The 72089-nt window shown below is 32.6% G+C and overlaps 3 protein-coding genes across 3 annotated transcripts in view; 1 reads left to right on the top strand and 2 right to left on the bottom strand.

Moving 5' to 3' along the window:
- The window catches only part of LOC140434774 (targeting protein for Xklp2 homolog), a 36074-nt gene extending 9484 nt beyond the window's left edge, over nucleotides 1–26590 (top strand). The window contains exons 3-8 of the mRNA XM_072523276.1: nucleotides 1012–1108; nucleotides 4760–4904; nucleotides 14120–14388; nucleotides 14630–14753; nucleotides 17633–18061; nucleotides 26028–26590. Of these exons, the coding sequence (XP_072379377.1) occupies nucleotides 1012–1108; nucleotides 4760–4904; nucleotides 14120–14388; nucleotides 14630–14753; nucleotides 17633–18061; nucleotides 26028–26435 (1472 nt within the window). The 3' untranslated portion in view covers nucleotides 26436–26590. The remainder of the gene's footprint in view (nucleotides 1–1011; nucleotides 1109–4759; nucleotides 4905–14119; nucleotides 14389–14629; nucleotides 14754–17632; nucleotides 18062–26027) is intronic.
- Nucleotides 26591–34177: 7587 nt separating this feature from the next.
- LOC140433862 (uncharacterized) lies at nucleotides 34178–36327 on the bottom strand. Its single transcript, XM_072521837.1, has 4 exons — nucleotides 36096–36327; nucleotides 35440–35654; nucleotides 34934–35044; nucleotides 34178–34434 (listed from the first exon to the last, which is right to left on the bottom strand). Exons 1-4 carry the CDS (start codon nucleotides 36185–36187, stop codon nucleotides 34178–34180), a joined length of 675 nt encoding a protein of 224 aa, XP_072377938.1. The 5' UTR covers nucleotides 36188–36327.
- A 3968-nt stretch (nucleotides 36328–40295) lies between these two features.
- Nucleotides 40296–60448, bottom strand: LOC140434773 (tRNA:m(4)X modification enzyme TRM13 homolog). The gene is made up of 3 exons (XM_072523275.1): nucleotides 59583–60448; nucleotides 51037–51366; nucleotides 40296–40841 (listed from the first exon to the last, which is right to left on the bottom strand). Exons 1-3 carry the CDS (start codon nucleotides 60079–60081, stop codon nucleotides 40339–40341), a joined length of 1332 nt encoding a protein of 443 aa, XP_072379376.1. The 5' UTR covers nucleotides 60082–60448; the 3' UTR covers nucleotides 40296–40338.
- Between the last annotated feature and the right edge of the window lie 11641 nt (nucleotides 60449–72089).

Here is a 72089-nt window from a genome sequence, read left to right as displayed (position 1 = left end):
TATAGACTTAACGAACATCTCAACTTTAACATTCTAAACACGTCGTTTATTTCTTACCCACAAGCAGAATCTTATTTTAATCGAAAGAATATGATGCTTCAATACTACCGTAAAAAGTTTACCCAGAGGTTACAACGGGAACCTGCATATTAAAAACGAAAGAATAACTGCATATTAAAAACGAAAGAATAACTTGGTTTCCAATAAAAATGAAATTTTTTATTTGTTGAAAAATTGTTAAATAAACAACTTCCCATGGTAAAATTTGGGTAAACCTTTTACTGTAATGTAGCATCATATTCTTCGATTAAAATAAAATTCAGCTTGTGGGTAAGAAATAAACAATGTGTTTCGAACGTTAAAGTTTAGACATTCGTCAAGTCTATATGTCCCGAAACGCAACTGTATATCAATTTGTTTATAGATATTTTAAACTGACTTATGCCATATCAACATATGGAAAATAATTTTTTTTCCTTGTTGCCAGCTATACCGATACTTTTTACCTTTACTTTATTATGTATATATATATATATATATATATATATATATATATATATATATATATATATATATATATATATATATATATATATATATGAAAATGTAATCTCATTCGAGAATTTTTGAACAACAGAAGTTACTAAGGAACGCTATACTCCTTGGAATTGGTCATGTTTGTAAAGAATTATAGTCACCTATTTCCAACAAATGAAAATGAATATGCATCTACTATGAGTATGGTTACTCGCAACAGAGAGACATTACACATCTTAAAATGGCTACAGCTTTGTCACTGTCTTTTTTTATGGAATATGTAGTTTGTTTTGAACACTTAAAGATGTGATTAACTGTATCAGTGAATAATGTACAAGTATTTTTCCTTCCATTAAGAAAAGATGAAAAAAAAACTTTACTTTATTCTTCTAGAGTGGCCTTGTCCCTTAACAATAACAATAGTTATATAATTGAGCTCCATCTTATCAGATATATTTTCTTTTTCATTTTTAGATAACCTGGAGAATCTCTCAACTTCAAAAAGTACGTTTAGGAAATCAATGAGTGTAGGGGATTTGCAAAAATTATGTGACAACATTCATAAACTCAGGTATGTATCTTTCTTTTACTACTGGTAAAAATTCTCCTTTAAATTCAGTATTATGAAAAAAATTAACAAAATTGTTGTTTAATTTTATTATACAACAATTATGAATGTAGTTTTTATATCCATATGATTTGAATTTTTTCAATTTAATACAATTACTATGACATGGTAGATTTTAAGCCTCCAGACACTAGTCTAACATAGCGAAGAGACACAAGTTCTGAGTGCGCAGTGGCAACATTCGAAAATTGCCGGATACTTTTGCTCATTATTTTAACGTTGTGGTATAAATACGGAAAATGCGCGAAAACGACTAATCAACCGCAAAAACTAATTTATAACGTTTTAACATTTTTAATAGATTGAAGGCAATTTTTAATAGATTTAAGCAAAGTGCAGGAACGTGTTGCTGCAATGACAAGTATGTATGTAGGTACCACTGAATAATTATTATTTTTATCTTAATCTAATTTTAAGTCTGTTAACTATAAAAATAATTGTTGAAAAGAAACGGCTAATACACAGATCATTATGTACGAATAAGGAGTTCGTACAGTTTATCGAGATACACTTTATATTATTTAAGGGGTTACATAGGTCCTGTATTTTCAAAAAAATCGATTATTTTTTTTATTGCATATTAAAGTATGGTATTTCAAGAGTATTCACACCAAATTTGAAATAAATTCAAGCAATATTACCGGAGTTAGGAGAAGGTGGGGGAATATCGACCGCAGGATAATATCGATCACTCTCAAATTTCATCTAATGGACGTCGCACAGCAAAACGAATGCGCACATGTTGAACGCATCAACAACAGGTGGTGCACTGGCCACTTAGTCGTTTTTCATACGCCATAGGAACTTAATGTCTAGTAAATTTGTGTTTTGTGGAAGATTTTTATAAGATTCTACAATCGTATTTTAAGGTAAGGGCTCCTTTATTAGCTAAAGTCAACATTTTAGTATTCACAATGTATGGAAACATATTTCTAGAATACAGATATCACAAAATCATATAATTTCAGGTTAAGTGTTTTCTAAAAAAGTTCATGTTAATAATGAGCACACTTTCGGATAAAATCGACGGTAGTGGTCGATTTTACCCCAAATATTACTCTAATTGTAATAGGTCTCAGTTGATGTTATTTATTTCAGATGCCACGAACATATCACAGAAAAACAACACGGTCCTCATGGGGCGAAGAGGCGATGGAAAGAGCCCTCAGCGATATAGCTGATAAAATACTTTCGATAAGAGGATCATCCAAGTTATACAACATCCCTTATGGAACATTGCAAGACCGATTAAGAGGTCGTTTCGAGTCCAAAATAATTACACTAGGACGAAAAGCTGTCTTTACCAAGGAAGAGAAATCCGGAATTTTAGAACTGTCGAAGACGTTTTTTGGCCCTTACGTCCCTTAGCATATGTCAAATGGTTTTTCAATATGCAGAGCAAAACAAATAATTTTGTTTTATCCATTTAAAATGGCAACGAAAATGTGTGGAAAAGACTGGTTTTATTCATTTATGCACCGTCATCCAGAACTTAGTTTGCATAAACCAGAGGCAACAAGTTTGAATAGAATTACTGCTTTTAATCGAGAAGAACTAAAGATATTTTACAAAAAGTTGGCAACTCTTTACAAAGTATGTGATCGTTACAAATTTGAATTTCATCAAATTTTTAATGTTGATGAGACGGGTATCAGTAATGTTCATATTCCCTGTAAAATTGTTGCTGCCAAAGACCAGAAACAAGTTGGTGCAATTACCAGTGGTGAACGAGGACAAACCACGACGCTAGTATGCGCTTTCAGTGCCTCAGGTCAATATGTTCCACCTATGTTTATTTATAGAAGAAATCGGATGAAAGAAGGTTTGGACAAAAACGGTCCTATTGGGGCAATATATCGATGTTCCAAATCAGGGTGGATAATATAACAACTTTTCTTGGAATAGTTGAAACGTTTTCAGCCGCATGTTTATGCTTCTAAAGACCATCCAGTTCTTTTAGTGCTAGATAACGACACAACGCATTCAAGTCTGGCTTTCTGCAATTTTTGTCGCGACACCGGAATAAATCTCCTTTCACTGGCACCGCACACCTCCCACCGTCTCAAGCCTCTAGATATCACGTTTATTTCTCCATTCAAGACAGCTTACTACCAAGAATGTGACAAGCATATAAAACAAAAAGAAATATAAGAAAAAATCAATACAACAGACGTTGCAGAACTTGTTAAAAATGCCTTTAATAGGGCTGCGTCTGTTAAGAAATCTGTAAATGGTTTTCGAACCACAGGGACCTTTTCCTTCAATTCCGATGTTTTTTGTGAAGAAGAATTAATATCTATACCAGTAGTTGAACAATATCAAATAATATGTCTTCTCTGCCCGATACACATCAAACACTATCGCCAACACCAGTTCCTCTAGATAAACTACCAGGACCCAGTGGAGTCCAAAATATAAAACTGAGACCAAAAGCAGCACCATCATCAGAAGATTCTTTATCTGAATCAGAATTAGAGGAAGTTTCAGACATTGATCTGAGCGACGATAAGGATAAATCTGTGCAGCTAAAAAATGAAAGCCTATCTCGTATATCTTTCAGTGAACTATACCCTCTACCGGTACTACCAGTCAGTAGTTATACTAAAACTAGAAGCAGGCGAATTCAATACTCGACCATTTTAATATCAACACCATTAAAAGAACAATTAGAAAATAAGGAACAAAAAAAGCAAAAGAAGAATGAGGTTGAGAAAGTTAAACGAACAATTGACGCTACTAAGATAAAAACAGAAAAAATAGTCAAGAAGAAGACTTATGGCGTGAAAGCACACCAAACACGAGAAAGCGAACTATGTGCAGTATGTTCAGAGTTTGGATCAAATGAATAATGGTGGAGATCTCTGTGGTCTCTGGGCTCATGCAGACTGCACGAAAGCAGATACGGCTACTCTTTATATTTGCTCAAACTGAAGATGTAACTAAAGAAATATGTATTATACTTAAACCTAAGTAAACTTAACCATTGAACTTGTCCAACTGTGATCGATATTTCTAACTTAACATTTCCTATGTTTTTATCTAAAAAATACTTATTGTTACGAACATGCTTTCGGCATGGCCTATGTAACGGTTGCATCTCGAAATGGCATTGAGAACCTTCGCGATGTATCGAGCGCTGTAGAAATCCATTTGTCAAACAACGAATTAGAAGTGGGACTACCCCAGAAGATTCGAGAATAATACTTTTTGGTATATATATGTAACGATGTTATGAGTGAGGGGAGTTGTTAAGATACTATCGAACTGTAAACTTATAAATAAATATATTTATATAAATTCGAACCGCTCGTTTTATTTAATCTCGCTACATTATTAACAAAGTATAGAACCCGCCTCCCATACAAAAGTAAGAAAATTACAGCATGCAGCGAGCTTAATGGGTCTGTTCCATACTTTTAATGTACACGCCCAAACTTTACCACTCTTTCTATTCATTATATGTCTCTTTTTTACTCTTACGTACGAGCCAGGTACATAATTTTTAATTTATTTAGTATATTGTCCATAAGTAACATAAATAGTATTGAATTATCATCTTGTATTATTGAATTAATTGTAGTATTTATTTGTTAGGAGTGGGAAAGTGTATATAAACGAAGAATCAAATCAAGAATCCGTTGAAGAAACTTTTGCTGAGGTAAAATATGGTTCCTCAAGTTCATTGTATGATGACACTAGTTGTTCCACTACTTTCTTCAGTAATAAAAGAACAACGAAGGTATTTATAATGATCTAATTATTTAATTACAAATTTTTTTTGTTATTTTTATATTCGTCAAATACAATATTTGTAATACTACAGAAATAATAATTGAAAAAATTACAAATCAGTTTATTAGTAACGAAAGTATCTATACAGTTTTAGAGTAATTTTTTCTGCGGTGTAACAAATTAATACAAGTAAAAAGAGATGCAACTACATGATGTAACCATTTACGTCATAAATAAAAAAGGGCATAGGTACATTCTTACTCCAAATTAAGCCTTTCTATGTTGGTAATTGCTCATTCGGTTTCAAGTTTAAGATGGTGAAAAAAACAATACAATCTCAACAGTTTACATCACTACAGGAAACACAAATAAAACTGATTTTGGAGATGCATTCCAGTAGAAAAATCCAGCTGATTTGTTTAAATAAACATTTATCATGCTGTCCAAAAAGCATTCAACAAGGAAATGTTCTGGTTACCAATTGATTAGCTACATGCTAGGTAATACAGACAAATAATTATAAAAAATGTGAACCTTTTCCGTAAAAAGCCCAAAACCAACCAATTTTTTGCAGTTTGATGGATCTCAACGAATATTGTTGCATTCGATTCGTACGAACGCTAGGAAATTTTTTGAGCTAAAGTGATGATGTCGAAATGAAAATTGCATTATAGTTCACTCGTCAGAGATTTGATCTCTAAAAACAAGACGAATAAGCTAAATTTAGCTGAGAATGTCATTTTTTGACCCCAAAAAAGATTGCCACTCCTACCCCTGGGCTTCACCCTAAAACCCCCCTTGTAGGAGGAAAACTGAAAACATCCATTTACCAAGAATCAGTACGCTACATAGAAAAAAATGTTTCAAACAAGAAATGTAGCTGATATTAGCACTTTTTTTTGTAGAATGAACCGTTCCCTCAGAAACAAAGCTTGAGGCGAGATGGCGATTTTGAATATGTTACGAAATCAATTCAAATTACAATTACAATTCAATTCAAATAAAATTTGATCAGTGTCCTATCGACAAAAATCAAGTGCGTTTTACAAGTGAAGAGTGCAGCTTTCGTATGCAATTTTGGGATTATGTTGCAAATAATGCCATTGCCATTTTTTACGATTCTCATGAGATTAATAACATTTATCACTTCCATTGACCGATCGCTGTGGAATTTCCGTTGTTAGAACCTAATCCTTAAAACCTATAACATAAAATATCAATTTTGAGTTTTGTTAACAAATATGAGGCATATAAAATATGCTTAAAAACGCTGAATTTAAAGTTTCATGTTACAGTCTCACATTACGGGAAATGCTTTCACGAAGATGGAATTGGGTGGAATTTGTAGCTGAAGTTGTGCAATTTCTAAAAACGTACTTGTACAATTGAAAAGAAGCAATTTTAAACGTTTTAGATCGTTTGGAACTTATAGAAGCTACAAAAGCTCTGTATAAAGAAAATAAAGTATCCATTAAAATGGGAACAAGAATCATAGGAGACTTCACCACAACAAAAGGGCTCCTGCAGGGTTGTTACACATCTCCAACCCTATTCAAAATATACTTAGAGAAAGCCTTGTCTACATGGAAAAGAAAATGCGAAGGCATGGGAGTACCGGTACGGAACGAATACCTATATACATTAAGTTTTGCAGACGATCAAGTAGTGATTGCACAAGACCAAGACGACCTCAGCTACATGATGAAGAAACTACAAGAAGAATATACCAAGGCTGGCCTAGATATTAACCTCGCGAAAACAGAGTACCTATCTACAAGTGAAGAAGACATAGAAGATCTACAGATTGATGACAACGTAACAATAAAAGGAAATGATAAATTCAAATACCTGGGGTTTATAATCACGAAAAAGGCAACAACAGAGGAAGAAATTACACAAAGATTAGGACAAACAAGAACAGCAATCCGACAACTTAACTCAGTATGGTGGGATAGACACCTAAATATGAAGACAAAAACGCAGATTTATAAAACATTAGTGCGAAGTATTATGACATATGGGGCTGAAAATTGGATCATAAACAAGAAAAACAGCAGTAAGATAGTAGCAACAGAGATGGAATGCCTGCGAAGATGCTGCAGAGTAACAAGAATGGATAGGAGAAGTAATGACGAAATAAAGCAAAGAACATCAATAGAAACAGACATACTATACTATAATTCACATTCAGATGGCAGCGTTCCAGAGATAGGCCTGTACTTTCTATATGCCAGAAATAACTACATTGTTGTCAGTTTTTAATCGTACCTACAATCGTACGTTATGGGCCGGCTCCTATAAAAGAATTATAATTTCGGAAATATTTATGAATGTGAAACGGAAAAATACTACATTTTTTTAATTATATAATTTTTCTGTTGGTATTTTAAAAATAGAAAGTTATATTTCGGAAATCTGGTCTTTTCGGAATTATATCTTCTGTTCAAAATTGTTTACAATTCGTGGAAATGAAATAATTATTTGTATAATCCGTTTTTGATCTTAATGTCCTTTTAATGACACACTTTCTCTACCTGCATTTACAGTTACAGACATTAAAAAATAATTTAGAATTAAAAAAATATACCTATTTATAAATTCAAAATTATTGTCTAATGCCAGCAATTATAAATTCAGGTAAATACTTGAGAGTCATTAAAAGAATTTTCAGTTGATATCAGACGTTTGTGTCGTGTCAGTGTCAAAATGGCCGCGAGTGTAATAAAATTCAAAAACGGTAATTTGTTAAATAGTGAATGCAAAAAAATAGTGTTAAATGTTTTTAACTATTTATCAAACAGTAATAATGATAAAAGTGTATCAACAATAGTGCGGGAAGTTTCTGCTATGACTGGAGTCTCTGAGCGAACGATATTCCGATATAGAAGTGAAAGTAAAAATGGTCCACTCGTAACTCCTATAAGAAAAAAAAGAACCGGTTATTTGAATAGTCGTGAGAATAGATATGATGAAGCAACTCGGTCTAGAATAAGACAAGTAGTGCACGGTTTTTTTATGGACAATATTCCTTCAACCCTTGACGTAGTACTAGAAAAAATTAAGCAAATGGAGCATCTTCCGAATTTTTCCAAGAGTACGTTGAGAAGACTATTGCACGACATGGGTTTTATATATGGCAAACAAGGTAGAAATTCAATATTAATAGAAAAACAAGAAATAGTCGCTTGGAGGCGTCACTATCTCCGGGAAATAAAGAAACTGAGGAACGAAGGAGCCAATATCATTTATATGGACGAATCATGGGTTAATACTGGAATAACCAATGGGCAAGTATGGCAAGATACAACAATAAAAAATAGCCGACAGGCTTTCGTAAATGGACTTACCACAGGTTTAAAAACTCCGACCGGAAAAGGACCAAGATTTGTTTTAGTCCATGCAGGAAACAAAGACGGATTTGTTGAAGGTGCTGACATCACTTTTCTTGCCAAAAAAGGTGCTGAAGATTACCATGAAGAGATGGACGGAGATCTATTTGAAAAATGGTTTGAAGAGATGTTAATACCGAATCTCCCAAAAAATAAAAAGAATGTCATTATCTTGGACAATGCATCTTATCACTCTAGGAAATTAAATTTTCCCAAACAATATTGGGTGAAACGTCAAATTAAGGAGTGGCTCTATGAAAAGGACATTTATTTTGAAGAAGATTACTTAAAAAATGAACTTCTGGAAACTGCTAATGTATTTAAAAATATTTATGACAAATACAAAATTGATTGTATTGGTGAAAAATACAGGAATCACAGTGACGAACAATGCCGCGTAGATGTACATATCTTAAGACTTCCGCCTTATCACTGTGAACTGAACCCAATAGAAACGGTGTGGAGTGAAGTGAAACGGTACGTGTCCTCTAAGAATTCAAGTTTCAAACAAAACGACGTTAAAACATTGATTTATGAAGGTTATGATAAAGTACAGAACAATGGACATTGGAAAAATTACGTCAACCATGTTATAAAATTGGAGAATAATTTTTGGACAGTAGACAACATTCAAGATGACATTGAACCTATTAGAATTTCATTAAACGATGACTCTGAAGATGAACTAGATTATGAAAATGAAGATGATTGAAAATTGTTTTTCGGGGGTATTCTTTTCTCAGTAAAGGTAATAAAATATTTAGTTGATCTGGTTGAAATGTAGCACACTTAAATAACTCATTAATCGACATAATTTCAAGTAGTTATATTAGACGTCATTATGCAAAAAATAAAGTTATGAACATTTAATAAATTAGTGCACAATTGAGGCCCCTAGAACACAAGGTGTGTAAGTGCCAAAAACAAAGTTTTGAAAAATCTTTGTTCAAAGTTCGATATAAATTTAAAAACCTAGGTAGCACTTTTTCAGTTTTCAGCATGTTTTCAATGACATGTAATTTTTGATGGTATTATTGTTGTTAATGTAGAAAGTTTGAAGCCAAAAGTACGTGCCTGTTGTTAGATATCAGTTGCTAAGTGATAAGCAACTGCACTTACACCCTTGTGTTCTAGGGGCCTCAATTAGGGGTTTTTTGCAATTATCTCAGTCATTTGTTTATGTATTTTAATTTACAAACTAAAAAATTAAAAAACTGTTTAAGATCTGCAACATTTATTTGAAACATTTTTCCCTAAAATGCACGAGGAACAAAATAGGCAAAAAAATGATTTTTTCCAAACTTCATCTTTCTTTAAAAAATAAACAAAGCAAAATTGGCTGTAATTCTTCAAGGAATTATCATCAGTTATCCCTTATCTACCGTTTAGAACATTAAAAAACCTGTAGAATATTTTTCATATTTTTTCCCTATTAACTGCGGTATTATGTATAAAAGCATTTTAGGAATTATTACCATTTATTTCATTCACGAATTTTCTATTAACAACTTTAGCTTACCTAAACATATCTTAGTTTACCGTGAGTTTGGCCCTGCTTATTTTACAAAAGTAGAAAAACTTACAATGGCAGTAGAATTGGCAACGCTGTTATCCTATATCCGTACACTGCCATCTCAACGTGACTTTATCTATAACATATATAGAACAAAAAAGACTAAAGTGGTATGGACATGTAAGAAGAACTAGCGACAGCAGATGGATAAAGAGAATAACCGAATGGAGCCCCATAGGAAGGAGGAAAAGAGGACGACCCCGAAAATCCTGGAGGAACGAAGTAGACGACGCCATGAGTAAGAGAGGACTAAACGATGGAGAATGGAACAACAGAGAGAGATGGAAACGGTTGAGCGAGGGAAGGCAGTGAATACTGTAGAATCCCTAAATATATATATAGATCGTTTGTAATGTGAAAATTTCAATTCAGTGTTTTTTAGATATATTTCAAATGTCTTATATTTGTAGCCAAAACTCAAAGTCTAAATTTCATGCTATAGATTTTAAAGATTAAGCTCTAACAATGAAAATTCCATACTGACCAGTCAATGGAAGTGATAAATTTTATTATTGATCTCACGAGAATCATAAAAAGGGACAAAACTCGTGCTTCAAAAAACGTTTATTTATTTAACAGCTTTATACAAACTAACTTCATTTTCATTTGATAGGATAGGACAGGACACTGATCAAAATATATTAAATTTTTACCAACGAGTTAATACAAATTTATTTAAAAAAATTTATTTCGCGCTCGTAACTGACATTCAAAATTGCCGGTCGCTTCAATCGTTGTTTATGAGAAAACGGTTGCTTCTACAGAAAAAGTGCTAAAACACATTTTTGTTCAAAATGATCTCGTCTACATTTCTTGTTTGAATTGAATTCGTTATAAAATCAGTGTAAAATCGCTACTCGGGGGTTCTTGGGGTCGCTGATTACGAATATCATGACGTCGATTGCCTCCGTCGTACTTGTGCCCAGGGTTGATTTCGCGAGTAATTTCGTCTCCTGAAATTTCATGGAAATTAAATACAAAATCAGTTCAAACTCTTTATTTGAGTATCTTGAACACTAATGCATTGGTAATCGCAATAATATTTTGTTGTTAATCGTACTCGAGGTACCCACAATATTTTCATAAGCTTTATCGAGTATTGAAAAAAAATACTAAACATTCTTTTTAAAATTTGGCGCTGTTAATGCAGTTTCAAAGTGCTACCATCTGTCCAACAGTCGTGCCCCACACTATTCTTAAATTGTAATCGCTAAGCTGTTAGCTTTCACGTTGTAACACACATTTTTTCCCTTTTTTGCTAAATATTATTGTTTATTATAAATAAATCAAAAAAGTAGTAGTGTATAAATTTGAGTAAATTTTTTATTCAGTTTCGTGAAAAAATCATTCTTATTCTTTTCTTGTTAGAAGACAATTCAGTAAGATTAAGTGTTTAAACACAAATTAGTCCATTAACTTGTAATCTCACAATAATCTTAATTTCCTGAATTTTTATAGTTTCACAGTGTATAATTGTGTAACATATCCATTAGTAGCTTAATTACAGTTTGCTCAACTTCCTGCAAACTGTAGATTGCCTAATAAGTATTGTGGAAATGATTGCAATCATTTCCTCGGTTTAAATTATATTTGCCAGCTTTCAAAAGTCAAAGGTTTTTGTTCTACGCAGAGGGCAATACACTTATTTGATGAATCGTAGCATTATAGTGAGATTATAAATATAGCTTCGGGACTAATTCAGAAGCTGTCAATAAAACTATATTTTACTCGACGACTTCAACATTTTATTTATCATCGTCGATCGAGAAGAATCGGACACAGGACATTAGAAACAATTCGAGATTATAATTACATTCGAATTGTCCATTAAGCATTTTTGAGGGTTTAGCTTTTGAAGGAAGTTCCATTACCAACACAGTTTTTATACTCTAATTTTCAAAATTATTAAAGTTTATATGTGTTTTATTTTAGTGTATAACTTAATTAATAAAACAGTGTATAAATCATTTAATGAAAAATAAAAATATTTGTGTTCAGCGGCCTCAAAACCCCCCGAGTAACGAGTTTACATTGATTTGATATCGAATTTCTATAAAACACCAGAAGACGAGGCCCTCCTGGCACAAGGTGCCTCGAAGACCATCGCCGACACGATATTTCTTTTCAGCGACGCCAAAAGCCAACGAGTAACGAGTTTGCACTGATTTTGGTCGAATTTCCACAAAACTTCCGAAGTCGAGGACCGTCCCTTGGAGACCATCGCCTTCATTACATTCGTGATCAGCCACCTCAAAAATCCCCGCGTAACGAGTTTTTACTGATGCATCGAATTTTTATATAACTCCAGGAGGCGTGCCCCATGCTGAACACCAGGTGCCTCGGAAACCATCGCCGTTATAATATTCGTGTTCAGCGACCCCAAAAACCCCAAATAATGTAAAGTAGTAATATCAAATTTATTTCAGACAATTATTTCTGAATTACAAATTCTCATTTTTCATTACTTCGAAACGGACATTCTTTACTGAGGGCAAGACCATAAATGGTATCAAAATAAACAACTTAAGATATACCGACCGTACTGTAAAATAGTAGATACATTGAAAGGCTTAGGGAGGGATCAGACTGCTCGACCAGACCGACCGTCCTCGATCGACCAACATTATGAGTCAATGAAAATGTATGCGCAGAGTCAGACTGGTGAACCGTCCATCACTTACAGCGACCGATCGCGATAGTCCAGTTTTGAAATTCGGACTTGTTGTAATTTTTGATCGTTTGGTCGATGAATATGGAACATTTCACATTCATTCATACTGTTCTGAGCAATGACATTGACCATTGACATTTCAAAATTTGTAATTAATCTATAAAATTTCGACTTGCTCATGCGATAATAATTTGAAATTTAATAGAATCATTTAATAGAATGGGATATAACACAAAGAATTCTCCTTGATGTCTTTTTAAAAAAATGTCAGGCACCCAAATTGTCCTACGCCTACGAAGACGTCTCCACATCAAATAAGTGATAAACAATTTATCAGTAGAATTATCGCTGCTAATTTTATCCATAATTTAATTTTCTAGAAAAAGCCCAGTAAAATAATATTACAAAAATTTGGTTATGTTGCAACACTCCTGACGTTTTCACGGTCGGTCGACGGACCACAAACGAGTAATGTGAGTTAAAAAATAAAAATACAAAAGTTGGTTGTTCGCCGTAGGACGGTTGCTCAGGTTGCTTTCGAAAAAATGGTCGAAAATTAGAGTTTCCAGCTGTTAAAAACGCGAGGTATCAAGTTAAAGTAAAATAGAGTTAGGGCGCAACGACACTGGCTTGGCAAGTGATAATATATCTATCGACGCATGCTTTAAAAACTTACACAACTAACACTTCAAACCAGTAGCGTTGGGCGCTAGTTGTCTTTTATTTTATTTTTGATTTAGATCATTTTCCTCAGGAAAACTTATATCATCATATTAAGAAAAAAATTAGCTTCAATTTCATATAAAAACATGCATATACGTCATGAGCAGCGTATTTTATTTAAAAAATAAATGAACGAAATAAAAATTTTGTCAAAAATTAATTACTATTAATTGAATTACAAATATTTGCGACCATTTTTTGACTGGCAACCTATTATCAATGTATTCTCCTAATTTTAAATGTATGTAAAAATGTGAGTTCGATTAACTATGTTATGAACGTAGTGATACTGCAGTGGATCTTAGGCTATTACGAAATATTATGTAGTGGGAATACATAATTGATTAGCTGCAACTAAATTTCTTTATTTCAGTACGTTGTTTTTTGACGTTAGTGTCTTATTATAAAATAAATAATACTTTCTTGATTTAATCGAAAAATTAAATATATTTTATACATTTTTTTACATTCTGTAGAGACGCATTGGCCCATATATCACACAGTTCAATTTCTAGGTGTTATTTTTCTTCTAGATTTATATTAATATTCATACATTTTACTGTCACATTCGTGTGTTTTTTCCTGATTCCTACGTTTTTTATTGATCTTTTAAATATTTAGGCAGGAATCTGAAAATCTAGTTACTTATATTTTAGCACTCGATTTGTTTTTTGTCATAAATAAAATATATTTTATATCAATTCTAAAACAGTTTCCCGATAATCTTTTTAAAAATAATTTTTAGATTTTCTAAAGGCTTTCACGGACCAAAATAATTTCTCAGCAGGGTTCAACTTAAAAATAATGATCTAGATAGAATACATTTTTTAAAATATTTTGGTGATATTTTCTTTTTATATTTATAGGAGTTCATAAATCGATTAGCGCAACCCAAAAGACAGTTTAAGTCAGACCAATATTTAAATAAAGATGAATATGTGCCGATGGCAGAAGCGCTAAAAAAATTCCAAAATGCTACTCCTAAACGTTTTCGCACTAAAGTAAATATTTCACACGAACCTTTAAAATGTACTATACCACAATCACCCAAATTACAAACAACAGTAAGAAGTCGTCCAGTTCATGTACTCTCCTATGAAGAACAAGAAAGAATGGCGGCGGATGAGGCAAAAAAGTAAGCATTATCAACGTAATATTTATTTCAAAAATATTTTTTATGTTAACAATATATGGTCGCTAGTTTTTGACCTATGAGTATATTCAATACACAAAGTTAAAGAATGTTTTGTATATTTTTAACAAAAAGATTAACTAAATGGGACAGGTCAGCCTTGCTTCACTTTTTGAGGTATAATATACTTTCTTTCTACAATATCTTCACCCAAATAATTTTAAGACATGTTCTAATTTTGTAGGACACAATTTAAAGCGCATCCTGTAAACAAAAAAGTTCTCCAGCCACCTACACCTCCAGTTTCGAAAGGAAAACGATCTACAATACCCGAACCCTTTAAATTAACAAGTGTTGGACCCAAAAAGGTAAGGTTTAGTTAAAAAAAAAAAAATCCGGTACCCGCTACCGAGGAGTATACTGTTCCTAGTTGTCACTTTATCGCTTTTATGCAGTGTTGTCTGTAGGTGATATATAGGTTGGTCTGTGAGTTATAATATACTCCCATTTCACGTACTTGAAGTTTTTGCGTACCCTCCTTTCTGCGAAGATGAGATTGCGAAGACCTCAGTTTTAGAAGCGTGAGGTTTTAAGGAATTCTTCAAATCTCATCCTTTGGGCATTTACATTTTAATTATTATCTTATATTTGTATTTCATTTTGATTATCATTATATTTCATTATAATGGATTTGAAAGAAATTCAGTATGGTTATCAGTTCGTCGAATGTAATTGCTATATGGGGTAGAAGCTTGGACTCTAAAAGCCCAATCCGTAAAAAAATTTGAGACATTTGAAATATGGCTATATAGGCGTATTCTTAAAATTCCTTGGATTTCAAAATTCTCAAACGAAGTGATAAGACGAATTTGACATGCCAGAAAGCGTATGAACATAATTAAAATCTTAAAATAAGAAAAACATCGTATCTGGGCCACATATTTCGAAACGATAAATACTCTCTTCTACAGGTCATCATGCAAGAAAGAGTAGAGCGAAGAAAGATGAATTCTTGGCTGAGTAATATCAGAAGTTGGACTAACCTCAGTGTTGAACAGATATTTCACGTTGAAAAAGATAGGGAAGCGTTTAAAGAAATGATCGCCAACCTTCCTTAGAAGACGGCACAATAAAAAGAATATAATGGCTTAAATGGGATTAAAAACGGGATGTGGCACTCCAGGAGTGACAGAGGAGAAGAATAGCTTTATTATTGTCTCCGCACGAAGTGATGGTTTTTAATTTGAATTGAATTGACCCATGAATTGGTGTACTTAGAAGTCGAGGCTAACAAGCAAGAATGGAATTAGCCAGATCTGTTCACAGACATAAAAGAGGAAGTGTCTTGTTTGGGAAGGTATTATGATCCGGTGGAATAACTCCTTTAATTTCCATCCAATCAAATTTAACAGCTCGCAGGTATGTTGATTTGGTTCTAAAATCTATAGTTAGGATCTGGAGAGATGCAATGGGAGAAAATATAATTTTCATCCATGATAATGCACCTCCACATCTATCATTAATCCTATAGAGCGTTTGTGCAATATGCTAAAAAAAGAGTTAGACCTCGCCGGGATAATCCATAAAACACCGTACAGCTAGTACAAGCTGCTATTGAAGAATGGAACAACCTGTCACAACAAAATGTTGATAATTTGTTTAGGAGCATGCCCATGCGAATTGAAGCTTGCATAAGGGCTAGGGGTAGTAACACTGACTACTTAAATAAAAAAAAAACACTTAAATAAAAACAATTTAAACATTATTCGTTTTAAATTGAAAATTTTTATGCTTTTTATGCGATTAAATTGCCTTAAAATAAATATTCTTTTACTTCGTAGGATGGTTTTTTAAATACGCTTGAAATAATAAGACATGCTTGTGTCATGTCCTCGGTAGTATAGTAGTCAGTATCCTCGCCTGTCACGCGGGAGACCGGGGTTCGATTCCCAGTCGGGAAGGACTTTTTTATTAATATTATTAGATTATTGTCATTTTTAAATACTTATGGATATTGCATTTTAATTTGTATTGTATTATTATATGGAATTATGTTGCACTGTATTGTAGTGTATTTTTTTATGTATATTATTGTCATTTTTAAACACTTATGAATATTGCAGTTTAATTTGTATTGTATTATTAAATTAATAACAAAATAAACAATGAATTTTACTGCAGAGTATGTGTGAAAAAATTTTTGCATTCAACTCCTTTCATACATATATGAAAATAAAAATATACATCTTCATCAAAATATTGATTCAATCCTTCATTGTTAGTAAGTTATTATTAATTCTGTTTCTCTTTCTGCTATGTCTTACCTATAGAATTAAATATGTAATGATTGTGCAGATTGACTCCCAAATAAATTTGTAACGGCGAATGCGTGTATAGAAGTGTAACTTCCACCGGCAGTCCCACTGGACTGCCACACCCGTTTTTTTTTACACAGTTACTACACAATTAATGCAGAAACTTTAGGTTAAAGCATTTTGTGTGCTTCTCAAAGTGTTTTGGACTGTTTATTAGAAAATTTCTACAATCAGAAAAGTAGTTGCCAAGACGGTTCAGCCGTCATGAGCAGAGGGCACACAGGAGTTTAATCAGGACTAATAAAAACTATCAGTTAAATTTGAAAATTTCTAACACTTCTTTAGAAAATTATCAAGTTTTACTTTTTTTGGAAAGTTTGTAAATTTAACTGAAATTACCGTTTTTCAACTATTCTTTTCAGCGAGTAGCATTACTGAAAACCTTCTAAAATGGCGAAAAATAGATTAAAATATGTTTTAAACCAACTGTTTTAATAGGGTTTATATATTTTATATATAAATTACATAAACAATTAGGATAGTAACTAAAATTATTCTCTTAATAAATGACGCGATTAAGTTTTTGAGTGACTTGAAAAATCTCTAGAAATTGACAAATAATGAGAGACAAAGTTTACATAAAGTTTGAGTTTTCACAGAGAGGGTACCATGAAATGTTATTCAAAATGCTCACAATCAAACAAATGGAACTCGCGACAATGATAGTTCTGTCCATTTGCGTCAAGGAATTGGCACTATGGGACTTGTTTGCTTACCAATAATAGAAATCAGATAAAAAAAAATAAATTTAAGATATGTTGTTTTCCAGCAGCAGCTCTTATTTAATAATCACACATCATTTCAAAAAATTAATCTCCATTTTTAAATTGACGAATATTTAATTCTAGATAAAATTAGATCACTTTTTTTAGATCGGCGAATCTCCAAAGAAGATGCAACCTACGTTCCATGCAAGACCTATGCCAAAATCTATATACGAAAATAATGTACCCAAAATCAATCATTCTTTAAGAACACAAGTAACTAAACCTCATACACCATCGTTTATGAAAAAATATAACTCCAATCCTATTAAAGCGATTCCGAACAAAAATGAAAGTATTTTACAACAACAACCTAACGCTAAATTAAAGGCAACCAAACCCTTACCATTTAGTTTTGAGTTACGAGACCAATGTACAAAAAGTCGAAGGGATGAATTAATGCGGAAATACATCGAAGCAGAACAGAAAGCCAGAGAGTTTCATGCCAAGCCAGTACCTAAATCAGTATTGGTACCGTCAAAAAGGGTTAATACCAGTTGTAGTTCTCGAAACAGTCTATTGGGTACTGTGAAAACGGTAAGTATGCTTAATTCGTTGTTCACCAGAAATTTAAATAAACAAAATAACTACAGGGGCGACAATATTAACTTTTACAAATGATTATAAACCGAAATATTGAGCAATTTTTTTAGAAAAAAAATTCACTTAATAAGTCGAAAATGATATTGCACGTAAATATGGTTTACAATAGTGATTTGCATTCTGCATTGCATTGTTAGTCACTACAGAAACCCTATCAGCAGAATAAGTAGCTATAATAGTTTACGGGTAACTGAATGTATTTTTCTACTAGAATCTGAAGTAAAAAGATTCAGTTTCATAATTTCCTTGTATTTGGTGTTTGATATCTTTGGTTTCTGATCATGGAATTTCAGATAGATCGAGGTTTACAAATATAATAAGAATTGGTAGAGGAGTAAAGTAACGTAACCGCAAACCAGGTAGCATACCAATTTTTATTGAATGGTGAAACCGAAGGCAAAAACAAAATACAACAAATAATAAAAAACTCCCAAGGCACTAACTTTTTCACCACACCACTTCACATCAAGGAATAAGACGGGGACGTACAATGCTGAAAAATGGCAAGTTGCCTGGTATAGATGACATATTTACGAAGCGAAATAAACATTTTGGTCCTAAAATAAAGTTATTTAATGACTTCGCTACGTCTTATAAAATCTCAAAATTATGGCGGAAAGCAAAAGTAGTAGTTACTTAAACCAGAAACTAGCTTCTACCTTGATGAACATGTTACTTTATTTCAAACGGATACACTGACGTTACAGGAAGCGCAGAGATAATGATCAAAGCTGGAATTCAGGATCATGATATAATTATGCACTCGGATAGCTAATAAACTCTGAAAGCGCTGATAAACCTTATCAAACGACAGGGCTGCATAACAACCTGTTTTAAAACTCTGAATGAGTTGCAGATGGAAAATAACGAAGTATCTGTTAGATGGGTGCCCGGACATTCCAGTATTGGGGGAATGGGGCAGCCGATGTAGCAGATAAGAAAGGTACAGGACAGCTGTGTTTCGGATATGAACTCTTTTACCGCGTTGGGTATCAGAAACGTAAAACTGATATATTCGGGCAGGGAAATAAGCAAAAAAAGTATCCTGTTTGTGATACTGAACCGGCCAGGCAAACGACAGTTGTTTTGAGTTGTATGGACCTTTATAACAAGAACCTATATGTGTCCTGCAGTCGATTTTTTGGACAACTAGTTATTAACAAATTAAGGTCAAACAATGGTAAATTTTCTTTTTTTCGTCTATGAACAAAAAGTTAAGATTTTGAAACAAACTTGCAGGTAATAAACTTATAAGTCATATAAAAAAACTTCAAAATGGCGTTTTTTAAATGTTTCTGTCCTTATTTTTTGCTTAGAAAGTTGCAAAATAAGTGATAAATTTCAGTTTTACACAACTTTTTTAAATATGAATTTAGAATCTTCATGTTACGTGTAATATTGGTTCCTGTAGTGCTTAAAGTATCCTGTATTGCTGATGATGGGTGATCTTTGGTTTTTATTGTAACATATTGTATTGTAACTGTTTGATAATTAGCGGGGAAATTTCTTGAGGGGATAGATGTTAACGAATGAAATAGGAATAAGATATATGTGATTGTTTGTTAAATGAAAGTGATGTTTTATATTATTTAAATTATTAAAAGTTATTTATATTTATTCAAGAGATATATTTTAGAAATGTGTGTTAATTTATTGAAATTTTTACAATAAAAGGACATTTGTATGACAATGAATCAAATTAGATGTACAATTTTGTGGGTGTGCAATTTCTGTAACTTGTAATTATTAAATTTTTGATAAAGTGAATTTGATTTCTGTTTTGACAGAAAATTGTGATGTCGGATGAATTCGGGAGGTAGTACAGGGACCTCAAAACATCTGTGGGCTCAGCCAATCAGCAATGTGTCCCAGATGTGAGGAGAGAGAAGAGACAGCTGAACATTTTGTGGACGACTGTCCAGCCTTTGCTAACGCGAGCCAGCAATGGTTTCACCCTTACCAAATAACCCTCAAAGAGGTAGTGACGGAGAGCAAGCTTAAGGGGCTTGAAGGTTTCATCAAGCAGACCGGGCGTCTAAAATGGAGACCCGTTGGTAACCCTAAATAGATATTAATCTTTCTAAACCTCACTAGGAGAACACTGATCTGGCAAAGACAATAGGTGCGAAACCTGCGTTTGCCGCTAAAGGCAGCCCAGAAAAAAAAAAGAAAAGTAAACCAGGAAAATATCCTAAAATACGATACATGAACTATACTCCGTCTGAAAATTATTGACAGCATAATTGTTATGACAGCTCATTTGCATTTTATGTTGTATTTTATTTGAAGTTTCTCGGGTGGTCATATTATTTTTATAAATTCTTATACAAAACAGAGACAAGAACGTGTCACTATTTATAATTTTTCTGCTTTGAAGAGTTCAGATCATAATCTTCTGCCATAAAAACTGTGCTTTCATGCATTTACCAATCATGCATACCGATCAATCTAACTGCTGTGCCAATTATTTAAATTATTTGAAAGGATAATCCTACACCGTATCCAGAAGACGGATGTGGATTCTAAACTAATTGCCGAATAGTCGGGATTTACACCTTGAAAATCATGCACCGAACAAGTATTGAACCTCACAGTGTTTATGGAGGAGACTTTTGAAAACAAGCAGATGAGTCATTCTAGTTGACCTAACATCTTTACTTTACAGTAAAGCACAAAAACTGCTAGATAAAATATATAAAACTCTGAGTAATTTTAAACTGGTGAAGGTCCTAGAGTTTTTGCTGCAGAGAAATCAAAAAAATATATACACAAATGATAAGTCAATAAAAACGAGCGCAAAACGACGTATATGCTGACGACCTGTTACTGCAACAAATAGACAGTCAGAATTGACTAAATTGTCAATACAACACAAAAATCGCCACCAAAACACTCGACTAAGAGAATTGGTTGGAATTAACTGGGGCACAATGCTCTGACACTCTAAGAACAACTGCACCGGCTACCTCCTAAACAAAGCGGAAGGTTTGTCAGTTCCCAAAGAACGCAGAACAGCTGCTGAATATACAGGGTGTTTCATGGCGAGCTTACACTATCTATACATCGGAAATTACTTATACGATATTTATGAAAATTGGTTTAGGGGTTATGACGAACTCACGAAAATATTTTGACAGACATGTCCCTTCCGGTTATACCGGAAGTGAACCGCAACTTTGTTATTTTAAATTGAACACCCAATATATTTTTTACATTTTTAGATTCTGCGTAAGATTCTAGATAAAATTTGAATTACAGTGGTGTTAAAAAGTCCTGCATCACCTTACCAAATACATGAAAATAGAAGTTTAAGGCATTTACCTTAAATATTTTTTAACCATTTACTATTAGATCAAACACGCAATATTATAAAATGGAAATACAGCAAATATTTTGATTAATAAAAAAAATGTAGAAAATTTTTTTTATTCAATATTACAAAAATTAGGCTATTTACATCAAGACGATATTGTACATCACATTGAAGTAATTCAAACTAATTTTAATATTTAATTTGCCAGCCCTTGTTTTTAATAACTAGTTCACATCTTTTGGGCAGGGAATTTATTAATTTTTGGCCGGGCATTGCGCTGGCCAGTCCATCCTATCAATTTCATTACTCTCCATCCAAGCTTTAACCAATTTTACTCTATGGCAAGGAGCATTATCATCCTGAAAAATAAATTTCGCCAAACAGGTCCTTTCCACTACGCAGCATCTTATTCTGTAGTACCTCAATGTATTTGGTAGCATTCATCATCCCAGAGACAATGTGTAGGCGACCAACTCCTCGAGCGGACATGCAACCCCATATCATAACGGAGGTTTGATGTTTAATTGTGGGAAGAACACATTTTGGAGAAAATTCTTCACCAGGAAATCTTCTGACGTATGCATTTCCAGCATGATTATTAATATTGAAAGTGGATTCATCACTAAACAGTACACTCTGCAACTGCTCTGCTGTCCAGATTCGATGTTCCTTGACCCATTTCAAACGGCGCAATCTTTACTTTTCTGAAAGCAATGGTTTCTTCCTTGCCTTACATCCTCTAAGTCCAAAACTAAGCAGTCTTTTTCTCACAGTGGAAGTGCACACGCTTACACCTGTAGATTCAGACCACAGCTTCGTCAATTGGGTGGAATTAAGGCTTCTGTCTGCCAGACTTGTTCTTCTTAACACAGCGTCATCCCGAACAGAAGTTTTCTTTGGTCGGCCACTACGCGGTCTGTAGTCGATTTTTCCTTGTTCAGCATACTTAATGACTCTAATTATTACTGTAAATTGATTACAGTTTACTGCGGATGTTATTTCGCGACTAGATTTGTCGTTTTTATGGTGAAAAATAATTTCAAAACGCTTTTCATCCGATGATTTAGTTTGTTTGGTCTGGGATGACATTTTGACCTTTTTATCAAAAATCAAAGAGCGAATAAATGTGTTAGGGTAACTACAGTGTTTATATAGTCAAAATATGTGGCAAATTTGTCATTAAGATTCAATTTAATAGTACTTTAACGACTTAATAATCACCTCATAATTTTCTCCGATTATGAGAAATCCCTTCAATCAGATTATTTTAATCTTTTCTGTAGAATTTTGAGCTAGTAATTAAAAAAACATTAGTAAGTGTACCGATAATGCTAATTACAAGCACAAACTTAAAATAAATTAGCGAAAATATACAAAAAACTTGTGTTAAACCTCGAAAGCTATAAGGCGCTTAGGTGATGCAGGACTCTTTAACAGCACCATAGGTATCATAGGTGAAAATTTCATATTTTTTTGCGTTATTCATCATTTTTCAAAAATTTTGACAGAGACAAACTTTTTAAAGTTAATATCATTATCAATCATAATGTCTTGAAAACATTTGCACACAACGAGTAGTTAAAACGTTCAATTAGGAATTTACATCGAAATCGAATTTCTAAATACAGAGTGTTCACAAATGTTACTCCATTTCTTTATGTATATAAATGAAACACCCTGTATTTTATAATTTTAATGAAAAAAGAAATCAATTGTCTTTCAAATAGTATTAGGGTTCCTTATACCTAAAGTTAATATTTTTGGAGATAATTGACATTTAATGTTAAAGGTGAGATATTTATTGTTTTATTTTAGTAGGCCGTGTATGAAAATGTAATTATTGTCAGTATTTGTGATTATTGGCACTTTTACAAAGTGATAAATGACTCTTTTAGAATTAAACAATGAAGATTGCGTAAATTTAATTTAAATATATTGAGATATCTTTCACCTAAAAAAAGTAGTTAAGTTACCATCATAAAAGTGGAGAGCTACAACCTGATTGTCTCTTATCGCAAAAAAAGTCATTAAACTCCCAGCTCTCCTGAAAAACACTGTCTTGTTAAATATTCATTTATTTCGCTCCAGTAATGCGAATTGTGACTATTAAACATTCCTTTTTTTGTAAATTTTGATTCGTCAAACCATATAATATTCTTCAAAAATTCATTATATTGACATTTTATCGTTACAAATTATATTCTTTTATTATAGTCTGTTTCCTTTAAATTTTCAACTGTGATGTAAGATAGGGATGAAAGTTTTGTTTCTTTTTTTTTTAATTCTCTGAACAACGTAATGACGCTTCGGGGTAAGCAGCATAGTAACCAACAACAGTAATTATATGATCAATATTATCAACAATATTGTATGTTAACTTTTTGTTGAAAAAAACCAAAATGTGTTGAATTTTTAAGTAATCTCTTCACTGTGTCACGGGTAGTTCGTGGTCGATGTGGATATATTTTAATAAATAAAGCACATATTCTATAATATAATAACTCATTACTATAATTCATAGTAATAACTCTGTCACATTCTTCGTGTCACATAAACGAGCCATTTTTATTACTTTATAAAAGAGCTAATAAGCACAAATAATGGCAATTATGACATCTTCGACGTGCTAAAATAAAACAATAAATATCTTATCTCTAACATTAAATCACAATTATCTTCAAAAATAGTAACTTTAGGTATAGAGAACCCTAATACTATTTGAGGGTAAACCTAACTGATTTCTTTTTTCATTAAACTTATAAAAAACAAGATGTTTCATTTAAAATTATTGACTGTGGTTTGAAGTTTAAAGAAATGGCGTATCATTTGTGAACACCCTGTATTTAGGAACTTGTTTAATCTAATTTTTAATACGATGGATAAAACTTCGCACATTAGCAAACACATAGACGTTGAATTTACTTTTTAAAAGGCGTAACAGTTTCAATCAATTAATACTTTTCACCAGTAAGCTTCACGAATTAATATGGAAGGAAAATCATAGATACCAGAATACTTTATCAAAGTTCCTCTCTAATGATGTGCCAAAAACTGTATATTCTCTATTTATAATTTAGATGTAGTAGAATTATAAGGAAGGGGTTAACAAATGAGAGATGTTTGCTTCGATGAAGTGGAACCATATTTCTAAATATCCAAATATATACCTTCTTCAAGTACCGTCTCCCAATCGGAGATTGGATATCATTATCACTACCTTTACTATATCTACCGCTGCTGTGAAGAGTTCTATTGAACTGCATCAAAACCAGTTTCTTAAAATGTTCAACCATCACACAAAAAACGGAAAATATCTTATCTTGAATATACATTCAGACACGAGACATAACTTCCTTTAACTAATAATGGAAGGAAAGCGTGGACCTGCCAGACGACAAATGACCTGGTTGCGTAACATCAAGAATTGGAAAGGATTAGGACGCTAAAAAGAAAAGTACAGGATGGAGACGACTTTGCAGAAGTCATCGCCAACCTGTGTTCATCCATTGGTTGTTTATTTATCGTAGATTGGGAGATAAACTCGGTTCGCTATTCCCAGTCCGAACTGTCTAGTGAATTTAGTAATTATTTTTTTGCGAAGTTAGTTACTTTTTGACAGACTAAAAGTGGTTGGAAATTACTATACAACCAAGCACACGTACTCATAGCCAATATTAATAGTAAACAAACTAAATAGTAAATAAAATAGAACTTTGAAAATAGAATCAATATTTATTTATCTGCACCATATAATAAATAGTTATGTTAAATTATAACAACTAAAATATATTTTTTAAATATATACTACCCAAAATTTGATGTGTTTAATATACACTTCCACTATTTAGAATAATTCTTCTTTTTTTAAAGAAAGAAGTATGCAATAGTAGGATACTTGAGCTATTAATACTGAGAAGTAGGAAATGTGTTGTAGGTTTCCGACAATGAATCTGTCAAAATATGCCCGAGCTAAGTGAATGGAGTTTATCTACTTGTAGACGTTTTGTCAAAATCACAATTGATATTTTCGATAATTCTTGTTCCAAGGGAGGATTAAGAATTTCTAATGGCCTCTTCAGTGATGGTTTGTGTCTTTGTCATCCACGAACTCTTTCCCGAGTTTTACATTATTGTAATATCAAAAGGGTTCACGTGTTTTTTCCTCCGCGTTAGAGCTCTTGTTAACGACCCGGTTTTCAAATACAAACCGGAGATGCGTGTCGATGATTCCGGCGTGCAACTTAAAATAATTCTTGATCAACTGTTGATCATACAGCTGTTGGTCAACCAAATCTTGTATACGTGATATTTATTGATTACCATGCTTCACTGTGTAAAATGTTGCCGTTTATAAGGAAGACGTGCCGAAGGAGAATCCGGCTGATATCTGACGAAATATCGATTGTGCTTCTGCTCCGGTTCCGTTAACAAGATTCTATAATATTTCTATATCCGGCTGAAAACCAAGTCGTTAACAAAAGCTCTTAATATCTTGTATTTTACGGCATACAGTTCTAGCAGTAAATATTGATTAACAAGAAAGCTATTAAGCTTATAACATATTTCTAAATTCACTTGCTTTTTCAGAACTCTGAAGATAACCGCAAAAGTACACAATTCAAAGCAAGACCACCGACAGTGCTGTATAAAAAACCTTTTGAACCTAAACGAAATAATAAACCTATGATAGAAATGGCTGAGTTCACCCTTCACACAGATTCCAGAGCTAAAGAACGAGAACATTTCGAGCTTTACATCAAGGACAAGGAAGATAAGTTGGTAGAAATTAAACAACAGGAAGAGATGATGCGAAAGCAAGAAGAGGAAGAAGAAATTTTGAGGACTCGTAAAGAAGCTGAATTTAAAGCTCAAGAAATTCGACGATATAAAGAATTAAACATCGTACCAGTCAAAAAAGTTACTGAGCCAGTATCGCCCAAATTTTTAACCAATAAGTTAAGAAATAATTCCGAAAACAAAGAAAATAGTATGTAGAAGGCTGATTAGTTGATATTTTTTCTAAACATTTATCTGAAACTGACAAATAATTATTTTATTTACATGGGATTACACTACAATTGGTTGCAATAAAAATTACATTTTACGATTGTTTTTAGTGTTTCTATTTTGGAAATCGTTTTAAATATATATATATATATATATATATATATATATATATATATATATATATATATATATATATATATATAATAAGGAGGTATTTAAGCTATGATGTTTATTAATTAATGCTGGCGCTTTGTTTCGACTAATTTGACAGGTGAGTTACTTGGCCTCGATCTTGTAGGCAAATAGCCATGTTTTGAGTTAAGAATTCTGACTGTGGTATTGCACCCTCGGGTTGATATCAAATTCTGATTTTTGTGTGTTATTAAACACCAATTAATAAATATCGCAGGTTCCTTATTTTATATTTATCTTTTTTGAAAACGATTTTCTGAGTGGAAATCAAAATGTCAAAAACAAACGTAAAATGTAATTTTTATTACAACGAACAGTGGTTTGATCGCATATAAATACAATATTTAACTTAAACGTTCTACAAGGAACATATTTTCAAAAAGTTTTATAAATAACTGATTGTAATGTAAATAAGAGAAATAAATTTTGCAATAACTTAATCGATCTTCCAGTTAGATGTTCTGAACATAAACTATTATAAAATTATTTTAGAGTCCATAACCTTAATAACATAACACCATTCATTATTTTATTAATCAATTACCTATCGTACTTCATTTGAAATAACGAATTTAGATCTGTTAAGATAAAGCTTCACCAAATATTTCTAAGGGATGTAGGACCCTCTATAAATCTCCTTTTAAGACATTTTATACGAATCTGTCTGTTGTGTTTTTATTTTGGTTTTAAACTCTTCGTTAGTTTTGTTAATATATATTTGTTATTGTGGTAACATCCTTCTTCTCACAGCTTATTCTGTATTGAATATTGCGTTGTTATCAAAATCGTTTTTTTTTATCCGGTCTTGTTATGTATTGTCATGAAACTCCTAGGATATTCTTGTCAGATGTTAATAATGTTTTGTCCCTGGATTCTCTATAGCATATATTTAATTTTTTTAGCCATTTTTCTTAAATAATACCATATAGCATTCCAATAATACCATATTACTTTCATTCAATAATTAAGTTGAGATAATAAACGTATTTTGAGATTTCCTAAATGAAAATCGAAACGTCAAACTTAATTTTAAGTAAAATTGTGGCTTATTCCCAACAAAAATACTAAATCATATAAGAGGGGCGATCGAAAAGTTTCAGGCTTACTTCTTAAAAACTATATTATAATTCATTAAAAAATATTGCCTTTAATGTTCTTCCGTTGGCAACATATATCCTTATTTCAATATATATTTTTAGTTTTAAAGGACTTTTAGAACTTTCGATAGAATGTTGTTTAGCTATTCTGACGATATTTCTTTAATGCTTTCAATCTAACCTCTCCATTTCAAAGATCCCTTACAAGTTAAAATCACTGGTGTTATGCCTGTAGAGTGTGTGGACGTGGGGATGACACCCATAGCATTTTTTGTGTAGAAATTATAAATGACCAAAGCATTCTTGAGTCAGAGGAGAGTCTTTTCCTTCAAGTTTAATGCTTATAATTCCACAGTTTCTCTAAGGGTCAGTTTTTGAATATTTTTTTCCACATTATCATCACATAGATTCAGTTCCACGGATCTAACCGGACAATCGATATCCTCCAGCGTAGAAGTAGATTGGAAACTTAAAAACACCTCTGGAATAAGACTTTATTTTAAATGTTCTTGAAATTACTTCGAACTTCTGATACATAATCTGAATGAGAGGACGGTATTAGATAGAAGGAATTTTATAGTAATGAAGACATAATCCTTCAAGCTTGGTGAATGAACGAGTGTAGGAGTAGAGTCTAGAAATTTAGATAGTTCTCTTCTAAATGACTTTTCACTTGTTAGCCTGTAAAAGAGTTAGCCTATTCTTCATTACATGTGCCCTGCATTAATTTTTTTGGTGTTATATAGGTTGTGTTTGGTATTTTCTTTCAAAAGAGACCAGCTTGATCATAATTAAAAACTTTCTGGTAAATAAAAGGCTTAATTTCCTTTCATTTGTAATGTAAATAAGCTGTATACCGACTTATTCGTTTCGTCTAAAAACATCGTATTCCGAATTAAACATATTATAAAGCAGATCTATACCTGAGCGCCACTATAACTTTTATTATATACTTTTGATTATTGCAAATATCTTTTAATTCAGTTATATTTATTAAATATAAGAAAAAATAGAAATGTTACATTCTAAAATATTTTAATATTTTCACTGCTTATTTGTGCTTTTTTATTTTTAGAATTGAAATGTTAAGTAATTTTAGTGTAATATATTTTTTAATAGTAGGTACTTTTTTTATTTCACTATGCATTTCACTCTATCAATTCCTAGTTAGAGGAAATTCATTAAATAAACTGTAGTTTTTACACTTTTTTGTACTACTTTTGTACGAGTAGTCTTAAAAATGAACTCATTAGCCATCGACTATTAGGAAGATCTCTCAAAAGGTCTTCCTAATCTCAAAAGGTGGAGAGATAGTTGGTAAACTAGATCACCGGAACGCATGCTCCAAAGAATAAACACACCTTAGATGTAGCAAAGAAGAAGAATCACAAAAATAATGGCGTTTAGAATTATTTTGGTCAATTGTCCTCTTTAACAAAAGCCCTCTTATGGAAATATTCCGTCTTTCGAAAGCAACAAAAAAAAACAAACCGTCCATAATAATCTTATCGTATAGTTTTTAAACTTATTTCCTGTGACTTTAGTACTAGCAGTCTTAAAAATGAACTTATTAGACATCGACTAATAGGAAGACCTCTCAAAGGGTGAAGAAATAGTTGGTAATCTAGGTCACCGGAACGCATGCTCCAACAAACCTTAGGTGTAGCAAAGATCAAGCAGAATCACAAAAAAGATGGAATTCAGAATTATCTTGTTCAACTGTTCTCTACAACAGAAGGTCTGTTATGAAAATAATCCGTCTTTCGAATGCAACAAAAAATAAATAAACCGTCCAGAATAATCTTATCTTCCCCTCCACACTGAATATAGTACGTGGGGTAATCATAAAAAGAATACGACATATGCTTTTGTAAAACTCATTGCAACATGGTTTTCAACCTTATTCTCAAGATAAAAGCAATATCCATCAAGAAAATAAAAAAACAAACCGTCCATACTAATCTTATCGTATAGTTTTTAAACTTTTTTGTATCACTAGCAGTCTTAAAAATGAACTTATTAGCCATCGACTACTAGGAAGACCTCTCAAAGGGTGATGGTAATCTAGGTTACCGGAACGCATGCTCCAATAGACCTTAGGTGTAGCAAAGATCAAGAAGAATCACAAAAAAGATGAAAGTACACAACAGACTTTGTACGTCTAGTGCAAAAAGTGACATTTTGTCGTTGAAAAGTGTAAACCTGCTATCTTCATTTTGCCTAACATTACATGAGAGAATAAAAAACTAAGATATGCCCTAGCAAAGAATCAAGTAAACAATAGTAAGTATGCAATAGCATATATATTTTCGAATAACAACCTAAATATACCAGGACCTTCTTGGCTGCCCATACAGTTTTTGTCTTTTGTGGCCCACGAGTCGCAATCGCATAATACATGTTTCACAGTTTCTGGTTCCTTATCGCAGAGTCTGCAGTTAAGGTCTCCATTGTAAATGCATACTTTATTCAGGAATTCTCTCTTACTGGTGCATGCCGGTCAGCATTTGTGTTACTGTTCTCAGTTTTTGCTGCCCATATGGAGTATTTCCTCTGCTCTTTTTGTACATTCGTCCACCAATAAAGATGTTCCAATGTGTTTGTTTTGGGATTCTCTACCAAGATCGCTCATTACTTTCTCGGATACAGACCCCTACCGACCTACGTACTGCAGCACTTGGTACTCCCAGAGTTACAGTGTGTCCGTTTGATCTGTTCGATCCTCTTTTAACAAGTTGATCTGCTTCTTTGATGCCCTGGTACCCAGTCAAGAGAATCTTGTTCCGGTCTCCCACTTTATTCAGTTCTCTGATGCAGGTCTATACCAGTCTGGAGTCACTTCTTGACACGCCAGTGCCGCTTGACTGTCAGACAGTATATGGATCTGCACTTTTTCAAGTACTCTCTCATTATTTCCCTTTGCATATTGCAATATCACACAGATCTCCGCTTAAAAAACGGTGCTGTTCCTCGCCAAGGCTAAGCTTTTCCTAATTCTTGGATTTTTTGAGTATATTCCTGACCCCACACCCTCTCTAGTCCTTGGATCCATCTGCATACCACATCTTACCCTGTTGATTGTGGTACTCCTTGTTTCTCCATACATTTTTGTCTAGGATAGACACCCTGTATGAATTCTTAAAATTGTATCTTTTTGTCATGTGATCCGGTTCCGCAATAAAGATGTTCTTTGTCACAGTTCTTTTGATATCCCTATGCGTTGTCCGGGATGCAAGTGATAGTGATGCGCAACGTATAGCCTCTCCTATACAAATGTCAACCTCACATGCCCGCGTGATAATCTTGATTATGGTCATCCAGTGCATCTTGCTAGATAACAAATGAGGCTCTGATGTCCGAGTGATTGCCGGCACAGTTTAACCACAAACAGTTAGGACACTCGGTGTCGGCGCCTTTGAAGTATAAAAGTATCCAGACGCCATATTGAAAACAGACCAAATCAGTTACGGACTGGCACAAGTGGTTAGAACAGAGACGTGTTTATATTATTTCAAAGTTAGTAAACAAGTTAATTTGAATTAATTACAATCGACAATATATTGTTTTAATTTTAATCCTTAGCTGGTATCGTTATTTTATAAACACACAACTGGTATCGTGGGGTGCGTAAATACCCCAAAATTAAAGTGACCAGCATTTATCTCTGCATTGAAAAAAAGAAGACATGTCTCATATAATATTTATTATTAACTAAAAAATACAAAAGTTAAATATTATTATTAAAAATATTTTATTTATTTTACATAAAAATAAAACTTTTCTACCATAGCCAAATAAGAAACTGAAAAACTTCTACTAAAGTAAAAAACAACTCTTACAATTATTTCGGGAGGCAATTTTGTGTGTAAACTAACTTAAATAGAGTTACTTTTAACTTCTACAACAATAATTTAACAAAAGTAAACTTACAAAAAATTTTAACAAGTAAAAATGATATCGGAAAAATTAAGAGGGAGTGATGAATACGTATATATCTTAATTTCTAAAACAATCTAGACAAAAGTTCCGGGTGACACTACGTTCCTTACAACTTGCTTTCTTACAGTCATCACATGATTTCACTTTTCTGTCTTTATGTTTCGGACATCTTGTTTGCTTAGCAGGTTGTCGATTTGGAAGTTCCTCAGTAGGGTTTCTTGAAGTCTTGTCTTCACCTTTTCCAAGAATTTTTTTAACTGTGGTTTTTAAGTCATTAGAGAGCTGTTTCATATCTTTTCTTCTTTTCAGATGTTCATTCAAAAGACTTTTACCGAGTAATATCGTGAAATGTTTTTCATATGCATTTTTTCTTGTTATATCTGAAATTACATAAAAGGCAGCCAGAGGCCATCTTTTTTATTATAAGTTTTTAAATTGCATTCACTACAGTTTCTAGTAGAATAGTTGTGAATTTAAAATTTTTTTAGTAGCAATGGTACTTATTTGTTTTTAAGGTACTTCGTACAGTTCTAGCAGTAATAACAGTTTCTGTTGAAATTAGGGTGTTGTTACAAGTAAAATTGATTTCAGGTAGACTACTTACGGCAGTTTCACGCTGTTCCTGTTCTTCATTAATTGCACGAGCTGGTTAATTTATCTCTATCACAATCCGTGCATTTTCTACAATTCTTTTTTCACAATCAGTTTTTTCAAATTTAAAAATAATGTTGTGAATTGCAGATTTTGATGGTACAGGGCCTTCGAATGAAAACGAAAACGTACCGATTATATCGTTGGCACTACTTCCAGAATAATATCATTTAATAATTTTAATTTTATGTTCAGTTGTAAAGGTTACCATTTTCCTAACTGGAAATATCAATTCCTTTATTTTTTTTTGCGAATAAAACCAGAATTATTATTTATTTATTTATTTATTTATTAACGGGATGTCCCCATTTTTTACAAAATAATTAACAACGTAAAATATCCTAACCATAACACAAATACTAAAACTAAATATTAAATATTGTTAAACAATTATTAAATTACATAAATTAAATTTTCCTGAGAATCATTTTAAAATGAAATGGGAATTTGATTTCCCATATCAGAAACTGATATGGGAATTTGGCATAGTTAGTGTTTTATAGAGAACAAAGATATTTCTTTAAGAATTCTAGTGCTACATCTAAAGTTGATAGGACCTAATAAATCAGAACAGTCAGTTGTATGATTAAGTAGTTTATAGAGAAAAACTAGATCGCATTTTAGTTCTATAGTTTTCTAACGAACTGATATTTAGCCTTGACCTTAGTTCAACCAAAGACAAGTTCTTTAAGTTTAATCTATAAGCACAAATCCGGAGAAACTTATTTTGAATTTTTTCGAGGGTGTAAATATGGTTAAAATAGTATGGTGACCATTCTGGTATTCTAAGTTTTTAAATGCCTGACAATACTTTTTAGAATGGTGCAGTGAAGAAGAATTTAATAAATCAAACAAATTATCAAATATTTGAACAACTTCTGAAGTAACTTCGGCAGCAGCTGGAATGATACCAAATCTAATATATAAATTTAAACTTGCAGCAACTGTGCTACTAAGAACTTGTGAAGCCAGCTTTACCTTCATCTTCTGAAAGGCGTTAGGATTTATATGTGCCTCTGTCAATTTTGGAGCAGCTCGGTTTGCATATTTATTGTCGTGCACATAAAAGGCTTTAATATGCTCCCACGAAGTTGTTTTTTTAATATTGGCTTCATTGATAAATACAAAGTGGTTTTTTAATAAATTGTTCCTTGCCAACTTTATCAGATGAGGAGTATCAAACATGTAAATAATTTTTTTATCTTCCTGAGAGTTTTCCTTAAAAATAAAATATGGATTTTCAGGAGTTATATTCATGCTATTAGCAAATTTCCAATTATTTGAGCCTAAGTCACTTATTATGGCACAAACATTTAAACCACATCTGAATAATGACTTTATGGCCTCTGTCAAAATCACCTGCAATTTTTCTGCAGGACATGAAGAATGATGCAGGTAATAACATAATGGTTGTTTCCAATTGTTCATTATACCCCTCACCATTATTACAGTACCACTTACTGCAGGAACAATTGATTTTTCACCAGCTCCAAAATCTTCTATGCCAACAACTTCATCTGATCCTCGGTTGTATAATAAATTTGCCTTAATTGCCATTTCATCAAAGCATAAGACACACATTTTATTTTGTTCAGAAAAATTACTGACTTTAAGAGTAATCATCTGAATAATATTTTCATTAAGTCCAGGTTTTATCTTGATTTCCTCAGTGTACCTTCTTAATGTGCGAGGATTAGGAAGATAAAAAAGTTTCATTAATTTCGTTTTATATACCCTGGGTCCCGTAAAATACATCTTTAGACATTCTTGCTTAAAAGCATCTGAATAGCGGCGACCTCGTGGTTTCTTGTTTGTCTGGGCAATCTGTATTGTTATAAAATCGGCAAGTTCCTATGGACACAATTTATAAATTAACTGCTGACAATCCTCTGCAGACAATGAGTTAAGAACATCTGATTTTTGCATCAGAACTTGATTCTCAAGTTCATTTATTTTTTGAGACAAACGATAATTTTCATTTCTCAATTCCTTTACTTTTGATCTTAGAACTTCCTTCCTTGGAGTATGGGAAGATAGAAGTAAAGGTGTTTGAGTGCTCAATGTTGGAGAAAATTCTGACAGTGGTGAAGTTGATTTGTCTACATTATCTGTAAACAGAAAAAAATGTATTATACATAAGTCAATACTCTTGTAATAATAGAAAAAAGTCCAATTTAGAAATGTTATAATGTATTGTATATTTCTTTTAGAAAAAGAGTGCTAATTCTATCACTTGTTATGAATGAATCCTCTGAATGTTTACTACTAGTATTAAAATTCACATAACTTTTAACAACTTTTATTTTTAACTGTTTTAAAAAAATAGGTTTATACATAGAGTGGATCAAACAGACTAAATAACCATGTATAACCTGTAGAGCATTCTTAACTTTGATATATAACAACATAAGGACCACTATTTAAAATTGAAACATAGGTTTCAATAGTTTAGAAAACTCTAAACAAATAAAAAGAAGAAAAGATTATATACACATGTTTTATAAATAAAATTGAAAAAATATTAAAAGTTGCACTATTTACATAATTCATTATCAGGATAGAAATCTCTTGATACCTTTGGAAGTAAATATCTCATTTAGTACTTACCATTGGATATAACAATATTCTGCAAAATATTAATTGCTGGTCCTGAAACTTGATCTTGTACAGACTCTTCCCCACCTTGCATTGAACACCCATTTCTAGAAACATTGATATCTGCAAGAAATAAAGTTAGGTGTTACTTTTTCCCTCACTTTGTTACCTCCTTTTAGTTTTAATAACGTTTTGCACTTTATGTCTTATAATGAAACATTAATATCTGATACTAAAAATAAATATCTTTTTGGGATAACCAACATATTTAAAACTTCACTGTCCAATGAATCACATATGATTCAAATAGCGTGGTTATATGCTAAATGGATTATATATAATCCATTCATGATTCAAATGTGGTTCAAGAGTAGGTCATGATATTTAATATTAAAATAACATTGAACTTGGAGACTCTTCGTAGCTATTACCATTTGGACAGTGAAGTTTTAAAAATAATATTAAATAAATTTTTAAAATAAGTATTTACCAAAAAACACTAATAGAAAATGACTTACCTAAAACTGAATATGAATGATCACGGTGATTGTCTGAGGATCCCTGCATACATGAAAAAATGGTAGGAACTGCAGTAGGCTTAAGCCTGTTACGGAGATAATTTAAGAAACAATTGTCATCAAAATGTAGATGACAAAGTTGATAACTTTTATGAAAAGCTGGAAGCTTTACATATAAATCCTCCCGTCCAGCAGCTCGTGCCCAGGTTTCTGCCCTGAAACAAATATATTTTAAAAATTTGAAAATTGACTAGATAAAATGGATAAAAAATATTACTAGGCAAAAACTTAATCATTATATTGTTCTGAAGTTATATAATTTATTATTATTATTTATAATTATCATTATAATCCCATTTAAATAGTAATTAATCATTATAGATTACAAAATTCAGCAAATTTGAATTTTATGAACTTTCATAACAAAATAGAAATATTATTTCTATATAATATATATATATATATATATATATATATATATATATATATATATATATATATATATATATATACAAAAGTAAGTACACAAATATTATTTTAATAGTTATAGAGGTACAGCAAAAAGTAGGGTTCTTCAAAAATGAACCAGTCTTAAATCATTTAAACTTGTAATTTACGTTTATTAGTTACGGATATTGACAAACAGAAATACATACCTTTGAGGATCCTTGGGAAACGTAAAAAACGTACCTCCCGTCTTCGAACGTGAATTTTTGCAAGTGTTCACAGCACAATGGTCTCCAGGCATAATGAAATTACAAATATCTCTTGGAAACCACAAAACTAATATAACTAATATATACCTACGTATATAATATACGAAGTTGAAATTTGATAATACAATTTAGTTCTAAAAAGAACTGTTTTTAGACTTAATTAAACGAAAAATAAAACGATACAGAAATAAACAAACAAATCACGACAGATGACTTAATGACTACACTACACGTCACCTTAATACCAGTCGGATGTCACTACGTCACTAGCGGTCGGTCTGTTTTCAATATGGCGATATGGCCTGCGCTAAATGATGCGCGTACTTTTTCCCGCCTGTCGAGTGTCCATACTATTCTTTTTTATACTATGTTGCCGGTATAAGCAATCCCCCACTTACTGACCAACGGCTTAGGACGGATGAGTTGATGAGTGGTAGGGCATTCTTTTGTCCTGGGGTTGAGAAATCGGCCCGAAGGCAGATGAATCAACAAACAATGGTCAACGGCATAAGAATGCAGAAGGCAAAGGGGAACCACTGCATTAACGGCTCATAGAGCACCTCCAGGAAAATCACGATAGAATTGACACTGCAATTGTAAACCGTTACTAATCATGGAAAGCGGAGGCCAAGATTCGGCAGGAGAGGAGAAACATTTATACCACGAGGCCTCTCAGGTCGTAAACATGCGAAAACCTCGTGAAGAAATCCTAAAAATAAAGAAATCTAATTTTAGAATGTGCACATGGAATGTTGGTGTAGGTATATTAGTAACATCAGAACTGAATAAATATGTGACCAATTTTGTACCAGTCTCGGATAGAATAATATTACTCCAAATAAATACTCAACCATTTAAAACTAACATACTTCGAATCTATGCTTCGACTGCAGATAGAAAATATGACGATGAAGTCGAGAAGTTGTATGATCTTATCAGAAACGTATTATCAGAAACTTAATAAACACGAAATTTTATATATTATAGGAGACTTCAATGCAAAAATTGGTGAAGGTCGACGAGGTCAGACTGTAGGTCCTTATGGTTAAGACAACCTAACGATCGAGGACAGAGATTGTGTGAATTTTGTAAACATTATGATCATTGCAAACACCTGGTATAAACTACTCAAGCGACGACTATACACTTGGAAAGCCCCATTTGATGATGGCTTGAGGACCCTGAGTCCTCAAGAAATCAAATAGACTATATATACATGTAAATGAACGGCAGATATTGGATCTGATCGTCAACTACTTGTAGCAGATATTAACGAATTCAGCGATAAAAACCAATGTACTTAACTTTGACGATATAAACAAAACATAACATTAAAAAAGAATTTAACAATAGAATAAAAAACATCGGAGAACAAGTAGAAGATCCAGAAGAACTATGGAGTGAATTTAAAAACCAAGTTAACGAAATCTCCACAAACAATGATTATAGAAAAAACTTAATCAAAAAAAAATAAATGGATGACAGACGACATCTTGAAATTAATGGAACAACGTCGACTGATAAAATCTAATGAAACAGAATATAGACACCTGCAGAGAAGAATAAAAAAGGAGATCAAATTACCCAAAGAAAAATGGACGAGAGAAAGGTGCGACGAAGTGGAGGATGTAATATCTAAACACGACTTATTTAATGTGCACAAAAAACTAAAAGAAATGAGTAACATATTTAAAAAACAAGTTCCCTCTGTACTCGTTGACAATAATAACAAAATTATTGTAAATGAGCACGAAATAAGAAAAGAATGGCAGCTGTATATATCAGAGTTGTTTGAAGATAACGTACTGACGGCCCAGAGATTATGAAATGCGAGGTAGAACACGCTATAAATAATTCTAAAATTATAAAAGCTTGTGGCCCAGATGATACACCAACTGAGTTGCTGAAACTAATAGAGGATGATGACATAAAAGTAGTAGTAAGACTTTTTAATTCAATATATAACACCGGAGTGATTCCCACAGATTGACTCAAATCCATCTTTGTCGCAATACCTAAAAAACACAATGCGAGAAAATGCTCAGAATATCGATTAATTAGCCTAATAAGCCACACTCTTAAAATTTTCCTAATACTTCGCAACAGTGAACTACTTAATGTGATCAGATATGCAGACGACACAGTAATTCTGTCAGATAATATTGAAGGTCTTCAAATTCTGCTTGATCGTATTCACGAAGTAGGAGAGGAAATGGACATTAAAATAAACTCAAAACAAAACCAAATTTTTAGTGTTTAGTCGCGACCCACATCCCAATGCAAAGCTTCAATTAAACGGAGTCCAAGTTGAGAAAGTTCACAAAATGACATATTTGGGAAATGTGCAAACGGACCAACTAGATCCAGACATAGAAATAAAACGTTAGAATAGCAATGACTAAAACTACTTTTATGAAAATGAAGTCATTTCTTTGCAATAATCATCTCAGTTTAGAACTAAGACAGAGAATGGTTAAGTGCTATATTTGGACTGTACTTTTGTATAGTGCAGAAGTGTGGACGCTAACAGTATCGATCATGAACAAAATTGAAGCATTTGAAATGTGGGTTCATAGACGAATGCTGAAGATACCTTGGACAGCAAGGAAAACTAATGAAGAAGTACTAAGGAGCGTCAACAAAGATAGAAGAACTGCTAACTACTAGTAAGTTACTTCACTATTTTTGTTACTTTCTACCTGATAGATTTCAAATCCCAACAAAACGCCGGTAGCAGCACAGTTAATAGACCAAACTTTGAAACCTCGTTTGATTGGTTTTAAAGGCATGTACCTACTGTTTCAAACAGCTTCTGCCCTTGAAACCAATCATGCTTTCATCTATTGACAAATTTTGACTGGGGAAAAAAAGGCGTCATGGTATCTTTTGTTTAACGCATCTATCAGAGATCTAACCTTATATAATTTATCAAAATGTGCCTCACCTATTTTTGGTATTTTGATGTTATCATTAAGATGCAAAAATCTTAAAATTTATAAAAATTTGCAATCCTCGAAACAAAAAAATTTCATTACCAGTATAAACGAATTGATGGTAAAATATGAATTCCCATCAACATCAGAATTCCGAGAAATGCTTTTAATTTTTCTTCATTCAAACAAAGTTGAACACCATTTATATAGTAGTATATATTTAACTGCTGTACAATTACTGCAAACATTGGACCTAAGAAGTTTAAAAATATTTTCATGGGTGAAGATACGTCTATCTCAACTCTAGTTCCAAACGGTCTGTCAAAATGAAGTGTAGACATTAGAATAGGGTTTTGGCTATTTTTGGTGAAACCAAAATCGTCACTTCACTCTGAAGAACTACAAGTGCTACAAGTATCATCATTTTCAAAATTGGCGTGTTTATATCGTTTTTCTGTTATATTTTCGAGTAGAATATTTGGATGAGCTATACTGTCATCGTGGTCATAATCACTAATATTTGGAGCTACGCTTGTAGTTTCTTTTTCTCTACCAGTTGTTGTAGAACCACAGAAACTACGGGTGCTAAGTGGTGTACTTGTTGAAATGGCTCTATCATCTTCAGCACCACTATCCCCTCCTATATCTGAATAAACTGATTGATCGTCGAGAATTTCTCCAAAAAGTTGGATCATTATCATTTTAAATTTGAGGGTTATTTTTTTGCTGTTTTGTGAAATTTCTCTTTCAGGATCAAATACATAAAAATAATAAAATTTTGTTAAAAGTACATATCTTATTAATAAGCAAAAATCGTAACCAAACCAAAATGTAACAAATATTCCAATTTATTCACGAAAATAAACACAAAATCTTAGAAAAATATACTCTGTAACTGTCTTGAAATGGTTAAATATGTGGCCTCTTATTACACTTGTAAGCTCTGATGTCATATGTGTTGACTAAGCACTCATATTTGGATACAGATCGTATACAACACCAGACTGCCGCGATAAAATTCGTTTACATAGGAATAAAGACATTGTCACCTGTAAAGTATGTGGTTACATATTTAGCCAGAAAGCGTTTGCGGAGAACAAATTTTGTGTGACCGTTAAAGGGTTAAGTGGATATATGAAGCATATCTACAATACATGGAAGAAAGGATTTAAGTAAAATAATTGAAAGAAGTAAAAAAACATTAAACATATTTTTTATTTTAATTTTTGTAATATCTGATTGTCAATAAATCATCTCATAGCAACAATACATACATTCTCTAAAGTAACAGTTTGATCTACATAATGATGCAAATAACATTTAAAATTAAGCTTTTCTAAAAAATGCAAACGTCCCCAATTTAAAATATTTTTACTCTTTCTCCCCACTTCTTCTTTCTCCTGTCGGGTTAATCCCATAATAACATCTCTTTCATTCGGTTTGAGATCTGTTTCTGACACATGCTTCCTTAGTTCTCTACTCAAACCTGTTCCACAGGTTGCCCAGCTAGCCATGCCACACATTATATCGAAATCAGTTTTTCCCAAATTGTTTTCTTTGAAAAAGTCTTTACCGGTATATGGTACCCATCGACATCGATGATGACAACAAAATGTTAAAATACAGCCACCAACTTTCCAGTTATTTTCTTTTATGTTGCCTAAACTTCTTACAGCTAGATCTGTAGCTTCTCCACAAAGATGCTTAGTAACACCGATTATATTGGAACTGTTGGTTATGACATCAACTTTATCTAAAACAGTAAAATATACGTATAATTGAGTATAGCTTATTGGGTAGAGGTATAACGTAACTAGCATATTCACCACTAACGGGACGGAAGATTACAACGAAAAAGTAAAAGATTTTTTTTACATTAATGGTTTGTAAGATGATAAAAGCTACATTTTAAAATTATTTTTAAATATATAGGGTGTCACAATAAATTTCGTCGTTTCAAAGTTATATTTTTTCTTATAGGATACCCTATATTTTATTGCATTTTCTAATTGTCTGCTAAAAATATGGTATAGTTTCATACGGGTTTCCTATACCCAAGTATAGTGTTCTGAGTTATGCCGACTAAGTGGAAGGTTTTCAAGGATCCAAAAATCTTGTTATAAGAAATTTAAAAAAATATATATTCAATTGAGATTTCCGTCAAAAAAATACGTGCCGATAACGTACTCGCCCAATGCCGCCCCAAACGTTAACACTCCATTGGTGTTAACGATCAACAGTACGAAATAAATGTTTGTTTACTGTATCATAATGACAATTATATCTATTGACTAGACCATTATTGTGAAAAGTAGATTCGTCCGTAAGCAATACATTTAAAAAAAATCACGATATTCCTTAACTTGATAAGTCCATAAACAAAAATTTTAACGTTTATCATAATCCTGTTCTTCATAATTGAGTGTAATACGGATATATTGGTTTGTCTTAAGTATTCTACGTACGTACACTCGTTTGACTGATTTCTAATTCACCCGAAATTTTTCTAGTTTTTGGGTTTTCCGTAACAAAAAGTACGACATCAAGTTTGTTGACGTCACCACTAAATTGTTTATTTTTATTTATCTTTTCGTATGCAATATTACCTTCTTCTTCTTACAGTGCCATATCGCTACGGAAGGTCGGCGACTACCATGCTTATAATATTGTTATACTGATCTCGGTCTTGCGCTACGTGTAGCAATTGGTCCGCTGTCAAACCTGTCCACTGCCGCAAATTCCTCAACCAAGAGAGTTTCTTCCGTCCTATCCATTTCTTTCCTTTTTACTTTTTCCATTTTACCGTTGAGAATTAGCCGAAGGAACTCATATCTTGGTCCTCTGATTATATGTCCAAGATATTCTAGTTTACGCCTCTTAATAACATTTAATAGAGTTCGTTGATGTCCCATTCTTCGAAGAACTTCTTCGTTTCTGGTTCTGCTAGTCCCTGGAATTTTTAGTATCCTTCAATACAACCACATCTCAAACGCCTCGATTTTATTCATGATATCGGCGTTTAAAGTCCAAGTTTCACATCCATACAAAAGTACAGACCACACGTAACATCTTGTAAACTTTTTACGGATTTCCAAATTTAATAGGTTATTGGATAATAGAGGCTTGGATTTTTGAAATGAGTTTCTTGCCTGTTCAATTCTACATCGAATTTCGAAGGATGGATCCAGATTTTGGGTAATCCAACATCCAAGGTATTTGAATCTCTGAACTCTCTGCAGCGGTTGTTGGTTTAATATCAGTTGGGTTGCGCCGATATCCACTTTATTGGTCACCATGTATTCAGTTTTATCGATATTTATCGACAGTCCCCAATTTGTGCATTCCATGTCAACTCTATTGATTAGCTCCTGCAGATCGTCGATGTTTTCAGCTAGAATCACAGTATCGTCGGCGTACCGTATACTGTTAATTATTTCTCCTCCTATGATAATTCCTTTTTGATCTTTTAAAGCTTCCCTAAATAGATTCTCAGAATACACGTTAAAGAGGGTGGGAGACAGTACACAGTCCTGTCTTACGCCTCGTTCAATACTGATTGGCTTTGATTCTCTGTTGTTGGTATTAATAATGGCTGTTTGGTTCCAGTAAAGTTTGGCAATAAGTTTGATGTCTTTCTCATCTAGTTGGATGCTCTGTAAGGCGGTAATTAGTCTGGTATGCTGAACGCGATCAAATGCCTTTTCAAAATCAATGAAGCACATATATACGGGTCTTCTTACCTCCCAACATCGTTGAAGGAGTGTTTGCATAGAAAATAGTGCTTCTCTTGTTCCAAGGCATCTCCGGAACCCGAACTGCTCTTGACTAATTATTTCTTCGCACTTGTTGTTAATTCGGTTTAGAAGAATATGCAACAGTATTTTAACGGCATGGCTCATTAAACTAATGAGTCTACAATCGCTACATTTCTTAACGTTTGGTTTCTTAGGTAGAGGAATAAAGATCGATTTTAACCAGTCCGATGGAATTTCACTGGTATCATATATTTGATAGAAAAGTACAGTGAGTTCTTTTATATTGTCATTTGAGAGTAATTTTAGCCATTCGCTGTATATTTGATCTGGTCCACTGGCTTTGTTGTTTTTGGCTTGGTGTATGGCTTTTTCCACTTCAGCTTTTAAGATTGATGGTCCTGTATTTGCACTTAAGTTAGGTAGTGATCCTCGATCATCCTTAAATAATGCTTTAATGTAGTTTTCCCATTCCTCCATTACTTCGTCTTCTAGGGATAGTGCATGACCTTTATTATTCGTTAATGTTATGGGTGTATTTCTTTTGTGTACTGTAACCAGTACTACGGAATGTATTGAGCAATCTCTCAAAAACTTCCTTTTTTGGGTGTTTTCTATCAGTATACTTTTGAGTATATACTTAAGAAGCCAAGAGACAATTTTCCAAACATTCTCCAATGCAAAGTATCATGTCGACCCTTTCGTATATAGCGCAATCCTTCACATTTAGAAACAATTAAATTTAAAGTTAATAGGTACACGAATGTTTATATTTGTGATAATTATAAGACCGTAATGTCATATAATGGACATAACGAAGGATAGCTGATATAGCTGAGAATGACTGACACTAGATCGACTAAACACATAATGTAGTGACATATAAGATTTCAGGCATGGAAGAATCTAACACAGTGAACTGATGGCATAAAGAGGGTTCCAACAAACTGGATGTTTTGATTCAGGAAATATGATAGACACAACAAGAACAAATAATGGATTGTAATTTTTTGCTGAGCATATATGTTAATACTATCAGGCAGTTTACAGAAAGATTTTTAGATAAGGTAAGTACAAACTCTATATTCCGTTTTTCGTTATATTTTGACAAATTGATATGTATGGCTGTATAATAATAATTGTGGATTAAATGTAAAGAAAATATGTAATTGTATTTTTCTGTTTTTTTTTTTAATTGAATGATAATGATACTGTGTTTTGTAAATTCCCGATATATGGTTGTCATTTTTTTGTTTGAATATCATAATCTTCTTCTTCCTCTTTATAATCAATTCTGCTTGTTCATTGGCGGATTAATACCTCTATGGAAGATTGTCAATCCATCATTTGCGCGGTCGTCCGATACTTCTTCTGTCAATTGGTGATTTATCTCTTGTTATTTTGACTACACGGGTCTCCTCCATTCTGATTATGGGTTTATTTTGTGTCCATTCATTTGTATATTGTACGTTACATTTTCTTCTAGCGTCTTCACTTCTCTTTCGATCTCTCAGCGTATTTCCTGTAATTCTTCTCAGTACTCTCATCTCTGCCGTTTCCCGTAGCCTTTGCGTTGTGGCTGTGTCGGGTCTTGTTTCTGAGGCATAGCTCATTATTGGTCTTACCCTGGCTTTATAAATTCTTGATTTCATCTCAGTATTAATGTGTCTGTTTCGCCATATAGTATTATTAAGGCATCCTGCCAGTCTATTTGCTTTTTGTACTTGATCCCTCACTTCTTTGTCCAGGTGACCATAGCTAGACAGTGTAATTCGCAGGCATTTTATTTTCATTACTTGTTTAATACTGATGCCATCAATTTCTATTTTACATCTGGTTGGTTCTTTGATGACTACTATTGTTTTAGTTTTCTGAGCTGAGATTATCATATTAAATTCTTTTGTTAAATCTGTGGACCAGTCTTTGCAGACTATCTTCTATATTTACAAGTGACTCATTATATGGCCCTATCACGTTACATGCCTCTAGCAGGTAAGTGTCCATTTTCATCTTTTCCGGCATTGACAATGTGGTCCATTTGCAAATTGTAACCACATTATCAGGGGATGGTGAGATATTGTACTAGTTTTGGTTATCACTTTGGTGGTTGTTTGTCGGCTCTTGAGTTTATTGTCGCCAGAACCAGTTTTTGACTTCATAACTACCGTTAATCATTGTTTTGTCTTGTCATGCCTTTTTTGAAAGACTTTCAGTAAATATAGAACCAATGTTCAAATGTGATCTGACCACTCCCTAAAACTATCTATTTATCTCTAAATTGCTGCCCTACCAGAAACCACTAAAAACAATAAACATTTTTGCTTTCATTGTGCAGTTATTTATATAGGTGTTCCAGTATTTAGATTTTTATTTAAAGTTATTCCCAGTTATATCACATTATTCTTATATTGTAAGCTTTTAAAAGGTCCTCTATAATATATTCTGAATGCCTTAAGTAAATACAGGTGTTTATTAAGTATATACCTACAGCCCTTGAATTTTTTTAGATATATTAAAACTTTATTTGAATTATCTTCTGTCATAAATTTGAAAAAAAAAAATAATAATTTCAAAGCTTTAGTTTTCAAATGCTAAAAAATATTTACATAGTTGGCAGCACTGCAGGAATTTTTTAATGACTAATATATCAATTAAAGATGCAGAAATTGATATACTAAGAACTGTTATTGTCATACTAATCTTTAATCCAGATAAGATCGCAACTTCGTACAATCATATAGGCCAATCTCTTTGATATTTTGTGTTTTGAAGACTTAATAAGGAATTATCAAAGTTAGATTAGAATCGTGGACAACTAATAATAAATTAGCCTGTCAAAATCAATTATTTTTAAAAACATGTATTGGTTCCCGAGATGCCCTTAATACTCTTGTGGTAAACATAAATAAAAATTATTCCAGAAACAATTACTTTTCTGCGCTTTTCATAGCCGTAGAAAGTGCATATTTTAATATATAATTCCCTATGTTAAAAGACAAGATGTTGAAATTATCTCACATGCCAAATCAGGTACTCAGCCACAAAAAATTATAAAAATTAAAAAAAATTAATAAGACAATAAAATTAAATAAAACTGAATAAAATTAAATAAAATTAAACAAAAAGTTTATTTTAGAAATTTTATAGTTGTTTATAGAAATGGAAAGTTTTTAATAAAAATTAATTAATATAACCTCCCATTATTCACGATCCTTTTTAGAATATAATAATAATCAAAATGAACTAATTAATTATAAATACAAGATAATACTGAAAATGTATATGATGTACTCGTATAATGTATGAATTGTATAGGTATTATATTTAACAAATTTTAAAATTTACTAAAACATTAAACCAAATTTTTTTTGAAATTTTAGAAAAAAGATTTTTTAAATTTCAAAAAACTTAAATAAGCCGTGTTATTATGAAAAATGTTAAAAATTTAGTTATAAGCAGACATAAAATTTCATAAAACTACATATAGTAAGACGTATTCACTTCTATCGACACTCTCCAAGTGCCACACTTTTTTTTTAATCTATACTTTACTGTTGATTTACACTTATTAAGTTTGAATCATATTCTGTTTAAAACAGTATAATATGCAGATATATACTGAAAATCAAAAATTTGATACCACTATTTGTTATTATTTATAAAGGTTATTATCAAATGGTCTTTAGATTTCTTATTCTAAGTAAGAAATTTGTGTTTACAGTAAACACAACATTCCTAAATTGGGTCACTGTAAAATCCTTGGCAAGTAGTCAAAAAAACCTTGAAAAGAAGAAAAGTAGATGTTACCATCAGAGACAGTAACAAATAACAAATATAGTAACACTCCCAGACCAAGAGGAAGAAGAATTCACTAAAACTGACGAAAACGCAAATAAAACATCAAAACCACCTCCAATATACATCTACGGAGTAATTAAATACAATGAAATGATAAAACAATAGATCTAATAGCAGAAAACACATAATACATCACACAATCCTTAGCAGACAACACGGTAAAGATAAGTTGCGATACACCAGACACATATAGAAAAATAATAAAAAACATGAGGGACAAAAATGTAGTACACCATACTTATCAACCTAAAGAAGAGCGTGCCTATAGAATAGTCACCAAACACCTACACCATACGACAGACATCGATGAAATAAAAACTGAATTAGCAAAAAATGTTCATAAGGTTAGAAATGCGATGAATTGCATAAGTAGAACAACGAAACAACCTTTAAATATATTCTTCGTCGACTTAGAACCAGCAGAAAACAACAAAGACATTTAGAAACTGACAAATCTTCAAAATAGAGCTATACAAGTGAAACCTCCAAAAATAATAAAAGGGATCACCCAATGCATGAGGGTGATCCCTTTTTGAGCAACACAATACGTCAGCCTGCAAAAAAAGTAAAGATACCCCTGCTAGGTGTGCTTTATGTGATGGTGCCCATCCAGCCAACTACAAAGGATGCCAATTCTATCATAACTTACTCAAGCCAAAAAATGCCAACAATCGTATGAATATTCAACAAAACGCTAACAATACAACAACTAGACCTACAATGCGTACAGCAACATCAGTGCCTCTAACCCATTACCCAAAACAATCGCAAGGCAGCTATGCTAATGCAGTAAGAAATGGTACCGAACAACAATCAAACATTAATGACATGATGAACAAATTCTTAGAGGAATTCAAAAACACGTTGAAACAATTACTACAACAAAACAGCATGGTCCTAAACATGCTGACAACGTTTATATCTAAAATTCAATAGCTTCATTAAAATAGCAGAGTGGAATGCCAATGGACTTCCGAAGCACAAAAATGAGGTTAAGTTATTTCTACTACACAACGAAATTGACATTCTGTTAATAAGTGAAAGTCATTTCACAAGTCAAACTTACTTTAAGATATCTCACTACACAACCTATTCCTCAAACCACCCAGACAATACAGCCCACGCTGGATCAGCTATTCTGATAAAAAATACTATTAAACATGCAGAACTACCAAAGTATGCTGAAACTGCTTGCAAGCTACAGTTATCAAAGTCAGTATGAGGTCTTACGAACTAACAGTCGCAGTAGTCTACTGTCCACCCCGATACAACTTAAAGAAAGAAGACTTCAAAAAATTCTTCGAAACTCTAGGACATAAATTTATTGCAGGAAGAGACTTCAACAGCAAACATATATTATTTGGATCTCGTGTCACAACAACTAAAGGCAGAGAACTAGCTTAATACATGAAAACAACTACCACCCTTGTCAACAGGCTCTCCTACATATTGGTCAACGGATCCAAATAAAACACCTGATCTGCTGGATCTATTTATTACTCAGGGCATCTCTCCTAGTTACATGGAGGTCATGCCGAACTATGATCTCTCATCTGACCACTCCCCAATTATAGCAACCATCAGCAGCTTTATAGTCTACAAAACGGCCACACCAAGGCTACACACTGGGAGAACTAACTGGGAAAAATACCGCAGCAAATTAGAGGAAGATATTAGTCTACAAGTAAGCCTCAAAACAACAAGAGAGATAGACGAAACATTAACGCTTTAAACAACACTCTTATAGAGGCTGTACAAAATGCTACATCTGCGAACAATACAGGTAGCAAAGCCTAATACATCCCAGCTGAAATTAAAAAGTTGTTAGATCAAAAAAGGAAAGCTAGGACCAAATGGCACCAAACCCATGCCCCAGCAGACAAGACTACATTAAACAGGCTAAGCAATCAACTAAAATCCAAAATTAAAGAGGCACAAGAACTGTCATTTACAAACTACATAACAAATCTAAACCGGTACGATAACTCAATATGGAAACCGATCAAAAACTCCAAAAAAACCCAAGACTCCGGTACCTCCAATTAGAAACGAACAGGGACCAACACTACATTGGGCCAGAAGTGATGAACAAAAAACAACGCTATTTGCCGAGTACCTAGCTCAAGTATTTACTCCCAACAACGACGCTCCAGATATTGAAATTGAAAGGGACATAAATAACATTCCAGAGAACATACCAGTAATCAGACCACTAACCAAAAATGAAGTTCAACAAGAAATCCAATATTTAAACATTAGAAAAGCTCCTGGGCTGGACAAAATAACACCCAAAATGATGAAGGAACTACCAGATAAAGGAATCTGGTAGTTACTTCTAGAAGAAAACCGCTGAAATAATACTAATCCCAAAATCAGGAAAAAATCCAAACGAGGTTTCATCATATAGGCCAATAAGCCTACTACCAGTCGTATCCAAAATACTTGAAAGGTTACTGTTACAAAAAATTAACTCAGACCCCAATACGGAGGAATGGATACCCAACCACCAATTTGGCTTTCGAAAAAAACACTCGACAATACAGCAGGTTCATAGAATAGTACACACCATAAATTCTGCAATGGAAAGCAAACACTACTGCACAGCTGCTTTTCTAGATGTTAGTCAAGCCTTTGATAAGGTTTGGCACACAGGCCTGATTTTCAAAATCAACAAATATTTACCTATCACGTATCTGAAACTGTTAAAATCCTGTCTGAGTGGGAGAGAATTCCGAACAAAAGTGAATGAAAGTAATTCCAATAATTTTCCTATAAAATCTGGTGTTCCACAGGGCAGCGTTCTTGGACCAATATTATATGTGCTATACACAGCAGATCTTCTTCTTCTTCTTCAGGTGCCATCTCCGCTACGGAGGTTGGCAATCATCATAGCTATTTTAATTTTTGAGGCCGTAGCTCTAAATAGTTGATTTGAGCTGCATCCAAACCATTCTCTCAGGTTATTAAGCCATGAAATTCGTCTTCTTCCGATGCTTCTTCTGCCATCTATTTTTCCTTGCATTATGAGTCGCATTGTGTCTAGATTTAACGTCTAGATTTAACAGCAGATCTACCCTCCACTAATGAAACCATCACTGGCACGTTTGCAGATGATGCTGTCATCCTTGCAGCCGACGAAAATCCAATTATAGCATCTAACATTCTACAGGTACAACTGAATGAAATCGAGACATGGTCTTACAAGTGGAGAATTAAAATGAATGAAACAAAATCAGTCCAAGTGACTTTTACCTTGAGAAGAGACCCGTGTCACCCAGTTTCACTTAACAATATCCAACTTCCCCAATCCTCTAGCACTAAATACCTAGGAATACATCTTGACTCAAAACTCACCTGGAAAGAACATATTCTTAAGAAGCGGAAACAAATTGACCTAAGAATGAAAGATCTAAACTGCTTAGTAGGCAGGAAATCGAAACTGAGCCTTGAAAACAAAATCCTTGTATACAAAACCGTCATAAAACCTATCTGGACGTATGGAATCCAACTCTGAGGATGTGCGAGTAAGTCAAAACAGCCATAATTTAAAGATGCCAATCAAAAATACTCCGAACGATAGCTGATGCACCTTGGCATGTGTCAAACCTAACACTTCATGAAGACCTAAGAATCCAGTTCGTACAGGATATAATCACTAAATACATCACGAAGCACCATGAAGCATTGGAATCGCATAGTAACCCCTTACTTCAACCTCTGCTAGAACACCAAGCCAATAGGAGACTCAAAAGGAACTGGCCAGCTGACTTAAAAACCGGTTAAAGTGGTCTTGTCACTGGAGAAGACCTCACCACGCCAACAGGAGCCCCTTGCTCCGCAGCCAGCAAATTAGCTTATAGAACTTTATTTGTGTTTTGATTGTTAAAGATTGTGTCATAACAAAAAAATAAAAAAAAAAATTCTAAATGACCCAATGTTGGCAACAATAATTATTTTGCATATAAAAACATTGTATTTTCAAACACTGTTTATGATTAAAAAAGTTATAACAAACCTTCGCTCTTACTTGAAAAAGCAAAACACAAATATGGTCAGCATTGCTGACTGTAGAGTTCCTGGAGGAGAGGTGGGTAAACGAAAATATGAAAATTTGTTGTTTGTTAAGGAGACTGAAATTAAGAGAAATTTATAGAAATGTAATCAGAAAACTCTGCAAAGGCTTTAAAGCAAAGAAAGTTATTAATCAATAAAGTGGATATAAAGAAACATGAAATTTGGGAGTTTAGATTTATGTGTAATTGAACTTTTATAATATTAAATTATGTAAAGTTATAAACTATGATATATCTTTAGTTTGAAGTAGATTAAAATGTTTACCTAAAACTATATCTGAAATATCTGCTCTTATCCTACACACTTTATCTGATGTTTTTGCTAATTTATTATCCTTTTTGTGTTTTGGTGAAGCTCTCTCAACAAGCAAAATTTTTGAAGTGTCATCATCTTCTATCATCTTAGCAAGCCAAAAGCTCAACTGTCCCCTACCAGCCCCAAATTCAATATAGCAGGTTTCTGGTTTCATCATTCCGTATTCTTTAATCAAACCAAGAATTGATGATACTTGCTGTAAGTGTTTTTTGGTTTTAGGACCATAGTCAGGTTTGGACATTTCTTCTTCTAGCAAATTGTTTTTTAATTGTTTTTCAGCTAAAATATTAATAAAAGTTAATAAAGTTTGACTATAATCATTTATAAAATTGGTAGTTATTTGATGGAAATTCATCTTTAATAATAAACACAACGTTGTTTTAATTTCAGCAGAATATTGTAAATTTGGCATGTTTCACTATACAACCATTTCTTCAGAAGAGAACTTTTAAACTATTTTCACATAATGAAGATAGTCTAGTGTAAAAAAAACACAATGGCTTAAAATTAGTCAAAACTTGGACTGTATTTTTTATTCTAATCTTATTCCAATATTAACCCTGTATGATGACAAAAATGCAAGCATTTAACAAAAGACTGTAAGTACAAGTTAAAGTTAGTCATTTTGTGTACAGTTGTGCAAAAAAATATTAAAACTTAGCTAAAAATACAATGAATACACCTCAAAGATACCCTCCGCTTGTAACTTCCATAAAATTTAAAATTACTAACAAAAATATCCTTGAACCATATTATTAAGATTTTAAAAATGCAAACTTTAAGGTCATTAATGATTGCTTGGATGCAGTTTTGTGGAATGAGTTGCTGTTGGGGAAGTCTCTACATAAAGTGATGTCATACTCAATCACATCTAAAATGTTCCTTGATAATGCTAAGTCCAATTCTTTATCTGAAACTGCCAATCTGTTTGCATCCCACTTTTTGTCTGTCTACCACAACGTTAATGTAACTCAACATCAAATAGCTGGTAGTGATCAGAATGTTTCTAATTATTCTGATAGCATCTCTGAAGTCTATGAACATCTAACTATTCTGAAAGGTCCAGGTCTTAATGCAGTACCTCTTAACTTATTGAAATACTATAGTTTTGTATTAGCTTGTCTCTTATATTATATATTCAATGATTATTAGTCATTATCATCAGTACATCAGGTCAATTCCCAAGTTACTAGAAATTGAGTTATATAACACCGATTTATAAAAACAGAAATAAGGTTGACATAAAGAACTATCCTCTTGTATCTATATTAAACACTATTCTCAAACTGTTTTAAGCACTATTAATAGAACATATATTATTATTCTTTAGGCACAGAATAACTTCTCAATAATATGGATTTTGCAGTGGCAGATCTACAGAAATCAACCTTCGATATTTTGTTCGTTTAACATAAGCGATGGATACAGGCCGCCTGCTATTTATACAGATTTATCAAAAGCAGTTGATAGAGCTAATCATGAGCTCCTATTAAGTAAACTCGAAAATTTTGGTAACACTGGATCGTTATTAAAATGTTTTGCAGATTATATTACCAATAAAAAATAAAACAAATTGTATATTTTAACAGTATTAAGTCTAATGAAATTTCTATAACATCTAGCGTACCACAGTGATCCCACTTGGGGCCTTTAATTTATTAATGATGTAGTTGAAAGTTTTCATCATTATTTGTCGATGATTTAAAGGTATTTTCAGTAGTAAGTTCATATGAAGATGCTGAACAATTATGAGATGACTAGACTAAACTTCAAAGTTGGTGCATCAATAATGGTATGGAACTGAACACAAGTAATTGTCATTGACACTGATGATGGAATACTTATTCCGAAAACGTTTTGTCTTTTTAACATAGCCCGACGGGGTTTTTTATATACCTTTTTATAAAGGATTTTATTGGAAATTTTTTTTTAATTGGCATGCCATGTGATTTAATCGAACTAATAACCCTTTACTAAGTATATGATTACTGTATTAATACTTCCGATCTTTTATCATAAACTGTAATCAAAGATCTTGGAATATGGCTAGATACCTCGCTAACTTTTTATGAGCACTTTAAGAACATCATTAACCAAGGATTCTCGGATATATCAAAAGGGTTACTTCTGATTTTATATCCATCCAACCACGATACACTTACACACGGTATGCCGATGCACATATTGACATCTCTGTCGCTTGGCGTGACGTCATGTGCGAGGTAAAACTCTACTGCGTCTAATGGTGTTAGTGTAGTTGAAGGTAGAACTTTCAGTTATTTAAAATTATAATAGCTAATTTTTGGGTAGGATATAAAACGAATTTTACAAATATTAGTAGCTATTTTTAAGGATTTGTTCAATATCGATTAGTTAATAAATTATATATTCAAATGACAAATGCTAATATTAATATAAAAATTATTGTTTTTCCACTAATGTATATTCTAACATAATATTCTTATATTTTTTGTACATGCTATATTTTTTCTTACATACTATAATAAATATTCTTACATTTTTATATCAAAAATGAGGTTTTAAAACGCGTTTTATGGTCAGTTTGATCTTATATACCTATTATTGAATGTCTTGAATTAATTGACAAGATTAATTAGGTCCAACTGACCTATTAAATTACTAAGATATTCTAATGACTTTCAAACCTAGGAAAAAGATTAATATTTCATTAAATAAATGTAATACAATAAAATATAAGAGCAAATATAACATGTCCTTCTAATAATACACTATAATATTAAAAAACTTAATACAAAATATAATACATACTTGTTTTTATTCCTATGCGGCGTCGGTTTCCTGAATTAGCTTTCTCTATATATTTTAAAACTACATGGTCATTATTGATTATACATCAAGGAATGTCTTCTTGCATTTTACCAGTGATGTGTTCCAACACTAATGAGAATAAATACGGGCTTAGGACTGAGTACTGACGCAGTTTTACTCTAACATGAAATTTATCTGCCTTTCCTACACCTGTCCTAATACTAGTTGTCACTCCATAATACCTATATTTCACAGCAACACCACTAAACCTTTCGGGAAACTCTACCATATGCTTTCTCAAGATCAATCAATACCACATGAAAGTTTGTTCATTTATTTCTGTATTTTTGTATCAGCTGCCTCATAATGAAAATTGTGGATAGGCCTTGAAAAAACTAAAAACTTATTTTCAGATATTTATTTTTCTTCTCCTATCCGCTTATTAATTATTCTCTACCATATTTTTATATTGTGACCCCATAAGTTGAACGTCGTTTGGTGGACTTCATTCTTGCACCATTAAGTTACCTTATTTTAAAATTTCTTTCTTGTAGTTTTTCTAACTACTTCTCTAATACTAATCTCCATATTATACTGGGACTGCTTTTAGTGCTTTATAAAAATAAAATACTAATATAAAAGATGAGATATATGTTTAGAAGACGGCATGGATAAAAGTTGTAGGTCTACTTTCTAAAATTAGTAAATTTTGTCATCTTTTTCTCCAAGTTTCTTTGAACATTTTTGAAACTTATTTTCCTATTCAGATCCCTCAGTCTTATATAAGTTCTAGTTCTGGCAAAACACAGGACAACCTTATAAAGAACAGTGGCATTTTGTATTTTGGTCATTGTGTTTTCAGCTAATTTGTGAAAAATGTTTACCTCTTTAGATAAAGAATTGCCATGCATTTTTTGAAACTGAGACCCGAGTTTCAATGCTACTTCCCATCACTCATGATTGGGTTGCACGAGAGTACCTCGAGAAAGAGCATCTATCCAATCACGTGCATTTTTTTTTTCTATACATTTACATGTTCCTAGAGAGTAATTGTTTTTTTATTTAAATGCCATGAAGCCTGCTATATATTTTAGTGATTCCTGGCTTACTGTTTCTTTTATTTCAAAATTTTGCAACAACTGTTCTGCTTCATCATCTATAATTTCTTGGAAATAACATGTTGAACAAAAGAACGGTTCTTCAAATTTGGTTAGGTTTGCTAACATTTCGGAGTTAAACATATTTCTGATGTTTCAACATTTGACTTATCACTCAAACTTTGAGAATCCTCGAATATGTCCAACAAACAAGCCTCGTTAGATTCTATGGTAGCTCGGTTCTCTGTAAATATGGCTGCCGAATGTTTTCCCAAAATATACCATAGAAGTCGGTATTTGAAGTCCAGAGGCGAAGGGTGATCATTACTGCCTCCCATCCCTCAAATATACGATAACAATTTTTCAAGGACATCTTGATTGAGCCTGGAAGTTAGTATATACTCCAACTGACATTTTCTTTCTAGATAATCAGTAATTTCTGATAATGATTGACTTGACAGCAAAATTCCTTTTTGAAAAGGAATTAATTCTTTGTGACTGCCTACTCTCATTGTTTGAATGAATATCATCAGTTCATTCAGTAGATTTTTTGAGTTTGAATGCCTGTACCAAAATCATTCCTTCCAGTGCAATTGTGGGTAAATTTAGAACGGGAATTAAATAAAGCAAACCAATTGTTGAACAGTTGGACCATATTGGAGGTTTCTTTCCAAAGGCTATCTTTTGGCATAATACCCTTCTCCCTACAGTTCTGCATGGCTTTTGCTACGGAGTTAGATAAAACTTGCACTGCTGGGCGTACATGTTGACGCATGAATCCTTTAATATTCAAAAGTTGCTGGGTTAATTTATGAGCATATGTTATGTTATGTTTGCATAAAGTAATCAATATTTATCTTTTTGTTATCAATGACGAATCCTTGGTCTATTAAATGATTCCTTGCAAGTTTAATTACATGGGGCACATCAGCAAAAACAAAAACTTTTAACTTGTCATTAGATGAATGAACAAAGTAGCAATTTTTGTTATGTCCAACTTCAAGTTGATTCCACAATGAAATTTGCCCCATAAAGCTCAAAAATAATTTCAATAATTTTTTTTGACATCAGTTGATCAAATTTGTAGTACAAAGGTTGTTTCGAATTTGAAACTAATCCATGAACCATAACTGTCTAACAAGCTTTATGCGGTCCTATTACTTGCTTGTACTTTTTATCGATGTTCATTTTGTTTGATATAAATATTTCATCTGTCATTGACTTCAAAATTGATAGCCCAAGTTTTTAATGTTGAAATACCTGGTAATGGATAATTATTGGCCCTTAAATATCTATAAGCTTTTGGGCTGACACTTCGCAGGGAAATTGCTGAAGCAATGTCTTCTGTGGACCACCAAATCCTCATACTATGGTTTGGTTTTAACAAAATTCTAATTTGACCCGGCGTCAACAGTTTTTTTAAGAGATTTGTATATTTTTGGGCAGTGGTAGATTTTATTTGTTCAATTTCTTTTAAAAGCTGTTTGTTTCGAGTTTTAAGTACCGTTAATTTGTCTTTGAGTTTAAACAATTCTGTACAACATATATATGTGTGTTCAGTTTCATCTGTTCTGAAAGTAAAATATGTCTTTTATTTGAAACTCATGTAAATTTACTTAAAAATTACGTCAATATTAAAATTTTCAATTTACTTTACACTTACTGAGTGGTTGATATGGTTGGCAGTTCGGACTCTTTAGTAATGGTCTGGATCTCTAATGGGTGTGAAGTACTGGCCCCTGTATTTATGATACCTTCCACCTGTTCTCTACGGCTTCTTTTTACAATAACTCTTAAAGTTCCTTCTTCAAATTTTCTCTTTTGTGAAGTATTAAATAAACTGCTAGGTAAATTTAATGTTGGTATAGCATCAGTTTTTAAGAGACGAGCATTCTTTGGACAATAACTGGTAAGACTTTGCCTCATGGTTATTTCAAAACACATTTTATCAAAATGTATTGAGCAAATCGTTGCTGCAAAAAATTTGAAGTACTGAATAATAGACAATTTAAAAAAAATTAAATGTGGTAGTCGACGGACTGCCGACAGAAGTTATGCTGGCACTGAATATAAAAATGAGGATATATTGTATTGAGGGATGAGAATAAAAATAATATTGCTAAAAATAAATAAAATGAAATGAAATTATTATTTGACAATAAATAATACAAAAAGATGAAGAGGAAGGAAAATAATGAAAAAACAAAAGAATAAAAGAAATTGAAGAAGAAGAAACAGTTTATAGTTTACTTATGCCTGTATACAAATAACACACTTTCATTGTGATCAGTGCAGCTCAATGCATCCCTAAAGCAGCAGAAGAAGAAGTAGTTAAAAATATGAAGGTAAACAGAAGAAACAGATTATGAAGAAAATAAGTTGATAAAGTAAATTAAACATTTCAATAAACTTCCGGAAGAAGCATAGCTTCAAAAATATATGTTTCATTTTGCATAAAAAAATATAGGTACTATTTGTTTTTGAGGAGTCTTTCAAAAATCATTTTTTAAAGGAAAACTTAGCATTTCTTAAATGTATTGTCTCCGGCATGCGATTATCCACTACTTTCTAAGTTCATCTTTCTTGGGAAAATGTAGGTATTTTATATCTGTACCATTTGTACACTGATTATAATTTATATATTTAGCTACGGCACAACTAGGCATTGTCAATTATTTCTACCACAACACTATCACAATAACACAATTAAATATATTAAAAATGTAATATTTACTTTATAATAATACTAGAAAGTTGTAACCAAAGATCTAAACAACACATTTACTAATGGATTAAAATGGCAAATCTCGCAGAGTTTCTCACATGTGACGTAATGCGGGCATTGAACCGAATTATGGTTCTATATTTAGCATACCATTGTGTATGTATCGTGCATCAAACCATTAAAGATACTACATTGTATGTTGGTTAGATTTCATCTAGAATATGGCTCTTCAGTGTGGTCTCCCTACTGTCAGATTTATAGTAACAGAATTCAGAATGAGCAACATAAATTCTGATTTATTGTGTTAAAAATTGGCTGGTATTTACATTATGATGATAATTTTAAAGATGCTAAATATGTAAGCCATTGGATACAGCACAAATTGATTTTATTATTTAAATTAGTTAACTCAAAAATTTGCTGTCCTGACATGTTAGCCAACATTAATTTCGCAGTTCCCAACTTCCAGATAAGACACTTGGTTCCATTTACTGTACCAATCTGTAGAACAAATTATGCTTATTACTTCAGTAATCCTAAAATAAAAAAACTGCAAATTAATTTTAGGAACTTGATTTCTCACACAGTTTAAATAAATTCAGGACCATGTCAAATATCACTTGGCATATATTATTATCAATATTATTCTTCTTCTTCTTAACGTGCCATATCAAGTCCCCTTGACGTTGGCGATTAACAAGGCGAAACTGTCTCTGTCTTGAGCTATTCTAAAGAGTTGCTCAGCTTTCCTCATTCCTGTCCACTCCCTGATATTCTTCAACCAAGAGGCTTTCTACCAATTCCTCTGCGTCCTTCGATTTTACCCATCATAATATTATCATTATTAAAAAAAAAAATGGAAGTGCGACAATGGGAATTACTGGCACAAGACCGACAAACATGGAAGGCAGTAAACACGGCAAAGACTCACGAAGAGTTGTAGCGCCATTGATGATGATGATATATTATTATCAGCTATATACTTAGTTGTGTTTCCTTTTTATATTTACTTATATTTGTCTAACATTTTTATTGTTTTATATAATTTAGCTTATAAATTTTTGTTGTTTTAAATCCTTAACTTGTAAATTGTAGGTTTTGTACTTATTTTGTAAAATGGTTTGCCCGTAAACAGATAAATAAATTTTGACAAATTTCAACCTGTTGCATTATTTTAACCCCAGTGTCTATTTGAACATCTGAGTGTCTATGTGAGCACCAATGTGCCCTAGTAAAGAATACCAATCAACTTTAATGCAAGTTTTTATGAATATATTAATAAAAAAATGAAGATCTTTATTAAGTTTAGTATGCACTCAAAAGACCGTTGGCCTAACCACCTGTTACAACATAGGAACTAATCTTGTTTATATCAGTTATAATCTACTGTTAGTTTTAGTTTTATGATTAATGCCTTTTGAAATTACTTGGTACTAAGTATAATTTAAATTGAACTTTGAATACTATAATTATGTTAATATGAAATAATTCAGCATTACCAAATAAAGTTAGATTTTATTATTTAAACTAAACAGAATTTTAAAGCTACTTATATGTTTTCTATTTCTATTTTTTTATTATGATAATTACAATTCTACATATACTAATAAGCCAATCATATGGAAAAGATCTACAAAGTAAATATTTTGAAACTTGTTTGTGTAGGTCAAGTTGCTTTCTGAAATGTGATGTTTACCACTTTACATCAAATATCCAATTTATATGAAATAAAATGTTATTCTTAAGCAGTAATTATTTTCCTTTTACAATTGTGTTTTGAACCAACCTTCAACTACAAGAAACAGAAAACTTCTCGTTTTATGTCTCACACCATTATCTGAACTCACTTGTTTGATTAATATTTTAAGTATATGAATACTTACTGATTTTCTCTTTTATTAATTCCTGATAAATTCCATTCACTTTAGCAATAGTTTTAACTATATCAGCTTCAGAAAATGTAGACAATAAATTGTATGAATTATCCATATCTGCTTCATCACTGCCACAATTATTAATACCCTTTGAAATGTAGGGTGCTGTTGGTTTTGGCCTAGCATTGCATATTTTTAAATGTTTTTTTAAATTATGTGCGTAACATGTATGCTTTCCATCTAATGGGCAAATAATTCGTGTTGGAGAGTCTTTGGTAACTTCAGTTTCAGGTACATCTGAACTAATCTTTTTATGTTCACCGCAATATGCTTCTCCTTCTTTAACGGTCATTTTACAATAACGTTTCTTACGCAGAACAAAAAAACTGCAATGGCAATTATTATTATCATTTTCAGGAACAGTAGCCTCACATTTTTTCTTTCGTTTTGGAGGATGAGGAAGTGCATCCGTTTGTGGAATACTGTCAACATTTATACTGCAATCCATATTTAATTTTTATTAACTCAACAGATTGTTAGTTAGTCCTTCAGTGTTTAATCAGTAATTTCTGTTTCCTACAATTATTTACCATCTCTAGTATACCTACATCAACATTTTAAAATATTTTATACTGTTTCTAAACAAATAACATGCCTCATCAAAAGAGGAGTTTAGAATATCTTGCTATAATATCTTATTTGTGTATTATTCTATATTCTTTGATGATGGTCATGTCCTCAGTCTTCACTATAATTTATGGTTATGTTACATTTTGCGTTTCACTTCACAAACAAATCTTCTTTTAATGATCAAAACTAACTTCTTCTTTGATTACTCTTCTCTTCTCTTATACTCGTGCATCCGTCAGCACACTTTTTTAGTATTGCAGCACATATTGTTCTAAGAAATGCTGCAACACTAAAAACCTTTTGAAGCGAAGCTTCAAGCTTCTCTCTCTGGCGTGTAAAATCAAAGAATAGACGCATATAGAAGAATCTTTTACTGTTATTTTTGAACGTCGGCAAAGGTTGATCGTACGTTAAGAATCGAAGTATTAGTATTATCAAAGAATATATACGTATAAGCGTCTATATTCTTTGATAATACTTTCATAATAAAATGACTTCATCTAATTTTAAAAATATTATTGAAATTTTAAAAATATAGAAAACATAGTATGAAGCTTCGCGCTAGTTTACTGTACCGCGTTGTTTTATAAACATCTTATTTACTTTATATAATAATTAAATTTACTATCAAATGATATTTATTTATATTTTATTATTCATTATAACTGCCCTAAAGAAATTCGTGTATTAATAAAAGAAAAAAGAAAACTAAGAAGAAAATGGTAGCAAACGAGAGCCCCTCGAGACAAAACTAACCTAAATAATGCCAGCCAACAACTTAAAAGAGAAATACAGAAAATTAAGAATGAATCTATTAAATCTTATCTGGAAGAGTTAACAAACGACAGCATCACATAGTACTCGCTTTGGAAAGCTACAAAAAGAATTAAAAGGCCAATATTACATTCTCCTCCAATAAAACTGGAAGAAGGTAGTTGGGCCAGAAATAATCAGCAGAAGGCAGAGAGATTTGCCACTCATCTAGAGAACACATTTAAGTTGCAAGATGACCAAGACGATGACCAGAATTGGCCTGAACCAAAGCAAATAGATGAGAATATCAAGCCAACTTCCCCAAAAGAAGTAGCTGAGTTAATTAAAGAACAAATCGACCCAAATAAAGCATCAGGTTATGACCTCATTACCGGAAGACTGCTAAAAAATCTACCAAGAAAAGCTATCGTAAAATTAACAAATTTAATAAATGCTGCCTTTAGACTACAATATATTCCAGATTTATGGAAGATAGCTGAGGTGATCATGATACCAAAGCCTGGGAAACCCCCCAATGAAGTGACATCATATAGACCAATATCACTCCTACCTGTGATGTCCAAGGTGTTTGAAAAACTCCTCCTGCGAAGAATCCTACCAATAATTGAAGAAAAGAAAATAATTCCAGATTATCAATATGGATTTAGAAATAAGCATTCGACAATTGACCAGGTGCATAGAATAACTGCTATAATTGAAAGATCATTAGAGAAAAGAAAAGTCTGTTCTGCAACCTTCCTAGATGTGGCACAGGCGTTTGATAAAGTCTGGCATAAGGGTTTGATACATAAATTTAAATCATTCATGCCTAAACAATATTCAAATATATTACAATCATATCTAGCGAACAGACATTTTAGAGTTAAACAAGAAGATGCATACACTGATCTCAAGGATATTGAAGCAGGTGTTCCACAAGGGAGTGTATTGGGTCCAGTCCTATACCTAATATACACGTGTGATATACCTGAACTAGAAGACGACACCATAGCTACCTTTGCAGATGACACTGCTGTCTTAGCGGTAAGTGACACCGTCGAAGAAGCTACAGAAAACTACAAAATTCAATAAATAAAATCCATGAATGGACCAAAAAATGGAAAATTAAGCTGAATGAGAATAAATCAGTCCATATAAATTTTACCAATAAGAGAATTAATAATATTCCAATTAGAATAAATGATGTCCAAGTGCCTATTGCAGCATCAGCAAAGTACTTGGGGATCACTCTTTATGCGAAACTTCGCTGGAAAGCTCACGTGAAGAAGAAAAGAGAAGAACTAGGCATCCGCTACAAGAAAATGTATTGGTTAATGGGAAGACATTCCTCTCTATCCATAAATAATAAACTCCTAATCTATAAACAAATACTGAGACCAATATGGACCTATGGCTGCCAACTCTGGGGCTGTGCCAAGCCTAGTAACATCAAAGTAATCCAGATATTCCAGAATAAAGTGCTGAGGAACATCGTAGATGCGCCTTGGTACGTTAGGAACAACGACCTTCACCGGGACCTCAAGATGGAAGACGTCAATCAGATAATCAAGAAATTTGCAGGGAGCCATCAACAACGACTCCATTATCATGTAAACGTCGAGGCTATCCAGCTCCTCGACAATACGAACCTAGAGAGAAGACTCAAAAGAACAAAGCCTTTTGAACTGGTATAATGAGTGAATGAAAAGCAGAGTAAAGTGTTGTGCGAGTATGCATGCTAAATTTAAAGCTAGTTATTAGAAATAATAGGAAAGATACTAGTGAGTAGACACCTAATTTTAAGATTTCATTAGTAATTTAAGTTAGAAACAAATTGATAATTGGTCTTACTGACCAGATTTTAATGTAATTACACTTCTGTGTCTTTAGTAAAAAAAAAATTATTCATTATTTAATGTTTCGTTAGAAATTTGACAGGTCTGACAGAAGTAAACAAAGTCAGTATGGTTTGTTAAACTCCATTCGCTTAGCTCGGGCATATTTTGACAGATTCATTGTCGGAAACCTACAACACAACAATTCCTACTTCCCAGTATTATTAGCTCAAGTATCCTACTATTGCAGACTTCTTTCTTTAAAAAAAGAAGAATTATTCTAAATAGTGGAAGTATGTACTAAACCCATCAAATTTTGGGTAGTATATATTTAAAAAATATATTTTAGTTGTTATAATTTAACATAACTATTTATTATATGGTGCAGATAAATAAATATTGATTGTCGGTAATTCGCAAAGTTCTATTTTACTTACTATTTAGTTTGTTTACTATTAATATTGGATATGAGTACGTGTGCTTGGTTGTATAGTAATTTCCAGCCACTTTTAGTCTGTCAAAAATTAACTAACTTCGCAAAAAAATAATTACTAAATTCACTAGACAGTTTGGACTGGGAATAGCGAACCGAGTATACATGATACTATGATTAAGAAGATAAGATATTGCGCATAAGTCGTGACGTAATTGGAGAGTTGCACGTTTGTAATGTTAGTTTTTTGTATGTAACAATAAATAATCTTTATTAAATAGTTTGGAGATATCCTTTTGTGTACGATTATTGTAGTTATTAAACCTTTATTTAATATTATTATTTTGCTAATTAAATAATTTCATCACAGAATGCATAAAAATCCCATTTAACTTTAACAATAATTCAAATTCTACTCTCCAATGACGGCATGCGCGAACACGACCGATTTTGTGCTACGGGAAGATCCTATCTTGTTAGTTATAGTAAACTCCATTCGCTTAACTCGGGCATATTTTGACAGATTCATTGTCGGAAACCTACAACACAACAATTCCTACTTCTCAGCATTATTAGCTCAAGTATCCTACTATTGCAGACTTCTTTCTTTAAAAAAAGAAGAATTAGTCTAAATAGTGGAAGTATGTACTAAACCCATCAAATTTTGGGTAGTATATATTTAAAAAATATATTTTAGTTGTTATAATTTAACATAACTATTTATTATATGGTGCAGATAAATAAATATTGATTGTCGGTAATTCGCAAAGTTCTATTTTATTTACTATTTAGTTTGTTTACTATTAATATTGGCTACGATTACGTGTGCTTGGTTGTATAGTAATTTCCAGCCACTTTTAGTCTGTCAAAAAGTAACTAACTTCGCAAAAAAATAATTACTAAATTCACTAGACAGTTCGGACTGGCAACAGCGAACCGAGTATATCATGGTTTGTTATATAATACGTTAGTAAATGGTGCTAGGAGCAAACATAATTTCTTGAAAATTCTTATATTTGTTTAAAATATAAATAATAAAATTACTTACCTACCATCTTTTTTCTCCAGAAATAATATTAAATTCCAATAACTTTATTTTAATAAACAACCACACTAAAGAGCTTTATTTTTACAAACTTTACAAACTTTTACAAACTTTTACAAACTTTAACTAAAAAATTACTTTGCCTTAAGGATACTACCGATAGAGGAACGTCGCCTAATATGGGGTACTTTTAAAAAAATACTATTTAAAGATAACGCAATTAATTTTAGCCACTCTTTTTAAATTTTAGGTTTTCTTGGACACTTTTTAAGCATTTAGTAAAAAGACACAGTTTAAAAAAATACAAAAGGAAATGGGCAGTATTTAAAAAAAAAGGTTTACTATCCCATATTAGAGGCACAGGGTATACTAATATGGAATACCAGTTACAACGTAAAATTTCAAAATAAATTCAATTATTTTTGGTTTTTTGGATTAAAATTATTTATTTATGAAAATTACATAAAAATACATCTAACAAAAAGGTATTTTTTCTTAAAGAATTAAAAATCTAGTTATCTAAGAATAATACACAATAAATCTATTTATCATAGGAAAAGGCACAAATAAACCGGTCTGTTTCACACCCAGAACATTCCGTGAACCCATTTAAAACAGCCCTGACACATCAGCCATTGTTCCTCTCTAACATCCTCAGAATATGAGGTTTCGCGAAAAATACAAACGGCATCTTTTTTAAAGTTTTCTTGATTATCTAGTGCAGGGGTCGACTCTAAAAATGAAGAACTACTGGTTTACGTTTATTTGGTTTTTCTTTGGCCACTGACAATTTATTTTTTTATTGGGCAGGTTGAGTTTTTTTTGCTTATTTGTTTTTGAATTATTTATCTTTGTTTTAACGCCAGAAATTAAAGGTAATTTTATTTTTCCATACTGCTCTCTAATTCATCTTTGTAATGAGTGCTCTTTTTTTTTAAGATATTTTAAAAGCTGCAGGAACAGGCAACAAATCTGCAGAAGTAACCTATTTTTAAGGGGTTTTTTCTTCTGGTACATTTTTATAAAACTTCTTTTCCTCTACTGTTTCTCCTTCTATTGTTTCTTCATTGACTGTTTCCTCTTACACTGCTTCTTTATTAACTATTTGTTCTTCTACTCTTTCTTCAACAGTTTTTTGCATTTCTGCGACAAACTCACGTTCTTTGAATACGTTTTTGTTGGAGGGAAACATACGAGTTTTCCTAAACTCATTAATTGCTTTATCCATGGTCGCTGCTTTTGTATAAGCGTTTCCAAAAAATTCCCCTACTTGATAGCCTGCTACAGCATGTTCTAGATTAAATCTAAGCCAGTTTGTGATCTGCGTGTAATAAGTTTTGAACGGTCACATAAATACTATATCTAATGGTTGCATTCTGTGTTAAATGCGGTGGAAGGCAAATTATGTGTATATGGTTTTCTCACGTTACAGTTATTACCTCCAAATTTTTTATATGGGAATAATGACCATCAAGGATCAAAACCACTGGATCGTCAGCGCTAGGCTTTATTATGCTAATATAATGGCGGAGCCAATCAACAAAATTTTCTTGATGAATCCAGCCAGATACATGACACGCATACTTGGATAAAGGCGGAGTGCTATTCATTAGTTCCATTTTCATATTCTTTCGGAGTAAAATTAAAAAGAGTGGTATATATTGGCCTGCTGTGTTAAAACACATAACTGTGGTTAAGAAAGAACCGCGTTCGGCTGTGATTGCTCCAATTTGTTTTTTCCCCTTTTCTCCACATTTCTCAGATGTTTATGTTGCACAATGGTGAGATCGGTTTCATCACTATTAAAAATCCTTGCTTGATTGTACTTTATTTTTTCTAAAAATAGCTCATATAAATAAAAAAATGCCGCAACGTTTTCTTTGGTGAATGATTTAATACACGCATAGGATATTCCTTTTGACATTCTTAATGATAATTCCTTGTGTTTTTTTCAAGAAATCTGACAAACCATTTCTTTCCAGCACTTTTTTTGAAAACCCTTTAAATAAAATTTTTACATGAGAAACATGTTGATTTCTTACCCTAATAAAAACGTATCCATCAAATACATATACCGTATTATTGTAAGTATAAAGATACTGTATTTAACCTGCCTTAATATGTGAACTGCAACTGAGTAAGCAAGATCTCCTGGTGCGAGTCATTGTTTATCTAATGAGCAGAGTAATTTGCTCATTTGTATTGTTGATATTATTCGTGAGGTTAATTTGAGTGTTAAAATAAAAAAAAGGAGACAAACCGGACCTGGAAAATTACAGGAGTTAATTTATTAAACACAACACTAAAATTAATAACCAAAGCGACAACAAATAAACTGAATGAAATTATAACTCTAGCAGAAGAATAACAAGGGTTTAGGCCGGAAGATCATGCACCGACCCTATATTTATAATGATGCAAGTGCAAGAGAAATCATTAGAATACAACAAACCGGCATATCTATGTTTGGTGGACCTTAAGAATGCATTTGACCGGGTCAAATTAAAGGATGTTATCCACTTATTGTAAATAAATAAATGTTGATTGTTGGTAATTCGTAAATTTCTATTTTATTTACGATTGTTTACTATTAATATTGGCTATAAGCACGTGTGTTTGATTGTATAGTAATTTTCAGCCACTTCTAGTCTGTCAAAAAGTAACTAATTTCGCAAAAAAATCACTAAATTCACTAGACAGTTCGAAATGGGATTAGTGAACCGATTATATTTTGTTTCTTTGGCAAACGAAATCCCTGGTTCTTCTGGTTTTAGACCTTGTAATGCCATTGACTATCAGTCTCTCTTATTTACACCAGTTCTTAATTAGATTTACGACTGCTTGCATTCTCGCAGACACCACCTGCACCACATATCCTTAGCGTATCCTAGACAGTAAAAATCTTTTGTGTACAGATTTTTGAGAAGATAATCTACCAAGGTTGCCCAAAGAAGAGGTGACAGATAGAACTCCTCCATGTGAACAGCCTTCACCTGCTTCTACTTTAATGGTTGCTTTACCCAAAATGAATATTACTATCCTATTCTCTAGGGACGCCCTTATCCAACTACATATTACCGCAGGTATGCCTCGTGTACTTATTGTCTTTATCAAAGAGTTGGTGATAAAATTATTAAATGCCCCTTAAATATCTAAAAAAGCGGCCACAGCTATTTTTTTGTCCTACATTGACTTTGAGATAAGAATATTTAGATCATCCAATGCCGAGTCCGTAGATTTACCAGGTTGTTATACATATTGACAATTGGTTAGAGGATTATCTTTTAGCACTTCGTCTCTTATTTATCTAAGTCTGAAGTTAAGTCTGATACTTTACCTACCTTAGGCAAGTAAGTATATGACTTTAACTTTTATCTTTAAGCTTGCATATGTGTGGTATCAATAGTTTTATTTATAGTCCATCTAATTGTGCTTGGTCTTGTGATTGCTGTGGCTATTTACCAATCTATTGAACTTGACCTAGTTGGGATTTGGTCTATATTGGTTGGCCTATTTACATCATTCAGAATTGTTGAGGCTGAAAAGTGCGTGTTTATGAGTTTTCCAAGACTTTTCTCTTTGGCGTCGTAAATTTACCATAAGCCTTCTTTAGGCAACCTACTTCTTTAATAGTAGCACCATCCTTTACCAGGACTTAACGGATCCGAAGGCAGACCGGGATATCTGTTAGCTCCTCGCAAAACTCTCTCTATGAATTCCTTTTGCGTTTCCGAAATTCTTTATTGTATAGTGTTAACTGATACCCGTAGACATCCTAGTCTTAATTACTTTTGGCTTTGTTAAATAGGCTTCTACGCCTTTAAACAAGTTTATGCTTTCTTTAAGATTTCTACTGAGGGACCCTCTATATCCTACCCAGTTTGTATCTCTAGTATTTTTGTATTTAATTTCTGATGGAAATATTAAAGGTCAAATCGTATATGTTCGAGATCCAAACATGAGGGTTTATCCGACATATACCAATTTGTTAAAAAATATCACTTACCTCGCTTCTGCAGAGTATTAAATCCAACACTTGTTGCTCTTTACGTACATATTTTTATGTAAAGGCTCTCTCATTTGTAAAAGTCACTCATTTTTGAATCCGCATCTGGATAATTTTCTTATCACTAAAGTGTGAATTTGATTCCCACGAGTTGGGACGAAATGTTGTCTATATCTTGCCCATAATTGCAGCACAACTCTCATCATATGATGATTCAGTTGTAGTGCGGCCCTGTAGTAGTGATTTGCTGATTGAGCATGGTTTAGATGCTCATGAGTGTGTGTATATTTTCTGTTTGTGCGTGTCTGTATGCATTTGAACATCATCATCATCAACCTGTATGCGCCCATTGCTGGACATATACGACGATTTTTTCGATAGCGTCGGTTGTTTTTGTTCTACGGCGTATTTCTTCGTTTGGGATTCGGTCTCTCAGAGAGACACCCAACATCTGGCGCTCCATAGCCACCTGAGTCACGTGAATCTTATTAACTACCTTTTTTGTGAGTGTTAATGTTTCCGCTCCGTAAGTAAGTACAGGTAACACACATTGGTCAAAGATTTTACTTTTGAGGCATATGGACAGATCCGATTTAAATACATAGTTTCATTTACCAAATGCTGCCCAGGCTAATCTTATGCGACGTGGGTGCTCACATGTCTGGTTATCTCTGCCCAACCGAATTTCAGGTCCTAGGCAGTTATACGATGTAGTCTGCATAGTATCCCTTCCATCAACAGCAATATTTCGATTTAGCACCAGATTAGCCATTATTTGCGTCTTGTTCATATTTATCTTTAGTCCGACCTCCAAGGAAGCGTGATATAATTTTTCAAACATTATTGTTGCATCATCCATACGATCGTCTATAAGGACGATGTCATCTGCAATTCTTAAATGACTGAGCTTCTCTACATTTATGTTGATACCATGCTCGTTTAGATGTGCCTTCTTACAAGTATGTTCTAAAAGCGTTCAGTCTTTTTTTGATAATTTTTGTGAAAAGTTTATGTATACTGTGTGTCAGCCAAATGGAATAAATTAGCTAATAAGTAAATGAGGGAGTATTCGACAAAACGGTCGAACAAATCGATTAGTATTTATAGTTAGGAATATTTTTCTATAAAAACTTTTTATACGGGGTGTATCAGATAACGGTGGCCAATACCCCAACTTGCTTATTTTAAATAGAGCACCCTGTATCTAATACAAATCTAAACAATAATACCGATGTAGGAGATGTTTAAAATGCTCCCCACGAACGTCTTAGCAACACCCTAACCGTGAATAGAAATTTCTTAATGTTGATCAACGTCTCAGATGTGATCGATCTAATCGCAAGCGTTATTCGTCTTCGTAAGTCAGCTAAGTCAGTGGGTTTAGTTTTGTATACAATACTTTTCACATATAACCATAAGAAAAAGTCTACTGACGTCAAATCGGGGGATCGTAGTAACCATTCTATCGATCTTCGCTCCCCTATCCACCGATTTGGAAATATTTGGTTAAGGTACTGCCGGACATGAATTTGGTAGACCTTGTTGAAACCATTTCATATTCGCTGGAACTTGTGGGTTTCCTGGACCAGGATACAAGTTGGCCAACGTTGGCACTACATTATTTTGGAGCAATGCTAAATAATTGTCGCCATTCAAATTGCCATCTATGAAAAAGTGACCTATGATCTGATCTTCAATAATTCCTGCCCATACTTTAACCTTCTCAGGGTATTCAGTATTGCTTTCTCTCATCCAGTGAAGATTTTCCCTGGACCAATAGCGGTAATTTTGCTGATTCGCATGACCGTGAAGAGTAAAGGTGCACTCATCAGAAAACAAAACATGTTCTAATTGGATCACATTGCTGTCTAACATTGCCATCATTATTTGTTCATAAAAATACGTTCTCCTATCAAAATCATCTTCCATGAGCTCCTGAGTGTGTATAATTTTGTAGGGATGCATTTTTTTCTTGTAATATTCGAATAACCGATGAATAGCTAATATCGAGTACTGGGGCTGCTTTTCGAACAGATGTATGTGGATGTTCCTCAAACTCAAGCATAAAATCCAATTTGATATCCTCACTTATTGCATTGGCAGCTTCTTTTTTTACCTTCCTAACATGGCCCAGCTCGTGGAATTGCTTATCTATTTTACTAATTGTCCCTTGAGATATGTGCGGCAAATCAGGAAATGCTTTGTGAAATAAACGAGCTACTTCCATTTGCGTCCGTGTCTTATCTCCATAGCCAATCATCTGTATAATTGTAATTTTGTGCATTTCTATTTAATGAACCATTTTTCTGGTTTGCAGTTAATGAAATTCAAACGACTATAGCACTGACAACTACTTCTGTCATGGAACAATAAAACATTGGCGTTTTAAACCAAAGTAAACACTTTTTTGTTTTTTTAACATATCAACAAGAAGTAATGCCTAAATATTTTTTGATTACTTCATCATTATCAAGACCTAAATGGGCAAGAAGTATTAAGACAGTGGTAGCGACTTTCGAAAAATAAATAATTTTCTTTTCTAAATGTGAATTTTTGCATTTTACTTAATATTTCCAATACAGTCAAAAATAAGTATAGGACATTATATTCAAAAAATGTCTAAAATGATCTGAAGAATCTAAAAATTAAGTAATATACAGGGTGTTCTATTTAAAATAAGCAAGTTGGTATTGGCCACCGTTATCTGATACACCCTGTATAAAAAGTTTTTATGGAAAAAAATGCACAACTATAAATACTAATCGACGTGTTCGACCGTTTTTTCGAATACTTCCTCATTTATATATTAGCTAATTTATTCCATTTGGCTGACACACAGTGTATGCGTGAAAGCAAACTGATAGGACGGTAGTTTTCTAAATCTGTTATGTCTCCTTGCTTGTGTAATAAAGTAATGACTGCATTATTCCATTGAGAAGGAGTTTTTCCTTGGTAGATGCATTCGGTAAAAAACGTTTTTTTAGAGCCTTCATTATGTCATCATTTGCTTGATCTAAATCTTCTATTTCGTCTTGCAAGTCATGTATATGTTTGGTTAGTGTATCTTTATACAGGTCGTTGTTTTCTGGAAAATCCATTTCTTTCTTCTTGTTTTTAGGATCATCTTTGTTCTTTCCATTTTGACATTTAATAGTATCTTAGCTTGGATTAATCTGTGGTCGCTTCCTATTGAAAATTTGTTGAGTACTTCGATGTCTTTGATTATTTCTTTTCTGTTTGTTATGTTATAATCTATTTCATTTTTGACACTGCCATCTGGGCTGATCCATAACCATTTACACTGAGGCTTTTTATCGAAAATAGAGTTCATCATGAATAAATTTTCCTGGTGTAACAAGTTCAGCAATCTTCGCCCTTGTACATTTCTTTCGCCATAGCCATACTTACCCATTGCTACTTCTGCATCATCTTGTTTAAACCCCATTTTCGCATTAAAGTCACCCACAATTATTGTGTAATATGCTGGTGTGGCATGTAAGGCTGTTTCTAGGTCCTCATAAAAATTTTCAATTTCTTCATCCGAGTGGGTAGTCGTTGAAGCATATGTCTGGATTACCTTAAGGTTATATCTTGCATTTAGTTTGAAGATACAATCCTGGGGCTTATGCTGATAATTTAAATTATATTTTTGTTGCTTTCTATGTATAATGAATCCTACTCCACCATTTGAAGTGTCTTCTTCACCTCTAAAATGAAATACGTGTGCTAATTTAAGAGTAATTTGGGCTTCTCCTCTTCGTCTTATTTCACTGAGGCCGATGATGTCCCATTTTATGTTTTTTAGCTCTTCCTC

Source organism: Diabrotica undecimpunctata, chromosome 2, assembly GCF_040954645.1.
Source record: "Diabrotica undecimpunctata isolate CICGRU chromosome 2, icDiaUnde3, whole genome shotgun sequence".
NCBI lineage: Eukaryota > Metazoa > Arthropoda > Insecta > Coleoptera > Chrysomelidae > Diabrotica > Diabrotica undecimpunctata.
The sequence above is the reverse complement of the archived record's forward strand: the minus strand, read 5'-3'. Positions and strand labels throughout refer to the sequence as shown.

Excerpts from the sequence above, each read along its gene's own strand:
- LOC140433862 (XM_072521837.1), bottom strand. The coding sequence starts at position 36,187 with ATGCCTGGAGACCATTGTGCTGTGAACACTTGCAAAAATTCACGTTCG. Across the intron at positions 35,655-36,095 it reads TTTCCCAAGGATCCTCAAAG|GGCAGAAACCTGGGCACGAG; the intron begins GTATGTATTTCT and ends TATTTGTTTCAG. Across the intron at positions 34,435-34,933 it reads GAATATTGTTATATCCAATG|ATAATGTAGACAAATCAACT; the intron begins GTAAGTACTAAA and ends TTCTGTTTACAG.
- LOC140434773 (XM_072523275.1), bottom strand. The coding sequence starts at position 60,081 with ATGGATTGCAGTATAAATGTTGACAGTATTCCACAAACGGATGCACTT. Across the intron at positions 51,367-59,582 it reads ATTAATAAAAGAGAAAATCA|CTGAAAAACAATTAAAAAAC; the intron begins GTAAGTATTCAT and ends TTAATATTTTAG. Across the intron at positions 40,842-51,036 it reads TATTTCAGATATAGTTTTAG|ATAAAGTTGATGTCATAACC; the intron begins GTAAACATTTTA and ends TTACTGTTTTAG.